At 42.3% G+C, this 72,089-nt stretch overlaps 1 protein-coding gene across 1 annotated transcript; it reads left to right on the top strand.

Annotated features, from left to right (window-relative positions):
- Window positions 1-35,885: 35,885 nt before the first annotated feature.
- TRIM35 (tripartite motif containing 35) lies at window positions 35,886-56,441 on the top strand. Its single transcript, XM_019715447.3, has 6 exons — window positions 35,886-36,424; window positions 46,055-46,150; window positions 48,621-48,851; window positions 51,012-51,034; window positions 51,847-51,965; window positions 53,351-56,441. Exons 1-6 carry the CDS (start codon window positions 35,972-35,974, stop codon window positions 53,926-53,928), a joined length of 1,500 nt encoding a protein of 499 aa, XP_019571006.1. The 5' UTR covers window positions 35,886-35,971; the 3' UTR covers window positions 53,929-56,441.
- The last annotated feature ends 15,648 nt before the right edge of the window (window positions 56,442-72,089 follow it).

Raw genomic sequence — 72,089 nt, 5'->3', positions numbered from 1 at the left:
AGATGAAGTGTTGGACAAATGCCCTGGCACAAGTCAGCAGCATGGATGTCCCATGCTCTGCGTGATTTACACTTGCCTTTACTCCAAAAGGCACCCTCTACTCTCAGGAAATATGGTCTATTTTAAGCCAAAGGAAAGGGGATTTTCCGCAATGTAATTGAGAGGGAGTAGGCCCGCCCGAGGCCAGACCATGGCAGGAAAAGGCTCCATGTTTTGTTGTGATTTCTTTCCTTTGCCCATCCACCTTTGCCCACTGCACTTTTGTTCATATAACCCCAAGCCCTCTTCAGCCAAAAATCAATCATGCATGCACAGTTGTGTGAGCGTACACACACACACACACACACACACACACACACAGATGGAAATATCTTGGCATCAATTTTGGATCAGCTTCACTAGGTTAACCATCTGGGTCATTTCAATTCTGTTTCCAGTCCTGAAATAACTGCCACATCTGAACCAGCCATCTCCCCAATCCCACCTCTTCCCACCCCGCCACCCCCAGCCAGCTTCATAAATGTAAAACTTTGTAAAGAGAATATAATTAATGTTTTTGGAAGATTGGAGAATTTTATACTCCACATAGGATCAGACAGTCAGAGGTCCAGAGTTAATCTCTATGTTGGTCAGAGCAAACAAAAACCCGTCCTGTCTTGGAATAATTACTTAGAATTGTGTATCCTCTCACCACCCCCATTTCTGAACTCTCAGTTGTGACTAAGCACGTCATTGGGACAGCATCCAACAAATAAAATGTGACTCGCTCTGTCGTGCAGGGTGTCATGTGGGGTCTCTTGTCCCGCTCCCCACATAAGAACACAGGACACGGTGAGGCCAAAAAGGAACACCCATGGAGCCATAGATAGGGGAGTCACACTCTGTAGTCTCTCTGGGGAACCACACAATCCACAACCCCCACTCCACCACTTGCTGGCTCAGCCACCATCTTCTTGCTAGCCCCCATTTGCTGCTAGCATAACCACGGCAGTTATATTAGTGGCCAATGGCTCACTGGTTACAGCTGACGGCCAACTAGCTACAGCTGATGGCCATCCAATCACAGTTGATGGCCATTTACTACCTGAGCCAGCACCTGGAAACTGCACTCCTGGCTCTGTCCCCACATGCTCATTTCATCTGAGCCACCCAAATTGTACTGAAACACTTGCTAGGGCCTTTTGTCTCTCACTAACTTTTTGACTTTATTTATGCCCAAGGAAATGATTATACTTTGGGTTAATATGATTACTGGAAGGCCCTAAGAATCCCCAAGCTTGCAAAGGGTAAGTACTTAATGCACATAGAAACGTTGGAAGGCACTGCCTATTAAATCCTTCTGTTACTGAGTTTTTAAACCATGGGATTTAAAGGTTGCAGAAATAAAGTCAGGAAATTCAAATAAATTAGACTGGTCATGACAAATTCACCAGCCAATTACTTCACAAGACCGTGGCCATGTAAAAGTTGTCGTTAAAATGTAAGAATGCAGCTACCTCTACAATAGAGAACATCATAAGTAAAAAAGGTTTTGCTGTTGTTATTTTTAGACACTTAACTGATTTCTTAAATGTCTGCTCTTTCTGACTGCTTTATTCATTCATCCAACCGATATTTATTAACTTATTCATATTCACTACCATCTGCTAAAACTAAGGATAAACTGTCCACAAGACACATAATCGCTACCCTCGCAGAGTTTAGGGTCAAGTAGAAGATATAGACCAGCAAATAAGATTTTACAATACAGCAGAGTAACCACATGAAAGTGAAGAACAAGGTGTTATGGGGACACTTAGGAAGCGCAGCCAACCCAACAGGCAGTCATAAAAGCATCTCAGGGAGACAAGCTATCAGACAAAACCCGAACGACAAGAATTGGGCAGATGGGCATGGTTGGTGTCTTAGTCTGTTCGGGCTGCTATCATGGAATAGCAGAGACTGGGTGCCTTAAGCAACAAACATTGCTCACAGTTCTGGAGGCTGGAAGCCCTAGATCAGCGTGGCAGCACTGGTGGGGGTTGGTGAAGTTCCTCTTCCTGGTTATGTCCTCACATGGCCTTCCTCGGGGGCTGCACAGAGAAAGAAAGATCTCATGTCTCTGCCTCTTTTTATAAGTGTATTAAACCCTTCATGAGGAACCCACCCTCGTGACTTACTCTGACCCTAATTACCTCCCAAATGCCCCACCTCCAAATACCATCACGTGGAGGGGTAGGGTTTCCTCATACTGATTTAGGGGTGGAGGGATGCAAACATTCTGTCCGTAACAGTTGGGAACTATGTATTCCAGGCAGGGAAAACACAGCATGTGCAAAATTCAAGAGGCTATGCAGATCAAGGCTCACTGTAGGAATTAAAAGCTGAATTTTAAAGTGTGAGGGAAAAGAAAGTGGAAAAGAAGCTTGTGCAGGAAGGAGAGGGGATTGATGGGATTTATCCTAAGATCAAAGATCTGCATTTTTAAAGTAGCGAAATGTCATAATTAGATTTTGGTGGTTAAAAGATTATTCTGATAGCCACGTAGAGAAGGAATTGGATGGGAGCAAGTGGAAAGCAATGAATTAGTATACATCAGGACTAAGTTTGAGATCTGCTGCAATGGAGGACTCTGACACATACAGATTACTTTTTGCTTTAATGAACTCAAAGGATACATTTTTTTCAATAAACCACCTTTGGGGACATTAGGCTGTGGAATGTTCAGTACTCTTCTAAATTTCTTCATTGGAGATGTCCCTGGTTGGTGTCAAGGATTGTCACTATCTGTCTGTAATAAGGGACTACCAGACCTTGTGACATACCAAGTAGGGGTTTACCAAGTTCAGATTCCCCAACCACAACAATCTTATATCCAGCAGAAGTAACTCTTATGGTTGCAAAAACCACCATTCACAAACTCTGGATATAGCATCTGCCTTCCAAGTATAATTCCTGAAAAAGCCACCAGCATATCCTGATAAATGGCCCACCAATCATATAATAATGATCAGGCATCACACAAGTGTGATCAGACCACAACCCCAAAGTAATGACCTATCTGTGCGTCTGTGCAATAACTCATCTCCTGCTTTACCAGGCATGGGATGGTCTGAGCAGGACAGATTTGATGAAAGCCCACCACAAACCAGTCTGGGAGCTGGTGAAATGAGGGGGATCTCAACTCAGGAGGTCATAGTAAGAATAAAATTGGAGAAAGCTGACAGATTCAAGAGACACATACGAAATAGAACTTAGCTAACGACTGGATATAGGTGGAGACAAATTTCTAGCAAGTATTTTGTTATTAACATATAACATTCTATAATCTTTACCTAAAGCTTACAACATAACGATTCAATATACTCGTATGTATGTATTGCAAAATGATCACAAGTCTGGTTAACATCCATCACCACACATAGTTTTAAATTTCTTTTTTCTTGTGATGAGAACTTTAAAGATCTTTTTAAAGAAATTTTATGAAGCACATTTTTAATCTAGCATCAATATAGCAGGAACCTCAGTGTCTTTTTGCATTTGTGAGAGACTTTTGTGCATTTCAATCTATCAACATCACCACCAGCACAATGTTTTCCCAGCAAAAATAATAAGCCCAACATGGCAGATAAGGAACAAAATAACGAAGGAAGAAATGTTTGTTTTCCTTCTCTTCTACGAGGTCTGCCAATTAAGTTTGTGAACTCATCCTAGAAAAAGTGCTACATACCTCACTGCTGAGTATCACTACAGTCACCTGGGAAGCACTCCCCTTGGGAAGTTATGCACCGACGCCAGCACCTAGTCCACCCTTCGAAGCAATTTTGGAACTCTTTTTCTGGAATGGCCATCAGAGCTGTCATTGTATTACCCTTGATGTCCTGAATGTCATCAAAATGTCTTCCTTTCAGTATTTCCTTTATCTTTGGGTAAAGAAAGAAGTCATTGGGGGCCAGATCAGGTGAGTAGGGAGGGTGTTCCAATACAGTTATTTGCTTACTGGCTAAAAACTCCCTCACAGACAGTGCTGTGTGAGCTGGTGCATTGTCGTGATGCAAGAGCCATGAATTGTTGGCAAAAAGTTCAGGTCGTTTTCGTCTAACTTTTTCATGCAGCCTTTTCAGCACTTCCAAGTAGTAAACTTGGTTAACCGTTTGTCCTGTTCGTACAAATGCATAATGAATAATCCCTCTGATATCGCAAAAGGTTAGGAACATCATTGCAACAAGATCGCGAACTTAGTTGTCTGACCTCATATGTCTTTCAGCTCTTCCTTTGCCTTCTGGGACCTTCTACTCTCTAAGCTCTTAGGACCTGACACTGATCCTGGTGTCCACAAGCTGCTGTCCAGCCTACTGGACTTGGAAAATCCCAGACTCTTCTGTTCTGCTCACACTTATTCAAAGTTAACTCTCCCCTCAGCCAGCTGCCAGGTGGGAAGGAAAACTGGTATCAGTTCCATAGGTGATAATGCTTAATATAGTTACACCACATTTTAAGTCCATCACTCGCTAAGGGCAGTCCCTTTTATCTAAACCTCCATTTGCTTATCTGTAAAATTAAGTAATTGGAGGAGATTAGAGATCATAAATGCAAGTACTGACAGAGGCTGAGGGTGTAACATGATGCGTGAAGCAAACTAAAGTGAAAGGCATCAGGAGCAAGGATTTCCTTGGGGACTTAGGGAGCTCCTGCCCCATGTAAAAGGAGCAACCTCCATTCAGCTTCCATAAACTGTTGTCCTACAAGCTCAAGGTTGCCAGATCTTCCAACTTTTTTCAAGAGAATTTGGAAATGCAGCGTTTTACTATAATTATCCAATTTCAAAAATTCAATCATGTAACTAATTTGAATATTTAAAATGTATGAGCCAGTATTGTGTGGACCAAACAAAACTCATCTGCTGGCCTGCATACTCCCAGTTGGCACTCTCTGGATTAGACGATCTCTGAGGCTTTTTCTGGCTCTTTAACTGTGGAGAAAATCGAAGATGCCTTCACCTTTAGGACTTAATCTCTAAAGTTGTGAAATTCTAGACTCCAGGCCAGGCCAGAGGTAAATGTACTCGTAAGCTGGTACCAAGAGGTACTTAGAGTGTCCTTCAAATTTCAGCAAGTAAATACTTCTCTATAGTTGTTCCTTAGTATCTGTGGGAGAATCAGTTCCAGGATCCCTGAAGGTACCAAAATCCATGGATACGCAAGTCCCTTGTATAAAATGGCATAGTATGTGCCTATAACCTAAGCACATCCTCCCATATACTTTAAATCATTTCTAGATTACTTATAGTACCTAATGTAATGTAAATGCTATGTAAATAGTTATATTGTTTAGGGAATAATGAGGAAAAAAGTCTGACCGTGTTCAGTATAGACATAGGCATCGTAGGCCTAACTACATTGTACACATCAGCCACAACATGACTCTTTTTTTTCAAATATTTTCTGTCTGTGGTTAGTTAGATATGGAGGCTGACTGTACATATGACTAACCTCATATGTGTTGATCTTATAACACAGTAAGCATCGAAGCTGTCCAATGTGGTGAAAGATGAAAGTAGTGATTTCTCAGAATAATGAACCATTGACCCAAATTTAAATGGAGCTGAGCCATATTAAAATTAATGTCATTAGGGTAATATTATATTAAAATGATATGCAAATATATTTTTTTCCAGTTATGAAACTTGAGAATAATAGTGAAGGGTTTTTTTTGTTTTGTTTTTAATTCCAATAATTTATTATTTCTGACCATTCTCTGGGTTAGCTGGGCAGCTTTTCTAGTCTAAGTTAGCGTGGCTAATCTCTGTGGTCAGCTGATAGCTTGGCTGAGGCTGGATGGTCCAAGATGGCCTCCCTCTCATGCCTTGTGTGGGCAGGCTGTTTGGTCAACAGAGCCTTAGTGGGAGGACTTGCCCCTGCTCCATATGCTCTCTCATCCTCCAGTAGTCTCAGCCAAGCTTTATCACATAGTAGTCTCAGGGTTCTAGAGGGAGAAAGAGAGGGAAATCCAATTGGCTCATCCATGTTATATATTCAGCCCTTGTAAGTATTTGAATTGATAACTTCTGATATCTTCCAACTTCTTTCTAAGTCTCTGATGATGTCATGTTAGATAATGTCCCATGGCCTATACCTTAGCCCTAGTCCTTCTCTACGCCACACATCTGCCCCCCCACCCCCTTTCCCAATAGCAAGAATGGCCTCCCTGCACTGTCATATGGAGTGTGCAAGTCTGTGAGAGCGTCATTGCTTAAGAACAGCACTTTATACTTTTTTCTTCTCATGCTGCCAATGTGGTATGAGGCACTTGGGAAGGGTGTCTTTTCTCTGGACTTCAGGTGGGTGCAGAGCTCTACTTTGCCTGGATACCCCCACAGCTTATCTGAGGTTTCAACCATCTCAGGGATGGTCTGGTTTGAGACCCAAAGATCTATGGCCCTGGATCCCTTTTGAGATCATCAGGCCCCACCTAGTTCCACCTCTGCTGATCTTCCTCCTTTGACCTTCTCATGGTCCTTCCATTCATCAGTAGGAAATTTTTCTTAAACCATATTCTCTCTCTTCTTTTGCTCTAGGATTTAAGCTCTGTAATCAGTCCTCCAAGCATTGGCTCAATATTTTTCAATTCAAGTCCTGAAGGTCTAATTTGCCTTAGATCAGTATGAGGTCTAAAGGTCAAGCTCAGAGTTTCCATCTTTATGGCGATTCCTGAGGTCAGACAGGAAATCTTCACGAAGGCTCTTTCCTCAATAGAGATTATCCAATAATGGGAGAAAATAAAGAGGTAATTTTCAAAATAAGCCAATTGTTGCTTCCATCTTGGCATGCATTCAAATGGACTTTAAACACATTAAAAATTAAAGTCATCTGAGCACAACCATGTATAAATAGATTTTGTCCACTTACGAAATTTGGGAATGATAAGGTAATGCAAGGTGTTTTAATGCTTATAAAGTGACCTAATAACTTTTAATTGACATTTTATGCAACCGTAGTTCAGACTGTTTGCATATAATACTCTGAGTCCCTTAGAAAGAAAAAAGAAACATTAACTCAATTACCATTTTGCCTGCCATGCTGTTTAATTCTGTTTCCCGTCCTGTTCAAAACACTCTCTTGGGATAGCTGAGTAGTTTTTTAAATTGTACTCGTTAATTATTCCTAAGAAGACAATGGCTTTAGCATGTTATTTTTATAATCTATACATCTAAACTTATTTAAATATGAGTTTTTATAAAAGCATAGAGATAACTGGCCAGGAATTTAGTGCTGAATTCCTAAACTGTGAATGAACATAGCAACAACTTTATCACTTTAATCCATCCTAATGTGTTCACCATAATTTGCAAAGCACCGTTAGCACATGATGCAATAAGAAAAGTCAATTAACGTTGTTTTGGAAGTTGAATCCTGCCATTGTCTACCACTGAGCCTAATGTTTACTAAAACATGTTTGCTTTTGTTACATGCCATCACTAAGTTATTTTTCATCATGTCCTTGGGTGTTTTTTATCTGGTTATAAGGACCCAGCAAAAAAACATCATTTCTGGGAAGTGAAGAGAAAACACAAGAAGCAGGAGAAACAACAGCAATGAGTTTCTTAGGAAACAGGCATCATTAGAAACATAGTCTCTTCAAAACAGAGATGCCAGACCTGCTGCTGGCTGGCGTCCTTCCACTCTGGGCACCACCTGTGAAGAAGACCATGGACAAATGCCATTCATTCAGATGGAGGAAGAATTGAAAATGATACCACGTTTTAAAAATAAAATAAAGACCTCTGAGAGATGTTAATGCATTGAACATAGGGAAGATTGGAGTGTGATGGATAATTTTATGTGTCAGTTTGACTGGGGTAAGGGATGCCCACGTTATTTCTGGGTGTGTCTGTGAAAGTGTTTCCAGGAGAGACGAACATTTGAATCAGTACATTGAGAAAAGATCACCCTCACCAATGCAAGTGCACATCATCTAATCTACTGAGGACCTGAATAGACCAAACAGGTAGAGGAAGGGCAAATCCCTCTCTCTGAGACATCCATCTTCTCCTGCCCTCAGACATCAGCCTTCAGACTCCAGGACTTACACCGTCAGCCCCTGATTCGTTAGCCTTTGGACTCAGGCTGAATTACACCACCAGTTTTCCTGGTTCTACACTTTGCAGATGGCAGCTCATAGAACTTCTCAGCCTCCTTAATCACACGAGCCAGTTCTTATAATAAATCTCCATGTATATGTATATATCTCATTGGTTCTGCTTCTGTGGAGAACCCCGAGTAATACATGGGAAATTCAGAATAACTCCCTTGAAATGCATGAAGTACTGTCATGGGAAGAGAAATCAATCTTCTTTTATTGACCCTCTGGGAGATGAGGGTTGTTTGTGCGTTCCCAACTGACTGTAAAGCAGAACCTTCTCACAGTCAGAGATGTCCAAAGACAAATGGACTTGAGTCACGGGTTCCCCCATCACAGTCATGTATAACCACAGCAAGGAAACCAGCTGGCAGTGCCACAGAAAACGTTTTAATGTTCTATTGCCTCCTCTGGCCTGAGATTTACAGTCAAACGGCCTGAGTGTTAAGAATATGGATCAGGCAAGCCTGGCCTCTGTTTTAACTCTCTGTGAAGATCTCTGTTCAGCCACGCGTAACACGGTGTCTACATGACAGGGCCCCTTGGAGGGTGATCAGACATACATATGTTCAGTGAGAGCTCAGGGCAGAGCATGACCCAGTACTTTCTCAATAATGTTGGCTGCTACCTTTATTACTAATCCATCCTGTTGAGGATCCTTTCAGAGAATGATTCAGGAATGCAAAGACAAAACATCAATGGGGACACACCTTTTCTTATAGCAGACATTGAAGAGAAAGGGAAGTATTGAGGAGCTGTAAGAAGAACGGAAGACTCATTATTAAAAGAGAGAAATAAAAAAGAAAGAAACCCAGGGATCTGAACTCTGTTTTAATGTTTTTAAAACGCATTGTACAAAAACCTCTGAAAGATAACGAACGGGTCAGGAACAGTTTTTAATGTTCCGTACTTGAACACCTCAGAGGAAGCCTGCCTGGAGGATGGGCTTTCTGCTCTGGGTCTCTGAAGTTAGATCAATAGCAGTTGAACCCAGCAGCGCGTTTCCTTCCCTTAGGTATCTGCTACTCTCACCTCTTCCAGCCCCACCTATCTCCATTCTTCTTCTTCGCGCCCCTCTAGGGAGAAGAGCTCCAGAATTGGCGCTGTGGTTCCCTCCCCCCCGCCTTTACCCAGCGAAAAACATCCTTTCTGAGAAGTAAATTGCTGCTTTTCGGTTTTGAGTTAGGATTATGAGAGTTCTGCGTGTGTCTCCGTAGGGCATCCTGATATCTCGTGTGGGAGCGTTTTGAGTTCTGCTCTTCAGCACCGAGGACGCGCAAGCCTCCTATTTGTTCTCTGGTTATTGGGTGACCCCTGCTGGTCACGAGGAGATGTTACAGCCTTTTCTAATTTTGTCCTGGCCTTCCGCATTTAATTGCAGTCATCAGACTGTAACTGCCTCTTTCCAAGATTCAATTTACCTTCACTTAGTTGTGATAGTGTCTATTAATACCTGTTGTGCATTAAATGTCATTTTTATTGCATTTAAACTCAGAAGTTTTGAAAATTGCTCCCCATAAAATGATTAAATCCATAGCAAAGGAAAACATCTTTGGCTGGCAGTCTGTGCTAGTGAGTCTTAATGATTCAGTGATCTCATGCTGACAGAGAAGATGACAATTTTTATATTTTCTTGAAAAATACTAGTCGGCAACAAACAGAGGGACTGCCATATTTCAAAGCCCAGCTGGCGCACAAAACAACATTTGCTTAACTCCTTGGCCCAGTGCTCTCATTGATTGAACAGACATAGCTGCCCAACCATAGCACAAGGTAATCTATGGCTCACACAGCCAGAAAAGACTTTAAATAAGGTTAAAAACTTCCCATCATTGTAGACATCGACCACCTATCCTCCCTGGACCACCCTATCAGCATTTATCTATTGAATAAATTTTTGTTTAGTGTACCTACTACGTCAAAGCCTTGACATTGGGTAGGGAAGAGAATGACTGGGTAATACACAGAAAATAGGAGAATACAGTCAATTAAGTTCACGAACTCATCCTAGAAAAAGTGCTACACATCATTGCTGAATATCACTACGGTCACCTTCGAAGTACTCCCCTTGGGAAGCTGTGCACTGATACCAGAGTCTAGTCCATCTTTCAAAGCAATTTTGGAACTCTTTTTCTGGAATGGCCATCAGAGCTGCCATTGTATTACCCTTGATGTCCTGAATGTCATCAAAATGTGTTCCTTTCAATATTCCCTTTATCTTCAGGTAAAGAAAGAAGTCATTGGGGGCCAGATCAGGTGAGTAGGGAGGGTGTTCCTATACAGTTATTTGTTTACTGGCTGAAAACTCCCTCACAGACAGTGCTGTGTGAGCTGGTGCATTGTCATGATGCAACAGCCATGAATTGTTGGCGAAAAGTTCAGTTCATCTAACTTTTTCACACAGCCTTTTCAGCACTTGCAAATAGTAAACTTGGTTAACTGTTCAGTTGGTACAAATTCATAATGAATAATCCCTCTGATATCAAAAAAGGTTAGCAACATCATAGTAACAAGTTTGTGAACTTAATTACAGATGCAACAATGTGTTATCTATATACTTGAGCCTCTTACCCATTCATATTAAATAATTGACTTAAGTGGATCCCAGCGTCTCCTACTGAGGATTGCGTCTCTTACAGTGAGAGTAAAATGATAGCATGTCCCTAATGCCTTTAGTGTTGTAAAGACCAGCAATCCCCACTCCCATCACTAATTCACTGTAAACAAAACTGAGCCTTTAAAAAGACAGTGGTGTGTACTCCAATGATAATAACAGTAGCTCCCTTTAGTCCGAACCAAGATGGGAAGTCTTCACTTCAGCCAGTCATGTGTGGCTTCTCAAATATCTTTAGAGACAATACAGGAATCGTCATTTCCAGGAGACTCAGAGGTTATTGACTCAAGAAGAAAGCACAGGAAAAAGGAAAAGAAGTTTGGGCACGTACTGGCTACATGAATTGTGTGTGTGCGTGTGTGTGTGTGTATGTGTGTACATACGTCTACAAAGGTTTCATACACACAACAAACGCTGATAAATAAATGACTATATTCTAACATGAATGTTAGACTCACATTAATAACTAAGTTCATAGGATTTAAATGAGCATTCCCTGTTACTTGTGATTTTGCTTTGTGGAATTGTAGGCACATACCGCAAATCACCTCCGTCTCTTTGAACTTTGCAAACTAAGCTATTATGTATTCTATTTATTCGTACTTTCTCTTGAAAAGTTAATCCTCCATAGACCCTGAAATACTTTTGTTATTTTTTTTTTCCTCTGAATTCCCATCTCTGTTTGCCTTTATCTTCCTGGCAGTGAAATGCCTCAAACTGAATACAATATCCCAGGCTTTTTAAAAGGTCTTCATGACTTCCTAACAGTAAAGACCTTGTCTAGGTTTTAAAAATCAGCCTGTTTAGAAAACAGTAAACTCACAGCATTATCTCTTGAAAGTCTTATCACAACTCTCCTTTTTATTTATGAGCATGCCTCTTCCTCTCTCAAAGGTCTTTCTACTTTATGTGGTTCTTATAACATCTTGACTCTTTCAGTAGACATTAATTTAAGTAAATATTTCTGCTTCTCCGTGTATTTTCTCCTTGAAGTTTTCATTTTTTGTTGATGCTCTTTTAACTGTTCCTTTTTCCCGTTTTCCAATACTTCAGTGACCCGCAGACTTTGAGAAAATATTTGAAAAGCTACACTGACTCCTTATTTATTCGTGGCTTTCTCAGCAATGTTCTTTTCTTTGCAAAGTGCTCAATGCCACTAACAAGCACTAAGGTCATAGTCAAAACACATCTCTGATTACAACTGAAAAATAAAGGTAGAGTGAAAAAACTTTTAAACTGTTTCAAGAATCCTAAACATACTCAGAGTTGATTTAAGTTAAACATTGTAAAGTAACTCATTCTTTTTTCAATGACTTGGTATGGTCTTTTCTCTATATCTCTTTCCACCCAAATTGAGAATTTAAACTTTCTCTAATTTCACAAGAAGTAAATTTTCCAAATATTGTGAAATACATCTTAACTAAAACTTTTTTTTAAAATCCTGCTCAGTGGATTTCACAGTTTCTATCCTGAAGGCGACAATGAAAGTTTACTTGACAACCCGCATCTCACCTACACACCAGACTCAGCCTGGATGGTGACTAAAGCATCCCTGCTCTTTTTAAATCCTTGGCTTTTTCTTCCTTCTGATAAAGGTAGAGATATTTCTTAATCTTGGCTCTAGCCAGGCTTTACACAGTCGGGATCATAAAGTTTTCATTTTTAATGGAAAAGTATCTTATGGCTCTTGAGAACTTGTCTGTTCCTTTTTATCTGGCAGGTGCCTGAATAGATAAGCTCGTGAATCCAAGACTATCCGCATGTCATCCACCCCATGCTTTCAAATACAGGGAAAATGGAAAGACATTTGGATCATCCGGATAATTCATCATAGACTCCGATTATGATTTCCATAGGATTCTTCTTATCTTTACTACCAATTCCAAACACAGTGACATAGAATCCTAGACTTGTACAAGTAGCTGAAGTTGAGTCCACTCTGTTTGCAGTATACATGAAGTACAGCTACAGAAGTTAAGGTACATGGCCAAGGTCACAAAAGTCGGTTAATGGCACAGTTAGAATAACGTCAAGTCTTTGTATATTTACACGTATGTGTGTGACAAATACTTATGCACAACTTACTACAGACCACAGACCCTCTGAGCCCATGACAGTGTTGACTCCTTCAAACCTTATAACAACCTTATGAAGTATATATGATTTCAAAGATGAGGAGATTGAAGCACAAAGAGCTGAAATAACTTGCCCAAGGTCACCTGCCTGGTTGGCAGCAGAGCAGGGATGGAAACCCAGGCGGTCTGGCTTCCAAGTCTGTGCTCTTAATGACTATGCACTCTCTTTCTCAAATGTCAAACAATCCGTTCCGTGTCATCAAACAGTAATCCTGTTCTAGCATGTGCATAAATTGCCTTAGTACTTGCTGAGCATAGCTCTCCATCATCAATCAACACATCTTGGTTTCCAAAATTATCCTCCCACTGGAAACAGAAACAATCTTTTCAAATTTTCACACATAGAGCCAAGGTATGCTTTATCCAGATGTGACCCTCTACATAAAGAAAAATATATACTCCGTTGCCCTCAGGGAAATAAAAGCTGAGCCAAAAGGTTACTGCAGATTTTTGAAAATTGCTATGGCCTGGCTGCTCCGCTCACATTCTGTGTCTATAAGCTCCCTTCCGTCCCTCTAGTGGGATTTGAGCCTCTCTAAGACTGGGATGCAGAGCTAATATCTTTGCATTTAACAGATTTGTTCTGCTGCTCCTGTTTGCCTATGCCTGCCTTTTGCTTTTCAAGAGCCTTAGGATTGAGATATCACGCCAGGCACCTGAGGCACGACATGCAGCAAATGTCAGTCGTGGCCTCCATCATTCAGGGCCTGCCCTCATCTGGATCTTCTTGGGCCTCACACAGTGGCTTCCCACACACAGCGCTCAGTGGCCCCTGGGACCACGAGCAAGATCGACCCCATCACCAGCCAGTAAGAACACAAGAAAGCTCAATGAGTCCACGGTACCAGGAGCGGTGCCACTAAGAAGCCCTTAGCACCCAGGATATAAACACCATCATCTACTTAGATTTTTATTACACCAGCAACTACACTGCCCGAGGTAGTTACTTCCGGGAACACAACAACAAAAGCACACTGGAGAAATATGTTTCTATGACTCACCTGTTGCCTTCATAAATTTTTGTTTGTAAGTTATGAGAAAAAAGACATTAGTATTGTCTTCCCCTAAGACACAGTCCAACAATTTGAAAGAAACCATTATTTCTGCTGGGGGAACATCTATTGACCCTCAAACGTCTGAAGGGATTTGGTATGATTTTGAAGGAGTTTTGAGAGATAGTAGGCAAAGACCCTGTAGGGTGTTAAAGGAAGCAGCTGTCAGGTGTGGAATTGTACCTCCCTGCACACCCATCCATGAAGTGAGAAAAGGTTGCGGATGTTTTATCTCTAAGAGCTACCGAATACCCCATTTGTTTTTCAGAAAAAAGGGCATGTTTGAAAGCTGAAAAATCATCCAGCACATATGGTGTAGTGTTGAGAGTACTGTGGGAAATCTGAAGTTAAAGATGGATTTTATAACATAGTGCAGGGGTCGCAAAGAGAAGTAATAGGAGTAAAATTTCTTTTTCAGAAACATATCAAATGCCTCCCTTGTTATTATCAAATTATAGATTTGGATCTTTGTGTCAAATGTGGTGTGTTGTCTGTAAATGTGATTCAGGAATTTATTTTCTTTCCCTTTCAATTTATCATTTATATTTAAATTGGACATTCTAACCATGATGCCATTTCCATCCACCACGGTTCCTTGCTCACTCAAGGAAGCTGGCCCAGGCTTTTCTTTGCACAGGGAGAGGCACAGAGAGAATTACTGGCATACGCAAGGGCCAACTGTCCCCGCCCATAGGACTCTTTGTCCAATCAGAGGGCGGTGGTTTGCAAAGCCAGTCACATAGACCAGCTGTGTGACAGCACCTTCCGGTTATGGACGAGGGAACCTTATTGGCCTGGCCTATGGGTCATAGAGAAGTGGAGAAAGGCCTTGCGAGCCAAGGGAGGGGGCTGCTGACCTATGGGGTAACCTTGGTTCTTGGTTCTTTGTTCCAATGCGTGTGTATCCTTAAAGTGAGCTTTATTATTTTTTTAAAATCTAGTCCACATCTCAGTTCCCTGCAACTGAAACACTGAACTAAGCATAACATGAAATAAAATCAATGACAGATCTATTAATTGGAACAGTTCTGGATTTAACGCCCTAACTATTCTGATAAGATTTCTACTGTCCCTCATTTACACATTTCATCTTTCACCACATTTCACTCATTGTCTTCATTGTTTTCCTCTATTTGCCTCCTCCCTTTACATTATATTGATTTCAGGTATACAGATAACGATCCAATATACCTATGTTGCAAATGACCACTACAACAAGTCTAATTAACATACATCACCACACACAGTTACAAATATGTTTCTTGTGATAAGAACTTTTAAGATCTACTGTCTTGTCAACTTTCAAATATACAATACAGTATTGTCAACTCTAGTCTGTCTCTTACATATCTTCTCTCTTCTCTTCTTTTCTTGTTTATATCTCCTATAATTCTTGTCTCCAGGAATAATGTCATGGTTAGATCTATTCCTCCCCTTCTATGTCTCCTTCTTCTCACAATTCCATCCAATTTTCCTAACTAGGCTTCCCATAGTCAATATTCCTCCCTTACCTCATGTACACTTGAGATCACGCCCATTAAGGCTTAAGACACAATCAATGTATAGTTTAAGCAAGTATTAATTATTTCTAAAATCTTGTTCTTTGAATAAAGCCATATTGGTTCAATGCTATTCAACAAAATACTAAATTTGATTTTCCATGTTCAACATAATTCCACACATATTTATACCAATACAATACGTTCAGCAGGAAGGACCAAAATGGATAAGACAAGACCTCAACCACTAGTTGTCTTACAGTCTGGGACAAAGGAAGCACAGAAGGAGAAATAATTATCACACCAGGCAGAAGAGGACTGCACTGCTGTGAAGAGGGAGACACGGTGGGAACAAGGGTCAGCCAGGATGTGTGCCGCATCAGCTCGGCACCACTCCACCAATGCGTGTGCACATACTTCATAAAATGTGACTCATCTATCATAGCTGAGGTGAACGCTTCTTTATACGTATACGGTAAGACAGGCATTGGACTTGACACTTTTCAGAATATGACAAAGAGGGCTCAAGAAGATTTTCAGTATTGTAAAAATAACCATGACAGACCCCAAGGACAAATTTCGGAATAGGAGATAATGATCTTGGCCCCAGCCATTTTCCTATCTGTTCTCTTATCTGTTCTACATTCTTGTTGCATGTCTTTTGAAGTAAAAGTGTCTCAGCTCCTTTCACTTTCAAATTGCTTATCGGCTTCCCAAATCCACTCAGGGTCCTTCCCAGCCTATCTTCCCGAGTCTATCTTCCCCGAGAATCTTACTCCACCATCTTTTAACCATGTGCTGGGCAATGCAATTATCTATTCAAATAGTCTGCAGTGAAATGCAAATAACTGATGGACTTTACCCTCCCAAGGATAATTTTTTTATATTGAAAAATAATTGACAAATATAATTGTATATATTTAAATTGTACAACGTAATGATTTGATATACATATATATTGTGAAATGATTACCAAGGGTGTTGGGCTTTTTAACTGCAACTCACTTAAGTCAAAAACTTTCAAATTGATAGAATGGATATTTTAGATATAGACCTTCAAAATGATTTCCTATTTCTGCCTTACTTCAGTTCTCCCAGTTTACCATCACCACCACCACCCCACTACCACACACACACACAATACCTGTATCAGAGAGCTACAGGGAGAATCTCTGCTATCATTTGAGGAAACTGGCCTCCAAATTAAAGAAAAAAAAAAAAGATAGTAAAAATCTAATTAAACATAACTAATGTAAGGTAAGCTCCCATGCTATTTCTAAGTAAAAGTTAAAATTACACATATCTAGACTCTTGTGACTTCCTCTTGCTGCATAACAAATTACCTTAAAACTTGATTTTTTAAAACAACAATATTTTATTATCTCACAGTTTCTGTGGGTCAGGAATTCAAGAGTGCCTTAGCAGGGCGGTTCTGGCTCAGGGTTTCTCATGAGGTTTTAGTCACGTTGTCAACTGGAGCTGCAGTCATCTGAAGTTATTTGAAAGCTTGACTGAGGTTCACTTATGTGGTTAGTAAATTTGTGCTAACTGTTGGCAGAAGGCTTTAGTCCCTCACCCAGGGGTTTCTTGGTAGGGTCTCTCGAGTGCCTTAATGTCATAGTGGCTGACTTCTCCTCGGGTGAGTGATCCAAGTCAATGTGAGGCAGCAGTAATGTCTTTTATGACTTGGCCTCAGAAGTCACTCATCATAGTTTCTGGTACATTTTCTTATTAAGAAGTAAGTCACTCAATCCATTTATATTCAAGGTTAGGGGGAGATTTCAACTTTGCCTTTTGATAGGAAGGACTATGAAAGAATATGTGGACATATTTTAAAAACCACCACACTTCTTCAGTATCTCCCTATCTCTGTTTATTTAGTAATATGCTCTGTGGAATAAATATTCTATTAAGCAAGTATTTTGAGACATTAAGTTCCTAGATTTTAAACATTCCCATAAGCAATATAGGGTTTTCAAATCTTTGTTGCTAATCCATTTCTCCGTATTTCCATAAATTTCCTCAATCCCTGGTTACATACTGCTATTCAAAATAAATCTGAGTAATTTGGAATTCAATTACATAGCTTTGCTTCTCCTGAATTGACACTCATAAAATCAATTTTAATTCTGTTATATATAGTTAAGTAAAATATGTTATGAGGTATTGGATCAAATGTATAGTCTTATTTCTTTTGACTACTACTTCAGTAATTGAATTATTTTTGGAAAAGGCAATCAAATTAGTTTCTCGTAATTATAGACTGTTGATTGTTCGTTTTTCATGTCCTGTATGACACTTAAGTGAGAGTGGTTGTTTTTCTACAAAGCATTTTCTGTTATTTTACTAGAAGCTAAAGCAATCTTATTTACCCAAGTGACCTGTTTCACAATCTGTTTTTAAGAACAATGACAAATAAAGACTGTTTATCTTATGGTTCCAAAACAGAAGCTATATTCTTTTCCTAGTTGATAGATTTATACTGCGGAGAAACAATGGCAGATATTCTTAAGAAATGTTAGTTTAAGTAAAGCAAGAGTCCACCAAGCAAAACCATGTGGATAAACAGAAATCTCTGCTTCTTCTCTCCTAGTCTACAAATTGAGTTAACAGAATAAAAGTCATAGAGCCCATGTATCTAATTAGGTCAAACAGCATTCCATTTCAATGAAAAAGTAATCAGACCAGCTATTTAATTCACTTACTCATTAAACGAACATTTATTGTATATCTGCTGTGTACCCATAGCTGACTAAGACTTAAATGCCCTAAGCTGTAAAAAGATTATGAGTTACCATACTTTTCTTTTTTTATTTTCCCCAAATAAAACTGGTACCCACTTCCAAAACATCGAAATAAACTCCTACTGGATCTGATCTACTAGATAACAGCTATTAACTATGGGCAAAATAAAGTAAAATAATGCCCTGATGGTACTGAAGGGTGAAGAAAAAGCAGGTAGAAGAATCCATCATAGAACATGTATAGATTTTTTTAATGGCTTTTAACTGGCAAGTAGGATGAAGGCGGCACCAAGTGAAGCACCTAAAACTTTGACATAAAACCCACATATTTCTGGCCAGAAGAAAAAGAAGACAGAGTTCATAACTACCATAGATGGTAGAAAGCAAGGGAATGCATCTCAGGGAAAGAGAAGCACAGAGCATAGCTACCATGCTGTATGCATAATCTCTGCCAAAGTCTCTAGCTGCCCCATGAATGTATGTATAAAGCAGAATTAAAGCAATGCAGCTAAATTGAAAATTGAAAAATGATTTGAACTGCCACTAAAAAGAGAGTTTTAAGTTTGAATATCAGCAAGTAAATTATCTGATAAAACTCTCATACTAGGAATATAACAGAATCAAGAGTTTCCACAAAATAATATTCACAATGCCTAGGATAAAATCCAAAATTACTCAACATACAGACAGGAATAGAATATACAAATCATTCTTAAGAGAAAAGATAAGCAACCAAGACTATTGATGAAATAACCTAGATATTGCAATTAGCAGACAAGAATTTTAAAACAACTGTTATAACTATGCTCAGAGAAGTAGAGGGAAATATGCTTGCATATTTGAAAAGATAGGACACCTCAACAATGATATATAAACAATAAAAAAAGGACTAAATGGAAATTCCAAAACCAGATATGTAGAACACAGAAAAGAAAGAAAAACAAGATTGGGAACAAAATGAACAGACTTTCAAAAATCTGAGGACAATATTCAATGTCTAACAGACATGAATAAAATTCAATAATGAGAGGTCAGAGAGTATGAAACATACAACTTATTGGAAGAAACAGTGCCCTAAAACTTCTCAAATTTGATGAAAGACATATGAAATTGAACATTTAGGAAGCTTAGTAAAATCCAAGCAGGACATATACTAAGAAAACCATGGCATAGTCAAACTGCTGATAACTAGAATTAAAGGAAACCTTGAAAGCAGCCAAACAAAAATGACATATTACATACATTCAGAAGAACTGTGATTAAAAATGTATCAGTAGCTATGACAAACAGGAGTTCTGGCACACTTGTCTTTTCATTGTTCAAAAAAAATACTCTCAACTAAGGATTCCATATCTAGTGAAAATATTTTTCTTCAAACCTGAAGATGAAATAAGGACATTTTCATATTTTTAAATAATACTAAGAGAAGTCTTTGCCAGTATAACTCCTCTACAAGAATTGTTTTAAAATTTTATTCAGTTGGAGTGAAAGGACTCCAGGCTGAAACTTGAATCTTCAGAAAGAACTAAAGAGCATCAGAGATGGCAACTATCCAGGGGGTAAATATAAAAGACTATCCTTATAAATATATCTGTGCAACCCAAACCCCTATCAGGATATAGAATATAATCATTACCTCAGAAAGTTCCATCAGGCCCCTTCTGTATCAACTCTCTCTCCCAGGAGGAAATCCATGTTCCAGGGTTTTCGCCCCATAGATTTATTTTGCTGATTAGTTCTCCCCATCCTAGAATTCCAATAAATTCAGGATAAGATCCTGAAACACATTTAAGAGAAAATAGTTGTGAAAACCTTTTATTTTGCAAGGCTGGGGCATATCCAGTCTGTACTGTATAGTTAGTCCATTCTTCAATGGCCCAAGATTCTCTTTAAATATTAACCCCTAAACAGGGTTTCCCTGGGTACTCAGAACAGGCATTGGTTGTGTGGAAGAGAAAGCTACCGTGCTCCTGAACTTGAGTGAAAGTGAAAAGAACAAAGTCTAGTCTTCCCATGGATAAAGTTTCACTATTTTATACTTCCAATACCAAGTTTATAGCCTAGAAAGGAAAGCACCATTAGAGGGGGTAAAGTTGAAGATATAGACAAAAAAAAAGAATGTTCTGAGCAAGTTCCTGGAGAAGATGGTGTCAAAGGACAGACTGGCCTTAAAAGTTAGAAAGGACATCTTATCTCCTGAGACTGGAAAAAAGAGGATAAGATTTATGATGAAATAAAACCCTTTAAAGTATAGTAGATTCAAGGAACTAAAACATAGCTACCTTGATGAATTGACAATCACTGCAGTAAAAAACGGCTGAACCAGGAGAATCAGGGGAGGCAGGCATTAATTACAGAAGGAGTAGCGATTTGAAGGTCAAAACAATTAAACCCTGTGCACCAAATAAACCACAGTGGCTCAAGCACAACAGAGCAACTACTAGAAAATAACGCTGGATCCCAACTTCACTCCTTAAAGCACAATTTCAGTCTAGATTTCAATATAGAGAATAACACCATAGACGTACTAGAATAAAATAACCGTTATGATATAGTACAACCCATTGCACACTTTTAAGATTAAACAATGTGTCATGATGCCACACATCATTTTTTTAAGAAAACGTCCAGCATTTTATATCCTCTTTCTGCCTGGATACTCGCTCTGCTGTCTCAGCTCTGTTTTTACAGGTTGACTATGGTGGTGAACTTCGCTGAGACAGTCTGTAAACTGCAGAGATTAAAACCTGACCTGACCTATGAATTGAGATTGCAAGAATTGGCCAGAGTAGCCAGTTAGGGAGTGCTTCACTCTCACAGTCCTCACGGGGGGTGAGGGGGCTGGCTACACATTTTATCTGTTGAAGCATTTGGAGCCATAGTATATTGCAATTCAATTCAATTGCTCCAAAGTGTATTTTGTTTAATTCAAGCAATAACAAGAATCCACTGAGAAAAGAAACCATATTAGAGATAAAAACAAAAGGAATGGAGGCATTTTAGGCTCTGAAGACGCTTAGTTTCTGAGAGCTGATTTTGACTGCTGAGAACTTTCCATTCTGAACCTCTCCACCTTTCTCCTCCATGGATGTTTGGCTCTTTCTTTCCACATTTCTCATTCTGGAATATTCAAATCACTCATTGAAATCAGAAGAATATTCCAGATGGGCACCTGGCCTTTCTTCTTCTGACCAAATTAAGTATCATGTTATCCCTTTTATTCCTCCCAATTTGAGCATTTATAAAAACAATAAAATCAAACTTCTGCTTCAGTAAGTAGCTCACAAAACAATTGAATCAGCTTTATACATCTTGTCTTCATTCTATAAAACTGTTTTTGAAATTATTTTAAAATTAGGGGGATAAGGAACATCCACACCGTAGGTGGACTGCTTTTTACTTCAGAAAAAACTAAATTACAGCAAACATGACTCGTGGGTGGGATAGCAGATACAAGATATACTATCCTAGAAGGCCTTGGAATTAATTTTACCACTGTGTAACACACAATAAGATATTGCTGCCCGCCTGGCATCCTGAAAGTTCTAGAGCAGGGCGCCAGCAGCACAGAACCATTGGGTCAACCCTTCTAGCTGCAGTTTTGTATGTGTTGGTTCTCTGCTCATCTTCAGGAACCTGTCTAAGAAACACCGGGGTGTGTGAGGAGTGAGGGGTGGGGTCCAACCTCTCTTGTGGACATGAGAGCAGGAGATTTCTCACCATCCACCCTTCATATCACCTTGATGGTTCCTCCCTCTTCCCTGGACTTTGGGCATCTCGAAGGTGCTTTGTTAGAGAAAGGCTATAAAGCCTGTGCTTTAACTGCTTTAAAAGGCTGAGATAAGAATCCTGTTCAATCTGTGTTGACTCACACTGAACACACTGTCTGCTGCCCCGGGACGGCCGCTGAGAGGCATCGCTAGGTCACAGGCTGCATTTATAACAACCAGTTCTTCAGCCCTGTCCTGACGTCCTCCCCCAGGGAACTCAGCTCAAACGTGAACTTCAACATCCCCTTCCATGCTTTAGGTGGATAAGAGTCTGAGCAGACCTTCACCTGAAGTCTGTGCTGTCATTTTCGCTGTTACTTCCTGAGGCTCTTTTTCCAGCTGACGGTGTTAAGTTTGGAGAGGAGCTATGATGCTACAGATGAACATTCTGCCCTAAAGGCCCTAGAGGCTGCGATTCAAGCACAGTGACCAAAGCAGCCCGGAGTCCCCCTAGTTTACCAAGGTCAAGGTAAATGAGGTGGGGAGCAGAACAGTCTGGCTGGATGTCACTCACAAATTAGAAATGGGAAGTTTACCTTAAATCTTTGGCCCAGACGCTACTGGCACACATGGTCACAGGTTATGACTGTCACCCAGGGCAGGCTGGCTTCAGGGCCATGTGTCCTGTGCAGTTGCATAAGGTCCCATGTTCAGAAGTGCCCTGTGCTTGGTTTAATGCTCTTCTGTCACTGTCTTAAATGACTGATGATTTTTAAATAAAGGCTTTGGATTTCCATTGTGCACAGGGTCCTGCAAATTACTCTGCCAGTCCTGTTGTCACTTCTGCATCTATGTCACGAGGCAAGCAAGGGCGGGGAGAGGAAGGGTCCATTGAAGCCAAAGTGGCTGATAATCAATTATGGCTGTGAGGGTGCAATGATTCTTTTCTCCAGCACATTTTAAAATTATGCCCTGTGACGCCTCAATTACTACCTGCTCTAGTTCAAAGAATAAGCTGAACAACAGTAAAACACATGCTCGTGCCTTTTTTTCATGCTCACTGGAAAGATCCATTTTATGTGATGAAGCTCCAGGGGAGGAATATGGTTTTACATCAGGTCCTTGGAGAGAGGCTGGGAAAGAGTGACTCTAAAGGAAGTGAAGGTGACTCTAGGAAAGAATGAAATGAGATCTTTCACATTCAGGAAGATGTAAAAGCAAAAATAGGATGACATCCCCAGGAAATGACCCAGTTCCCCTCCTACTGGCAGAATCAGCCTAGTTCCATGATGCAGAATCGTGACAGGAAAGGGGTACAGGATTGCAAAGCCCTCAGAAAAGAGTCAAGATTCCAGCCTGAACAAATAAGAGGTTTGTTGTCAACAGAGACAGAAGACAGCAATTCAGCAAATGCAGCTGCTCCACCCCGCCCGCCACTACCCCTCCACCCCCCAAAAAAAAATCAGCACTTGTTGCATGCAAGGGTGAGCCGAGGAGAAAGAAAGCAAGCTACTGACTCCTGGGAAGCATGTTCAGCGTGTATGTTGCGTATGTGTGGGGGGCGGCGAGAAGAAATGGAAGTCACGTCTGCGGGGGAATATTGAGAAAGTTGGGAGGATAAATACAGAAGCAAGCAGGCCCCGATGTGCCCGTGCTGGGAAAGGAACAGACTTTAATATCTGCAGGTGATGGGAATGAGCAGCACAGTCTCCGGTGATCCAGGAATTCTCATGACTTCCATTGGTGAACTCCTTCAAGTTTGATGTATGCTATGTAGTATTTTCTCTTAATTAAACTTCTTAATTAAACTTTATAGCAGAAACACTTGTCTTTTATTTCAGAGAGCCCCAGGAGTGCTGGAAAAGGGAAATGTACCACCAGGAATTGTTCCATAAAAGCAATTACCTGAAGGAATTTATAAAACAAATGTACTGATTCAGGTGTTACACATGCCATTAGTCACATTCGAAAAATCTTAATAGAAACAAAACATTTTTATCCTCTGTGGATGATATCAGCTCGAAAGAGAAAGTTGTTTCAATGCTGAAATGATGACTGTAGATGCTATAACAGTGGAAAGAGCGTCCGACTGTTGATTCTGGATATAATTTCCCTTCTGCTACAACCTAACTACAGGACATTAGCCTGTGTGGCCCTCAACTGAAAAGGGACATGTTTAGTCCAGTGGTTCTCAAACCAGCAACATCAGCATCACTTAGGAACTTACCAGAAATACCAATTCTGAAGCTCCATCCAAGACCTACCGAGTCAGAAATTCTGGGGGCACAGCCTTGCAGCCTGTTTTAACAAGTTCTCCAAGATATTCCAATACACCCTGAAATTCAAACACTATTTAATTTGATGGACTCCAGCTCTCTTGACAGCTCGGAAATCTTATAGCACTGCCACTGTCTTCATCATCGTCATCAGTAATACATATCAAGAGCAAACTCCGTGTGCCCCCACCTTCTTTTCTAAGCAATTTATGTATAATGACCCATTTAATCATTCTGGGAAGTAAACTCTAGTCACCACTTGGCAAATGAGGTATGAAGGGGTTTGGTAGCCATGGCCAAAATGCACCACCAAGATCCTTCTTCAAGGAAGGGTTTGTTCCTCCAGCTGTCGGCAACTTTAGGGTTTTCTTCAGCTTCAGAGAGCGCCTTACCCAAGGATACATCCTTCTAGGGAAGTACTAAATCAAATACTAAATCACAAAAGGGCATAGAATCTTGACCCCACTGTGGGACAACTCTGACAAGCATATATGCTAAGAGATCCCCATGGGGTTGGCCAAGCCTTTGTCAGGCATGTATTACAGTTTGATTTCTCCCTGTCTTCTTGTCTTGCTTGCTTCCCCTTCCTTTCATGTGTGGATCCCTGAATACCTTGCACACCAAACTTCTCAGTGTCTGCTTCTGGAAAACCCATTTTACAATAAGAGCTGATAGAAAGTGTGAAGCCAGGAATTGGTAAAGCCAGGTTTCAAATCCAGGCAGGTGGACTCTAAGCCTTAGACTCTTAACTATTTATTATCTTGCCCAATAATTTGTCCCCCACTTGGGTTTATAAGTTAACTATCCAAATATTTGAACATGAGATTTTAGATACAATTTTACAAATGAGGAAACTCAGGCTAGAAGGGATTGCCCCAGGTGACCCCTGGTTGGTAGTGAACAAGCACTGATTGGTCGGAGATGTCCTGACTCCCACTGATCCACTGTCATGTCACCTCCCACCTTAAGGAAATGTTCACATATCATACCAGTGAGATAAGGTCTTCTTTTATCATTGTCTTGGGGAACACTTGACACAACACCGAGGAGACATTACAAATGATAACAAGAAATACAAAGGATGATAAAAGACTACTATCAACTATGATATACCAACAAAGTACATAACGTAGCAGAAATGCACAAATTACTAGAAACATACAACCTACCAAAACTAAACCATAAAGGCACAGAAAACCTGAACAGATTGATAATAAGCAATGAGATTGAATCAAAACGAAAAATCTTCCAACAAAGAAAGCCAAGGACCAGATGGCTTCACTGGTAAATTCTACCAAACGTTTAAAGAAGAACGAACACCAATCCTTCTCAAACTCTTTCAAAAAATAGATGAGGAGGGAACACATCCAAACTCATTATGTGAGGCCAGAATAAACCTAATATGAAAGCCAAACAAAGATACTGTAAGAAAACTACAGGCCAACATTCATTCAGATGAATATACAAGGTCTGACAATTTGATAAGCGAACTCCTAGAAAAAGCGCCACACACCTCACTGCTGAATATCACTATGGTCACCTTCGAAGTACTCCCCTTGGGAAGCTATACACCGATCGATGCCAGTGCTAGTCCACCCTTCAAAGCAATTTTGGAACTCTTTTTCTGGAATGGCCATCAGAGCTGTCCTCGTGTTACCCTTGATGTCCTAAATGTCATCAAAATATCTTCCTTTCAATATTTCCTTTACTTTCAGGTAAAGAAAGAGTCATTGGGGGCCAGATCAGGGGAGTAGGGAGGGTGTTCCAATACGGTTATTTGTTTCCTGGCTAAAAACTCCCTCACAGACAGTGCCGTGTGAGCTGGTGCATTGTCGTGATGCAAAAGCCACAATTTGTTGGTGAAAAGTTCAGGTCGTCTAACTTTTTCACGCAGCCTTTTCAGCACCTGCAAATAGTAAACTTGGTTAACTGTCCAGTTGGTACAAATTCATAATGAATAATCCCTCTGATATCAAAAAAGGTTAACAACATCATTGCAACAAGTTTGTGAACTTAATTGTCACACCTCATATAGTGTCAGATGGGTACTAGATTTATCAGGTTGGTAGATGGGAGGCAGGTAGGGGACAGGGTGAAAAATGTGAAGGCATTAAGGAATATAAAAATGATAGTTACAAAGTACTCACAGGGATGTAAAGTACAGCATAGGGAACGTAGTCAATAATATGGTAATAACTATGTATAGTGCCAGTTGGGCACTATACTAGTCGGGGTATCACTTCTTAAATTATATAAATGTTTAAACACTATGCTGCACACCTGAAATCAATATAAAGTAGTATTGAATATCAACTGTAATTGAAAAACTCAAACAGAGGGGAAAAATGTGAAGTGAAATAATTTCCAGGTATAAAACAAATAAGTCATGGGGATGTAACGTACAGCATAGGAAATATAGTCAGTAATATTGTGATAGCATTGTACAGTGTTAGATGGTTGCTGGACTTATCATGGTGATCACTTCTTTAGATATGTAAATGCTGAATAACTGTTGTATAAATCTGAGACTAATACTGTATGTTAGCTATATTAGCTATATTTCAATAAAAATCTTTTTGAGAAATGAAATCCTGCTATATGCAACAACATGGATGAAGCTTGAGGGCATTTTGCTAAGTGAAACAAGCCAGTCACAAACGGACAAACACTGCGTGATTCCACTTAGATGAGGTGTTTATAATAGTCAAAGTCATTAATGAGAGAGGGGAACAGTGATTACCAAGAACTGGGGAAAGAGGGAAATAGGGAGTTGTTTTCAATGGGTATAATGCTTCAGTTACACAAAATGAATAAGTTTTAGTGATCAACAGGGTGCCTCTAGTTAACAATACTGTGTTGTGCACTAAAAATATTTGCTACAAGGGTAGCTCTCACGCTAGGTGTTCTTACTTTCAAAAACCAAAAACAAAAGAGGGTGAAGGAAACTTTTGGAGATAATGGTTATGCTTATTATCTTGATTGTGGTGATGGTTTCACAGGTGAGTGTATATGTCAGAACACATCAAATCACACATATTACATAAGTGCAATATTTTGTGTACCCATTATACTTTAATAAAGCTGTTTTTAAAACCTGAAGTATAATTTCTGATTATACATGAAACAAAGAAATCAAAGTTTTTAAAGCAAGTAGTCATCACCAAAAAAGAATCCTCACTGCAAAGAAATGCCCAAAAACGTCACGAGCAGCATAAGTGTTTTCATGCAATGATGCTCAATATTGGCTGCTCATCAGAATTATTGTAGATTCTAGTAACTGGTGCAGTTTAACAGACTCAGGGTGTAGTCTGGGTATCAGGAATGATTTTTTAAAGCTCGCCAGGTGATGCTAATATTCAGTGAAGATCGGGAACTACTGCCTCGGGGTAAACTCAATTTTCATTACACAGCAAGCAGTTCCTTACAGGAGAAAGCACTTTTGTATCATAAATGTGGAAACCATTTAAATATATCATTTCCTACAGTGAGTTACTTCATAGATGTAATAAATGAATACAAGAGATTCATCCCAATAGTGATGAGACACAAAACTAAACACGTATTTCTGTTGTAAAACGGTTGCGCACACATTTTACCCACTACTTTCTCTCTTCCTTCCATGACAAATTCAGCCTCATTGGGATCTCAACAACCAAAGCTACTGTTGGTCATCCTGAGAATCATACGAATATTCTAGGCTAGTGGCTCTATCCTAATAGTAAAACAGAGAACTGTATAGAACTTAACACCTCACACAGGATTTCAAGGACATTATCACACTTCATATCTGTGGATGAAACTCCATGAGGTTGCTGTGAGCAGTTGTGACTTTATTATATAGAACTAGAGAGGTTTAGCAATCTGCCCAATGTCACTGTTCTTTTCCCTTTCTCTGAAATTCCTCAGAAAATGCTCTGGTAGCATCAAGGACTATGAAAAAGAAAACTGCTGAGTCAGCATAGAAATGACCACCCCCCCCCCTTTTTTTTTTTGGTCGTGAATACAGGCAGGACACAACTGGGTAGGGGAGAAATGGGATTCCACCACAGAAGAGAAGCAGTGTTGGCGAGTCTGTATCTCAGTCCTGGAAGCAGAACTCCTAAGATGCAACCCCAGTGAGACACACAATGTCGTGACAAACAAGACACAAGTCAAACAGTTCTTGACTCGCTGGATTCTTTTCCTTGTCCCTGAACGAGGACATGAGCTCAGAACTATCTCATGATGTACTCTTCAGGCACGTGGCCTAGGTAAGTGACAAAATATTTGAGAACCCATTACTCATTCAAAACCTTTATGCAACAAGTATTTACTGAATATCAGCTATGTACAAAGCACTAGACACTCAATGGGAAGAGACAGAAATATGAAGTAAATACTGATCCTTAAATAAATCTACATTCACATAGAGACCATAAGACAAACGTGCAGCTATGACATAGGAGAAGCACAGAGAAAATGCAATGAGATTTTCAGATTAGATAAATTACATCTGGATGTATAGATGATAGATTCAGGCTTGGTGGGAAAATATAAGGAAACAGACCAGTTCACCAAAAAGCCAACCTGCTAAAGGATCAACTTTCCAAAAGCCCTAAATGAGCTGATCATTGTAGAGGACGAGGTCCTAGATGTGAAAAAGACACTGAAGAGTAGATAGAGAGGGGTAGACTAGGACTTCCCGACCTTGGGAATCAATGAGAAAGGGAATCCATATTTTAGAATGTCACATAGGGCATGCATGACAAACAGAGAATCATTTTTGCTTGGCTAGGCTAGAGCAAAGAGTGTTTAAAAGGGAATAAGAGAAAAATAAAAAGAGAATAGTTGCAAGATGAGATCATGAAGAACCAATGTATCTGGCTAAGGAGGTCTGAGATTTAGACAGTGCCCACTTTTTCCAGCAAGGAAGTGACATGGCCAGAGCTCCGTTTCCAGAAGTTTATAATGGTCTCAAGGAAAGATTGGAAAGGGAGTCCAAACAGGAAGTTACAGCAGATATAACAAAGGCCTCACCCATCAGCAGTCACATGTATGCTGGAATAAATATTTCACTCAAGAAACCAGACTGGGGCCGGCTCAGTGGCTCAGGCGGTTAGAGCTCCGTGCTCCTAACTCCGAAGGCTGCTGATTCGATTCCCACATGGGCCAGTGGGCTCTCAACCACAAGGTTGCCAGTTCAATTCCTCGACTCCCGCAAGGGATGGTGGGCAGCGCCCCCTGCAACTAAAAAATTGAACACGGCACCTTGAGCTGAGCTGCCACTGAGCTCCCGGATGGCTCAGTTGGTTGGAGCATGTCCTCTCAACCACAAGGTTGCCGGTTCGACTCCTGCAGCAGATGGTGGGCTGTGCCCCCTGCAACTAGAAAACGGCAACTGGACCTGGAGTTGAGCTGCGCCCTCCACAACTAAGACTGAAAGGACAACAACTTGAAGCTGAACAGAACCCTCCACAACTAAGATTGAAAGGACAACAACTTGACTTGGAAAAAAAGTCCTGAAGTACACACTGTTCCCCAATAAAGTCCTGTTCCCCTTCCCCAATTAAAAAAAAAATTAATAAATAATAAATTTAAAAAAAGAAAAAGAAACCAGAATGGCCAGTGCATAGGGGGCGGGTTGAAAAATAAGATTAGGCTGAAGAGCGGGATGAGAGTGTGGAGTACCTGAGAAGGTAAGCAGAGACGAGGTTGCCAGGCTTCTCCGCTCTGCAGCTGTGGCTTTAGATAAACCAGTGGACCTCTCTGCATCTCAGACCCCTCACTTACTACAAGAAGGAAGTGAAGCCACCGGGAGGTTTACCCAGTCTCCCATTTTGCAATCTCATGATTTAATACAATTTCCCCAGAGAAAGCCACTGTATGTTCCTGAGCAGGAAAACAAGATGAAAGGGACTGTTTAAAAGCAGGAGGCTATCAGCAAATACCTATTGTAGGTATTACTGTGTTGATAACACTCTCAGCATAATGCCTTCCATCCCGATGTCATATTTCAGTTTCTTAGGAAAGCTTTTGATATACACCGACCATGCAGCATGTATCACTGCTGAAGACAGGCAGTATGTTTCTCTGGTAGAAAGTATAATGGTATCATTGCAAAATGGATTCAGATGAGCATTTCAAAAGGAGCGCCTAAGGTGGTAAAATATGTAACCTCACTCATGAACTGTTCAGCAGCCAGAGATACAGCTACCCTTCATTTAGTCACCATATTATCGAGCATTGCTATTGTGCCAGGCATAGAGCGCTAGGTGAGGAAATGAGCGGTAAATCAAAAGAATGTGGGCTCTTCCTTCACGAAGCTTACGATCTAGGAGACAGATAAACATACATATTCAAACTGCCAGCAATACTATGAAAAAAATAATAATATTGGGACGATGAGCAGTCTAAGCACCTGATTTAGACTGGAAAGTAGGAAAGACTGACAAATCTCCCATGAGAGAGAAATGTTTAAGCTGAGACCTGAGGGTGAGAAGTCAGCTAGGCCAAAATAGGGAGAACATCGGGGACGGCGGGATCACATTTCCTTTTTCTTGCTGTTAGACGATAGTGAAGACTGAGGCCAGCCCACTGTGACAGCTGGCCCACCAGAGGTCTCTCCATGAGCTTCTCTAACACCACCCCCAGCTCTTTCTGGATCTGATGGTCCCCACATAACTCTTCCCTGACCTCTTCCCTCCGATATTAACGAGGAAGGTACCTGGACCTTGGAATATTGCTTTTATTCCTTTCTTTTCTTCAACATCATTTTGAAAATCATTAAAAAGTGTTTGTTTGTTTTTAAGCCAAAAGTAAAAACTACCCAAAATATTTGTAGATCAACTGTTTCGATATTATATCATACAGATATTGGAAGTCTCCCTTTTTCACAATCCTCTTCCCCTGACATGCAATCTTATTTGCACAACCTTCTTACTCTTGTTAATATTATACATTAGGCATTTCCTTCTCAACCTTTTCCTGTTTACTCAGACCTGATTTTTTTTTTTTACATTACATTTCAAATGTCAAAATTCCCAGTATGTATATTCCCGAGACGTATATATAATACCACCTAGTTTCGGAAAGAGAGAAGTTACCACTATTTAAAAAAAATTCTATTATCAACCCAATGTTTTCCTCACAAGGGCTTTAAGTCTGAAAAACTTCTGAAGATTCTGAACTGATAAAAGACTTACTTGGACTGACAGCAAGATTACTGTCAATCGGCAGGGAGACCAGGAACCAGACCTCTGGAACAGATCAACTTCTTCTGGGATTAACTGTCCTTAGGATATGTATGTATAATATTTACACACCAAATTGTATCCAGGATAGTAAAGTTTAAATTTTAAAATGCAACAGTGCTATATTATGATAATTTGTTTGGAAAAGAAAGAAAAATGAGGACTATCTTAGTGTAATAAATAGCTGAGTAGGTAGCCTTTACTTCATAAAAATCAACATACTTTTAAGAGTTAAGAGCAATGAATGAATGAGATAAAAGCACCGGAAGTACATCCTATGATCAATATACTTAATAAGAATTCTCAAAGATGTAAGAAATAGAAACATTTAATAAGCAGTATCAGCATGTGAAAGAACAATATACAAATAGTAACAGGCGTTTGTTGTCTAGTATCACAAGGAAAAATGAGACATAAGAACAGGCCTGAATGTCATTAGAAAAAGTTAGGTTAAGAAACGCAAGCAAAGTAAATTGATTAATGTCAGAAAAATAATGTTAATGCAAATAAGCACGTAAGTGCACAATGTTTCACATGCTCTTTCAAATATGTCTCCAAATTAGTCTCCTCTTAAATTCTCGTTGTCCAAAAAAAACAAACTGTGTTGCAACTTCCCTCATCCCACATGCTCACTTGTTTCAGTAACCAAGCAAAGCCACTTTCATTGTTCAGTTCCCCAGGAAGATGGAAGGTCTTAAATGTTTTTCTGTGATATACGTACCATTGTACTTTGAAAGTACAGGTCTTGGAGTGGAAAGTTTACATTACAAAGAGCACAAGGGTGGAGATGCAAGTCTGCAGCAGGTTGGTTCATTACTGCAATAAAGACCTCACAAGGGAATAATCTGCGGTTGCAGGAAGCTACCACCAGAGGGGGAGTGTGAGCCATAAAGAAGGAGCAGAGCCATAGACAACCCTTTGTTAAAAGAGCAGTTTGAAAGAGAAACGTTTAGCTTATTTATGTATGAGTTTTGTGACATGTAGATGTTTATTTATAATTCAATAGTTAATATGTACAAATAAAGGTATAAAGAATAAAAGGTAACACCTATGTACCCTACTTAGTTTAAGAAATAGGACATAGGGTCAAGATGGAGGAGCAGGTAAACGCTGTGCTTACCTCCTCTCAGGACCACATCAATTACAACTAAACTGTAGAACAACCACCATTGAGAATTGCTTAAAATCTTGTTGAATCGAAGCACTACAACTACAGACATACAAAAGAAGCCACCTCAAGACTGATAAGAGGGGCAGAGACGCAGAATGAGCTGGTCCCACACCTGCGTGTGACCATTAAAAACTGGGATATCTCAGCTGTGGACGTCCCCTCCTAAGAGCGAGGTGTCCCAGGCCTTCCCCAGACCAGGATTTCAGTGCTGGGAAGAGACATCCCCATAATTTCTGGCTGTGAAAACCTGTGGAGATTGTGGCTGAGTGAGAAGGGCAGCTGCAATTCCAAAAGCTCCTTTTAAAGGGCCCCACGCATGGACTTACTCATTGATAGACTCACTCACTCTGAGCTCCAGCGCTGGGGCAGCAGCTTGGAAGGCACCAGGGACATGCTGGGAAGAACCGAATTGACTAGCTTCAGGGTGAGGGGTAGAGGGGCAGCTTTCTCCCAGACAGAGGAGCTGGCAGAAGCTGTTGTCTTTGTTAAGCCATCCCCATCCCTGCATGCAGACGCAGGCAGGCGCCATATCAGAGTCTCCGTCTAACTGGCTAACACCTTTCATCTGCCCCGCACTACTGATTCCGTGAGACCACCTCCCACCCAACTTTCAGGCACCACCAAGCCGCTTCCAGTGGCTTTTGTGTATAAACGGCCTACCTTAGCTCATGCTTCAGACATTCCTAAAATCTCTCAAAGGTTCACAAAACCCAAACAAGCAGCACCTGGCTTCAGCAGGTCCCATACCTCTGGCTGGGCAGCCTTAAGCCTGGCAATAGGGACAGCTGGCCTTGGTTCATAGCTTGGCCTAAAAAGGCACCTCCAAGCACAGCGTGGGCAGTGGCCATCTCTGGATTGCTTTGTGGCTCATGCCAGGTGGTGCCAGGCAGGGCACAGACTGTAGCTGAACTTGGCCGGCGGCAGGGCCCCTCCCAGAAGGCCCCTGGACTGGCAAACCCAGTGGCCAGCTTCGGAATGGGCTGGAACATTACAAAGCCACCTCCAACAATGGCACATCCACAGGGCAGAATGGGCAGGCACCAGAGCCCCCTAAAGTGACCTCTGCTCTGTAGGGTCAGCCCTTGTACAACAGCTCCTCCACCGTGGTCACAGCCAGTCCTCACAACCCATCAGCCTGAGGGTCAATCCCTCCCACTGACATGCAAACAGCAATCAAGTCTCAAATACAACAGAAGGGCACACACACCCACCCAAGGGATACACCTGGAGCACCCGGCTCTGGTGACCAAGGAGACTGCACCATTGCGTCCCACAGGGCCCCTACTACATAAGGCCACTCTGCTAAGACCGGGAGGCATAGCATCCCCACGTGGAAACAAACACAGGGAGGCAGCCAAAATGGGGAGACAAAGAAACAAGTCCCAAATAAAAGAACAGAGCATAGCTCCAGAAAAAAACTAAACAAGATGGAGAAAAGCAATCTACAAAATGCAGAGTTCCAAACACCGGTTATAAGGGTGCTCAATGATCTCAGTGAGAACTTCAACTTCACCCTTGGTTTGATTCGTGGCCCCACTCAGAGAGTCTGAGAAAAAACAACAACAACAAAACAAACAAGGAAAATCCTATAAGAACAGAATGAAACACATAGCAAAACAGATTCACAGAGCAACTGGGACACATAAATAAGAGAATACAATGGAAAGAAAATGAGACAAGAAACAAGATTTTCCAGGAAGGTTCCATGAGTGTAGGGTTATTAGCCCCATCTTGTGGCCTTTTCAGAGATTGCCTCTAAGATAATTTTTGAACCAGTAACCGTAATTTGAGACCTAGTTGTTGAGTAGATATAGAAAAACGGGTCTCAAACTTTGGTGTTCCTGAGAATCATCTGGGGAGCGTGTGACAATGCAGATTCCTGGGCCTGTCTCCCAGATAGATGAGTAGATTGACGTGGGCCCAGGAATCTGTGCTTTCAAAAAGTTCCCCAGCTGACTGTAGGAGGATCATGCACCATATATAAGAAACACTTCAGAAGCCAATGAGAATTAGTGGTATTCATCCCCTTGGCACTGTGGGGAAAGGACTATTCTGAGGAAACGGTTGGAAGGAAATTGTCAAGAACTAGAAAGGGTCAGAGATTTTAGCCTCCTTGCAAACTGACAAGTTAGCCTGCCACAGTTTCATGAATACGGGTAGATGAGACTCCTAGGCCAGAGACAAAGGGCAGTTTACTGACAGCAATAGCACTAGTCAGAGTATCATTATTTGGGTCAGTTTTCTGAGACTTACGTCCCTCAAGCCCACGGGAAGGCCACGGGAGGTTCCATTATAGTAGAGCTTAAAGACCTGAAGCTGAAACACGAATCTTTTATAATGGAGAGTAAGATTGTCAGAACTTTTTCTGGAGGGAGACATTATTTCTGCCTTCCAAGACTATTTACCATAGAAACATCCTTGGAAAGATATTCCAAAAAAGGCAGTCAATGCCTCAGTTCCATACAGAAACATGACACGTGGGAATTGTCTTCCAATAGAAACCAGGAATGGAAGTGTGTCAGAGGAAAGGAATCCGATAAGTGAATGCTGTAAAGTGATCAAACTGAGGCAGGAATCGGGAGTTGGAGAGATTCAGGCCTGTTATTCTAGGCAGGAATTCACCCAGGATTCCAGTACCATTAGCTCAATTTTGCAGAACTCCCTAATCTCTGTTTTAGTGAGGACCTGCCTAATGCCAAGAGCACTTCCCATATTTATTTCACTTTAATCCTCACACCTCATGGAGTCAAGACATATTATCGTCATTTTATTGACAAGGAAATAAGAGTTTGAAAAAATGTGACTTGCCCACTTATTTAACCAGGGGACCAGAATTGGGGCTTCCCTCACCTGTTTCCTTCCTACTCCACGGGGCAGGAATAAGACTGGCCAAAATTAAGTAAACAACTAATGCAAGAGTGGGCACAGATCTGTGAGAAAACACTATAAACTCTAAGTGGTGAAAACACTACCGGCACTGTGAGGCCCAGATTGTACTTCGGAACCAGGAAGTGGGGAGCTCTCCCTTCTCCTACTTCGCGGGTCTGACATTTCTGGGGCTTGGTTAAGGAAAAGGTTCCTAGTCTCCATTTCCCATTTCAAATCGGAAGTAGGATTCCTGTGACACGGACGCCCTACAGCATGGCTGGGGAGCTTCTTCCTCGCTAAGCCTCGCTGCCCAGCCTGGGACTGGAGGGGACCACTGAGCAGAGGGACCCGCCCGGCTCTTTCGGGTTTTCCAGCGCAGACCGGAAATGGGGCGGAGCCTCCCGAGCGCGGCCCTGCGATTGGTCCGCGCCGCTGTCCTTCCGCGCGCGGAGAGGAAGGGGCTGGGCGCTGCTCAGCCCCGGGTCCCGTGAGTCGCCAGGCGGGTAGGAGGGGCCGCAGCGAAAGTTGTGGGCGCTAGAGCTGGCGGCCGGTATTATGGAGCCAGGCCCCGCTCTGTCCCCCGGCCCCGCTCTGTCCCCCGGCCCGTCCGGCTCCTTCAAGGAGGAGCTGCTCTGCGCCGTCTGCTACGACCCCTTCCGCGACGCCGTGACTCTGCGCTGCGGCCACAACTTCTGCCGCGGGTGTGTGACTCGCTGCTGGGAGATGCAGGTGGCGCCCACCTGCCCGGTGTGCAAGGACCGCGCGACCCCCGCCGACCTGCGCACCAACCACACCCTGAACAACCTGGTGGAGAAGCTGCTGCGCGAGGAGGCCGAAGGCGCGCGCTGGACGGGCCACCGCTCCCCGCGCCTCTGCCGCCTGCACCGCGGCCAGTTCAACCTTTTCTGCCTCGACGACAAGGAGCTGCTGTGCTGCTCGTGCCAGGCCGACCCCCGGCACCAGGGGCACCGCGTGCAGCCAGTGAAGGACACTGCCCACGACTTTCGGGTAAGTCCGGCAGTGTGAGGGAGGTGGCCCAGCGCGCACGTGGTGGCCGAGTCAGGATTGGACCCCAGCACCCCTGACCCCGCTGTTCCCGCCACTCCAGCCTGCTAGAGCTGAGTGTGCTCAGACCCACCCCTCTTCCTGCCGCCAGCTTGCTGGTGTCACTTCAGGACCCCAGCTCTATGACTCTGGTAACCTATAGAGGCTGCCGTCTTCATCGAGGCCGGCCCAGGAGGCCTGAGATGGGAAAAGAGCGAATGTAAACAGTAAACAGGAAGTGTGTGAACTGGGGTTACAGGATGTTGTCAAGATAGCCCCACCCCATTCGGAAGAGCTGAGGCCATGCACCCTTTCTGCCAGCAGTGTGTGGCCCATAGGTCTTTGAGCGCAGGTATGGGTAACGCCCAGGAACCCTGGAGCTGGGCACATTCAGGTTAGAGGAGCGGGAGCCCAAGGCCTGGCCATGGATGTGGAGCCTTGCCGTCCCCCCAAACTGGTCACCTGCTTCCCCAGCTGGCCCATGTATTGTGTAGCTGTGGGAACACCTCTGGCCCTGGCCAACTGGCTTATTCTGGATCACTCTCTCAGCATCCCAATACCTAGAGTTCCAGTGGCAGTAAATAAAGTAAGGAGCAACTTACAGGGCAAAACTAACATGGGGAATTTTTGGTATAAGAAGGAAAAATGATCAGAAAATAAGAATTAACCAACTCAGGAGTTTTAAAATTTTTTGACCTTAGCCATTGTGATCCAGCACACTGATGTATGTATCAGTTAAAACAAAAGTTCTGTGTCTGTTATACTCTGGAATTTTCTTTGTTGTATTTTTGTTTGTTTTGTTTTTTAAATTGTGCAGGGTGTGAAACATTAATTTATTTCATCACCTACTACTAATACATGAGTTAGATCCACAGTTTGGAGAACACCTGTTAGGCAGTAGAAAGCTGCATATATTGAAAGGAGATGCTATAAGAACTCCCCCAATGTCTGGTCTTCAGACACTGCTTTAGTTTGTTTTAATGCCTTTCTTAAGAAGTATCAGAAGTTGATTACAGTTCCATAAACATTTTGAAAAATTCAAGTGCGTAATGTCATCATGCACATTTGAACACCAGTGTAGCTTGCCAAAGGGATAACCCTTAACTCCTGTCACCTTATTTAACAGTGGTCCTCAACAATGCTTTTTCCCATTTCCACTGGCAGAAGTGCCAGGTCCTGATTTGGGGCAACTAAAGTAAGCGCTGGGCATTCTGGGGACTGGGGTCGAGGCAGAGGGGCACCATAGATCAAGCCATGACTAGTCACCATGGGACTGGCAGAGGTACAGATCAGGAAGAGGGTCAGGGGTGAAGGCAACGACACAAAGGCAGATCCCCAAGGTCTGGGCGAAGCCAGGGTTCAAGATCAGTGAGCCAGGTGCCAGGAAGTACATATGACAACTTTCTGTTTATTCAGCAGATGCTTTATACTAAGCCCTGGGCAAACTGCAGGACATGAGATAAACAATAATTTATACCTTCAAGTTGCTTCAAGCAGAGCCCACAGGGATGAGGAGATGTTAGCCAGGTGAAGGGGGGGTGAGGGAGGGTATTTCAGGCTGGGGCAGTGTCATCTATGAGTGTTGGGAAGCGGGGAGGCCTGACTTTCTGGGCCCAAAGAGAATTTCAGGGTAGTCAGAATGAGGCTTGAGACACACAAGGAGCCAGGAGGATTCGAGGCTTGGCTTTTATCCTAAATAGTATAGGAAGCAGTGAGAGGGTTTTCATCACAGGCATGATTCCGTCAAATGGGCGCTCAGGGCAACGTCTGAGCACTTAGGGAGTCTAGGCCTGAGATCTCAGGTGAATGCAAGCCGAGGGTGCTCAGTCTGATACGGGGTGGAGATCATGTGTGTGTTGGAGGGTCCATTGTGTTCCAGGGCCTCTTCCGGGGGCTGAGGCCAGTGAGACAGAGCCCTCGCCCCATGGAGTCACACTGCAGTGGGGCAAGTCAGACAGTAAGTAGAAAAGTTGTAGTTCTAGATGACTGGAGTAGGTGGTGGTTGTGGGGGACGATATCGGGAGGCAGGAGAGGTGAGAAGGCGCCGAAGGGCCTTTGTGTGACATGGGGAGCCCTGAAAGCGTTTAAATAGGGATTTTGTGATAAAATGTGCGCTTTAGAAAGATCACTTTGGCAGCCATATGGAGAATTCAGCAAAACGAATAATCATAGCAACCAACACTTTTTGAGCACTTAACTATGTGTCAGGTACTCTTAAGTATTTATGTCAACAAACTTAACCCTCACAGAAACTCTATGAGGTTACGTATCAGTTTCCTGTTGCTGTAATACATTCCACAAACATTGTGTTTAACACAGCCCAGATTTATTGTAAGTCTGGAGGTCAGAAGTCCTAACACCAAGGTGTTGGCAGAGCTACATGCCTTTTGGAGGCTTATTTCCTTGCTTTGTCCAGCTTTTCGAGGCCTCTTCCTCCATATTTAAAGCACATCATTCCAACTTCTGATTCTGTCATCCCACTGCCTTCTCTGACTAACTCTACTACCTCCCTCTTAAAAGGACCCTTGTGTTTACATGGGGCCCACCCAGACAATCCAGGGTAATCGCCCCATCTTAAAACCTGTAATTGACTCACAGCTACAGAGTCCCTTTTGCCGTAAGGTAACATACTCATAGGTTTAGGAATTAGGGCATGGACATCTTTGGGGGACCATTCTTCAGCTTGCTATAGGTAGGTGTCTTCTCCCCATATTATAGACAGTGACACTGAGTCTCAGAGAAGTTAGGTGATCCATTCAGAGTCACAGAGCAGGTACTATAGAGTTCACCTGAGGCCTTGTTCAGCTCCTGCTCTGGTCATGGACTTTGAGGTTCTTCTCTGGCCCCAGGGTAAAACGTTCCCTGCTGGTCCCATGTTCCAGGAGCTGTGCTGGCAACTGATTGTGTGTGTGGAGGGGGCGGGGGGTTACTTAGAGGCTTCAGTGTCTGCTGGGCACAGGGAGTCGTTTCTGGGAAAGGGATTTTGCAGCAACCCAGAGACGCGCTGGATGAGGGATGAGGTCATCCAGGACAGATCCTGAAGGGCCCTAAAGGGCATGTTAAAGATTTGGAATTTTGTCCTATGTGCCGTGGGGCACGGAGGCAAGGACTGATGAGATTTCAGAACCTGGTCTAAGTGTTTAAACCAGAGCTTTCAAGTGCATCTTGGCTCTTGAAGGGATATTAGGAAATCCTCTAGTGTAGTGTTTCTCAAACTTGAACACTGTACACATTCTTCTTAAAGGGAAAAATATTCCAACAGTATGTCTTAAACTGTCTTACCACGTTCCTTACATACAAGCTCAAAAATTAATGTAAATTCCTCTTGCTTACGCCACAGATAGGCAATAAAACGAAAAGAAGTTTCCAGATTAAGTACAAATTAAATTCAAATCAGTATAGTTCTAGTGAAAATAGTATGTCATTACGGGATCTCATTTTGCTGGAACAGAAGCATTGTTCCTGGGTGGCTGTGAGCTTCTCACAGTGCTTGTGAGACCCTTTCACCCTGTTCCAAGTGATGGCTTGATTCGCCAGCCAAAATTTCCCTGTTTGATGAACTGTGACACTTTTCCTGGGCTGTGACTCGCCTTCGTTTGGGTCTAGCACATCCCTCACCTGTGAAGTGTATTTCTGTTCTTTCCTTATTAAGCCAGGACAATGAACGTAGTGTAGCCTGATGTCAGACACGCTGTTAGGAAAATACAAATAGTGGTACTGACGTTGTGGGGACCGCAAGCATGTGTCAGCACTGTTTATAAGGTGACTCACAATAGCCTTATTTTGGGGGGGGTTGGGGGGGTTCTGTTTGCTTGGTTTTTTTGGTTATCACTGAATGAAAACACTAGTTAAAAACACTCCTGGGGAACTTGGCAAATCCCCCAAATACACAGACCCAGAGCTGTAGGGGACTGCAAGGAGATGATTACATTTGACTAATGAGAAAATCGGAAACTTGGAGAAATACAGCCACTCGCGCCAGTCACAGGGAATGAAAGGAGAACACCTGGGATTAGAACTCGGGTCTCCTGACTCCCAGTCTAGCGGCTGCTCTGGCTTCTATCTCCAAAGGAACCCTGCCCTGAACCCGCACCAAGCACCAGGCCTCTGAATTGCCTTGTGGAGACCCCTTTCTTACATGGGACTGACGTGAGGGCCGTCTTCTGCCCTCCAGCCTCTTCTGCCCCTTCCAGGCACCTCTTACATCCTTCCCCCTTCCAGTTCTTCCCCCCTGTGTGCTAACTACTCACCCCCATCCCAGGTGCCCCCTTATGGGTCAGGCCCTACCAGATCCAGGTGGCTGGAGGATGTTCATTGTCTGCTTGGCAAAGCATGTGCCCAGGACGGGATAGGGTTTACTGAACGCTCCTCCTGAAGGCTCCTAAGTTATGGGGCGCAGCAGTAGGCAGTAGACACCTGCTTCTTAAGGAGGGCTGAGCACCAAGGGGAAAGGAAGCACGGGGACACTGGATTGGAGTTAGATAAGAAAGGGATCTGGACGAGATCAAGTTGTCTCAGATGCGTTTATGCTGCCCGTTTAGGATAAGCCTTTGGGGAAGGGAGGTGGTCAGTGAAATGGGTGAAGGTGGCCAAAAGGTACAAACTCCCAGTTATAAAATAAATAAGTCATGGAGATGGAATGTACAGCATGGCGACTGTGGTTAATAATCCTGCGTTGCATATTTGAAAGTTGCTAAGAAAATAAACTTTAAAAATTCTTATCACAAGAAAAAAAGTTTGTAACTTTATGGTGATGAACATGAACTAGAGTTATTGTGGTGATCATTTCATAATATAAGCAAATATTGAATCATTATGTTCTACACCTGAAATTAATATAGTGTTATGTGTCAGTTACATCTCAGTTAAAAAAAGGAACCTGGAAAGTAACCAGTAGGAGAGGTAAGCTACCTGGCACTAACAAGAGTCAACACAGGCCTGGTACCCTGTCACGAACACTTGACATGGGTTGACTTGTATCCTCACTGCTGTGCTCGGTGGTGTTCTCATCCCCGAGGAGCAAAGAAGTCGAGGAACTTGGTCAAGATCACCAGCTACTAAGTGGGAGTGCGGGGATTTGAACCTGGGCGGCCAGGCACCAAACTTCTTAGCTGCGCAAAATCTGCCTGAAATTAAATGTTTGACGTCTATAGGGAGAAAAGATACGCACTAGAGACAGATGTGAGGAAACCCTGGTGATGGTCCAGGTTAGCACGGACACAGAAAACCACACTCTTCATTTCCATGGTGAGATCTGAGACACCGTAGGAACTTTCATGCCTTCATCTGAAGGTGAGGAGCCTGGCAGCCACAGAGAGAGAAGGGGCTTTTTACAAAGGTCTCACCAGTGGTTAGTGACAAAAACAAGGGTCCAAATCAGTCTCCTAACGATGTGGCGTAGTGGAGACAACATGGACTTTCAGTGCATTCATTGACTGGGAAAGTAGTGAGCTGAGCATCTACTTTGTGCTAAGACCTGGGGATATGCAGTGGGCAAAACAGTCTCTACCCCTGCACAGCAAGCCTTCACTCCTGCAAAGGTTTATTGAGCTTGACTGTGGTAGGTGAGAGGACCCGGGTGTTCGGACCTGCCCCCAGGAAGCCTTCAGCCTTTCCAGGAAAGTGAGGCAATTATCCAGGGTCGTAAGTGGGGGGGCAGAGGTGTACTGGGGGGCTGTGAGAGAGTGCTGGGAGGTGCACCTGACCTCTCCTGGGAGATAAGCTGGCTTCCTGGAAGAAATGAAGGGGCTGGAGCTGAGTTTTCAAGGCCATGTTGGGATAGTTTGGTAACACAGGCAGGGATCAGTCAGAGGCAGCATATGTAAGGCCGGAGAAGAGGGAAAACCCAAGAAGCCGGCATCCCTGGCTTCAGACACGGCTAGTACTTGCAAGGGTGCTATGACTATTTTGGAAAAGGACATGTATTCTTTCTCTTACCCACACCCTTCCCGCTTTGTGTTATGCCACATAGCACCTGTGTGAACGGATATTTTGGGTAAAATAATTTTGTAAAATCCTTAGGGTATTAAATATGCTATAGAAATTTGCTGTGTCAGGAATCAAATTGTAATTTTAAAGAAACTGTAGATTATATAATCACATTCTGACTCCTTCAGTGTAAATAAAAGCTTCATATTTTATGTGTGTGCCTAATAAATAATCTCAGATGTTACAATTTGATGCCAAAATCAGAGCTCATTTGCTCCTTTGGGCTTGGGGCCTGGGTGATATTCCAGATGTGTCATGGGCCACGTAGCTCCACCCAGGGCAGTGATGTCCCGTATTAGTTAGTCCTGACTGAGCTTCATACTATGGTCCAGACCTCACTAGTGACCCTGCAGCCTCTGCTCATTCAGGCACTCCTTGGGCTACCTGCTGGCATTATGTCCCTGAATGGTGGGTCCGATTGGGATACAAATACGCTTAGTGTTAAAATTAGAATATCAGAAGCCAACATAAAAAGTATGTTGTTTAGATTCATTTGAATTCACACTTTTTAATGTAGTATTTTCTAGGTTAACCACTAAATGCAGAAAGAAAACAAGTGAAATAAAAAATGCATAGTAAATTTAAAAAAGACACAAAAGGACAGAAAAAGATATTGACCAAGCCGGACAAATAGCACAGAACAAGAATGTAAGTTTAAATGCAAATATACTGGTAATTATGTTAAATACTCCAGTCCAGTGACAAAAGTTGTCAGATGGGATAAGAAAGAAAAACCAATGCTGTGCCACTTAAATATGATCATGTCCATAGGTAAAAAAAAAAAAAAAAAAAAAATACGTTTGATAAAATTCAAGATCCTTTTGGGATGAAGTGAAAAAAAACCCAGCAAACTAGGAATGGAAGGAACTTCCTTAATCTGATTAAGGGCATCGAAAAAACTTCACAAGCAAATAACCATATTTAATGGTGACACATTGAAAGCTTTCTTATCGAGATGAGGAAAAAGACAGGAATGCACATTATGACCTATTCAGTCTTGTACTGGAAAGCCTAGCTAATAAAGCAAGTCAGGAATCATAAATAAAAGGTATAAGATTTGGAAAGAGGGAAACAACGCTGTGGTTAAGAGTATGACCTTTAGAATTGGACAGTTCTGAGTACAAATCCTGGTTCAGTGACTGTCTGTAATTCTGACGAGTTACTTAACTCCTCGGAGCCTTATTTTCTCCTCTGTATGATAGAAACACGTTCCTTGCAGGAATGTAAGACTTACATAGAACAATGTTTGTAAAGTGCTTAATTAGTGCCTTGTTCAGAGTACATGCTCAGTAATAACTGCTTGCTAGTAGTAATATAGTCATTGGTTGATCACACCAGCTGACATCTCAGAGAATGGCCATTTTAGGATGGTCTTTGCTGAATTAAACCAGAACTCTCTAAGTGATTGAAAAGTTTGGGAAGGACAAGGGACCGTCACCCCCCACCTATTTATCTTCATAACTCCCTAACTGTCAAGGTGGAAGGGCAGAGGGTCTGGTCTGGCTGTGTTGTGTTGGGGCCAGCACACCCCTGGGTAATGCATGTAGGCAGTTGCTTCACTATCATTCACACTTACTTGGCAAATCAAAGGATTGTCCTTTTGGACTTTATTAAATAACTTTGTAACAAAATACCTCATCCCACAAAATAAAACGCTAGGATGATATTTCAGGAGTCTTGTGGGACGCTCATACTGATGTTGTTTTGCTATTTAGGAGACACACCTTAAAGATGACACACTACAGAAAACAATGTTTTTTTAAAAATCTGTTAAATATTCTCAAGAAGAACATAAAAATGACCAGAATGAGTAGAAAACAAAACCTGCAGAAAATGAAATCAGTCGTGATGTTCTTTTCTGTGATATATCGGTTAAAAGAAAGGGCTATGGGAGCAGGACACGTGGGCTAGTAGTTAATCTGTCGCAACAAATTACCCTGACACGTAGTAGCTTAAAACCAAAAACGTCTATTATCTCATGGTTTCTGTGCATCAGGAATCTGGGCATGACTTAGCTGAGTGCCTCTGCCCCAGGGTCTCTCCCTGCTGCCATCACGGTGTCACTGGGCTGCAGTCTCAGCTGAAGGCTCAGGTAGGCCACATCCTCATTTGGGCTTGCTCAGGTGGCTGCTGGCAGGGTTCAGGTCCTCGCGGACTGGTGGTGGGATGCCACCCTCAGTTCTGAGCCCCACAGGCTACATCAAATAAGAGGCCAAGAAATGGTATGTGCACAGGCTTTCTGTCACCTCATCTCAGAAGTGACATCCCATCACTTTTGCCAAATTCAACTGGTTAGAAGCAAGTCACGAGGTGCAGTTCCCAAGGCAGGGCATTTCACCGAGGCGTGACTACTAGGAGGTGGGGGTCACGGGGACCTTTGGAGAGGCTGCCTTTTTCATTCTGCCCTCTGGCCCCCCCGTGATCCGTGTCCCTCCCACATGCAGAATACACTCATCCTCTGTTATGATGCACATGCATCTCACAACAGCATCAGCTCAAAATCCAGAATCTCATCATCTAAATCAGGTCCAGGTGGGGATAAGGCTTTTGAGGACAAGTCTCTATTGTCTATTGGTGCATAACAGATCATCCCCCCAAATTTGGCAGCTTAAAACAACAAACTTACCTCACAGGGGAGAGGGATCACTGGGGGCCATCCTAGAGGCTGCCTGCCACCACTGTCTAGGTTCACATTGTTCCTCCACCAGGTACTAGCTGTGTGCCCTAGTCAGTCCCCTTTCTGTGCTTCAGTGTTTTTCATGTGTAATATGGGGCTAATGATATTACTTACCTAATAGGGCTCATGTGATGATTAAGGGACATAATTTGTAAAGTAAGGCAGTCCCTGGCCAATAGTGAATGCTCAGAATGTAGAGAGGACAGGATAACGATGGAGAGAAAATGCTAGGCCTTGGATACAAAAGGCGGGAATTCAACCTAAAACTACTCCCGGTTCTTCAAGGAGACCAAGGAGATCAGAGCCGTGGTTAAAGTTTAGAAAATAACAACCACTAAAGAAAAGGTATTTGGATCTGCTGATTAATGTGTTTCACATAATCCAAGCGCTGTTAGAATACTGGGATACCATCAGGCTGTGGGGAGACACGTAGTTTAGATAAGGCCCCATGGGAATAACGGGATGAACCCCGTAATCATGCCCGTTGGTTAGTGACTTCAGGCGAGTCCAGTATAGAAAGTTGCAAAAAGGAGGCTGGGAGCACATCGGCTTTGCAGGTATATGCAGCTCAGGATTCATGGACCGCCTTAGGCCTGAGCAGGATGTCCCTCTATGCTGTACTGTGACAAACTTGAAAGGGAACAGGTCCCTCAAACTCCTGAGCCCTGTCTCCCCATCTGTAGCAGGTATAAAACGGAGTTGCTGGGTTGTGATATCTGAGGGCCCTTTATGCTGTAAATGTCAGGTTCAAAGTCAGGGCTGTACTTACCTTCTAGCTGTGCCCTGCAGTGTATGGCAGATCTGGTTCAATAATTGTGATTGAGTTACACCCTTGTAGAAGTGGCATTCCAGTTGTAAATGTGTCATCCTCCCTGCCTGACCTCTAGCCCTAACCTGCCTCCTTGCCTCCCTTTCCTTCCTCCTATCAGGCCAAGTGCAGGAACATGGAGCACGCACTGCGGGAGAAAGCCAAGGCCTTCTGGGCCATGAGGCGCTCCTACGAGGCCATCGCCAAGCACAATCAGGTGAGTGAGTGCTCAGACTGAGTGGGAGACCGGGGGCACCCAGCGCCCTGGGGTAGGAGAGGGCCAGCCGGCTTTGGCTGTGGCTGTTGACACAGCATCGGCCTTCCTTAGCCCTGATAGCACAGCCATGCCCTTGGACATTGATTGTGGCTGCGCTGCCATGGCCTATTTAAGTACCTGGGCATGGCCACGCCAGCAGCCATGGGCCACCTGCGCCACCGGCACCAAGATTTCAGACTAACTTCAGTATGTGTGGCACTTCTCCATCTTCCTGGGTGCTCACGCCAGTGATGACCTGGGGCTCATTAAATTGTTCCTCTTTCCACTTCATCGCCACATCCACTCTGTCAGAATCCCGTCCCCTCTATCTCCAAAATACATCATGTCCACCCAACACTCCATTTCCACTGCCACCGTCCTGGTCCAGGACCCCACTGCTTCTCACCTGGCCTCCTACCAGGGCCCCACTCTTGTTCTGGACTCCACTCTTTATGGAGTGGACTGATCTTTTAGAAAAATACATCGATCGTGTCACTCCTCTGTTTAAAACTGTCCAGTGGCTTCCATGACACACACAATGCAACCCAGACTCCTTACCGTGGCCTCTGAGGCCCTCATCTCACACCTACTGGTACCTGCCCCTCACTTCACCTCCTCCCAGGCTGTGCCCCTCTGCTCCAGCCACACTGGCCTTCTTTCTGCCCCTTAAATGAGCTAAGTCTTCCCTCCAGATCCTCCCATGCTCAGTGTCTTGTTATTAAAATCTCAGCTCAAATTAAGAGAAAGGTCCCTGATCACCATACCCAAAGTAGGCCTCCCCTTTTACTTATAGCTCCATTTTATTTTCTCCATAATACTCCATTACCTATAATTAACTTTTTTGTTTTCTTTTTTTTTCATCTTCTTCCATTGGAATATAATGGAAGCAGGGCACACTAGTAATTAAAAGAATTCTTGACACAATAGGTGACCGATAAATGTTTGCTAGTTGAATGAATGAATTGGCTCCCCTCTTTCCCCAATGTCTGTTATCTTATGACTTGGCACCCTCTTTTCATCTGAGTCCTGTGTGGAGTGGCAGCCTGGTTTCTGACTGGTGTTCCTGGCCTTGCTCCATCACTTCCTGCCTCAGCTAAGACACACCTGACTCTGCTGCCTGGCCCTCCAGTGCCGTGTCCAAGGGAGAGGGTGAGGCTTGGGAAAGAGTCTCATTAACATCTGAGCAAGCACAGAGCTGGTCGAACAGGGAAGAGGGAAGGATTGTAGAGTGTTGGTGGCCAGTGCAGTGACCGTAAAGGAGCCCTGTTTATTTTTTTTAAGGAGGGCACAGCTCACAGTGGCCCATGCGGTGATTGAACCGGCAACCTTGGTGCTACAAGCACCGCGCTCTAACCAACTGAGCTATCTGGCCACCCCGAAGCAGCCCTATTTTCAGATCAAAGCTTGTTCTCCAGGCAGATCCCTCACCACTCCAAGCTAATCCCTCATCTGTGAAAAGAGGTCACTTGCCTCTTACTGGGATTTTTTTTTTTTTTACATGTTCAGATGAGATAATGCATGGGAAGTGTCCAAGAGAGAACTCTTTCAGCATTTCTCATGTCTTACAGATCAGCAAAAAGAGATATTTTTCATTTTTTCAGTGAATCATTTTATATTGTCAGAGCCATACACATTTATTGAATTTTCAATCTGAAGAGATGGGTTCCTAACCTGCCGTTGCTCGAGCACGCATTTCGAGGTGTTTTTCCAGTAGTCATTGTGGACTTGTATTTATGTATGTAATTATTAGTGGTCTCTTTCTTGCCATACAAAAGTTCTTATTTTTATATTAATATGTATTTGGTTATCACTTTCTTTGAGGCCTCTCAGTTTCGTATCTTGGTAAGAAAGGTCTTTCTCACGCCCAAGGTGTGGAATATTTTTCTGTTCTTTGAGTACACTTATAGTTTTGTTTTAACTTTTATAAGGTTTTTGTAGTTATGATTAGGAGTATGCATATTATGAATGGTTCCATTTTAAAATAAATTCTTCCTACTACTCTTTTGGTAAGCCTCTCAATCAGACAAATATGAAATCCTAAGATTGGATGGCATCATTTTTAAGAGTTGTTGCTGTTGGCCCCAATTCATTTCTGTGATTCAGGATGTGTGCTCTTATGCAGCCTACACAAGATACAGAATATAGTATGTTGAGGAGGTTACAGGACTACAGATGCCATGTGTAAGCAGCAATTTCAGTTTTTTAAAAATTAATCAAAACAACATCATTTTGCTGTTTGACTAATGTTCAGCTTGTAAATGTGTGGTAAGGAAGCAGCATCTATATTTTATCCACTTGGGTTCTACACAGTTTCTTTGTAAAGCAGAGTTCCTTTGCTAAAAATCTGAGAATCACTGGGCTAGGTGATGGCTTGAGGTTTCCTCCACGTCTGGTCTGATCCTCTGGGGCTCCCTCCTGCTCTCTCCTGCAGGTGGAGGCTGCCTGGCTGGAAGGGCGAATCCGCCAGGAGTTTGATAAGCTTCGCGAGTTCTTGAGAGTGGAAGAGCAGGCCCTCCTGGATGTCATGGCCGAGGACAGGAGGCAGAAGCAGCTGCAGGCCGAGGAGAAGATGAAACAGCTTGCGGAAGACACGGAGGCTCTAGCCCATGAGATCGAGCGGCTGCAGAAGGAGATGAAGGAAGATGATGTTTCTTTTCTCATGGTGAGGAGCTCACCGTCATTCAGTGCCAGGGACCAGGTAGTCAGGAAACGGTGGGGAGGCGGAGACCAGCGGGACTGGCCAACCCAGTCTTCCCATAGCTTCCAGGCGCTGCGCTAGACTCGCTTACAGACCACAACCTCTGCTTGGGTCAAGAGGCCAAAAAGATTTTAACCAGAGCAGAGTTCCCTGAGGGCCTCTTCATTTCTCTCTGCCTCTCCTTTTCTTCTCCTTCTCCCTCTCCCTTTCTCTTGTACTCAGTCTTGCTCTCTTTTTTTGTTTCTTCTCTCTGTTCCTTCCAAATATAAGGGAGTACATTTTTCATAAACTTTTTATTTTGGATTAATTTTAGATTTGTTTAAAGTTGCAGATCCGTGCAGTGTGCTCCTGTATACCTCTCCATGTAGTTCCTCCCATTGTTAATACCTTACACTGTATTTCCCCCAAAATAAGACCAGGCCTTATATTAATTTTTGCTCCAAAAGACACATTAGAGCTGATTATCTGGCTAGGTCTTATTTTTGGGGAAACACGGTATATATGAAATTCATTAAGATATAATTCACCCATTTAAAATGTACAATTCAGTGTTTTTAGTATATCACAGTCATCACAGTCAATTTTAGAACATTTTCATCTTTACAAACAGAAACCTTTTAGCTCTTATACACTCAACCGCACCAGCCCTCAGGAATCACTAATCTGCTTTCTGTCTCTATAGATTTGCCTATTCAGGACATTTCATATAATGGAATTATACAATATGTAGCCTCTTGTGACTTACCATAATGTTTTGAAACTTCATGTCGTAGTGTATATCAGTACATGGCTTAATAATATTCCGTTGTATTCCGTTGAATGTATGCAGACTACATTTTCCTTATCCACTCATCAATTAATGAACATTTGGGTTGTTTACACATTTTAGCTATTACGAATAATATTGCCATAAACATTTGTGTACATATTTTTGTGTGGACACATGTTCTCAGTTCTCCTGGGTATGTACCGAGGAGTAGATATGATGGATCACATGGTAATTCTAGGTTTAACCATTTGAGGAACTGCCAGGCTGTTTTCCAAGAGACTGCACCATTTTACATTTCCACTAGTAGTGTATGAGGATTGTAGTTTCTCTATAGCCTCGCCTTGTCTTTTTTTTTATTATTATTATTATAGCCATATTAATGGGTGTGAAGTGGTATCTCATTGTGGTTTTGATTTGCATTTCCCTCATAGCTAATGATGTTGAGCATCTTTTCATGTGCTTGTTGGCCATTTGTATATCTTTGAGGGAATGTACATTCAAGTCCTTTGGCCATTTTAAAAATTGGGTTGCTTGTCTTGTTGAATTGTAAGATTTTTTATGTATTTTGGATACTAGACCTTTATCAGCAACATGATTTATAAATTTTTTTCCTATATTCTGTGAGTTATCTTTTCACTTTCTTGATGACATCCTTTGATGGACAAAAGTTTTTCATTTTAATGAAATCCTGTTTATCTGTGTTTTCTTTTGCTGCTTGTGCTTTTGGTGTCATACCTAAGAAACCATAGACTAATCCAAGGTCATGAGTTTTATAGTTTTATCTCTACATTTAAGTCTTTGATCCTTTTTGAGTTCCTTTTTGTATATGGTGCAAGGTAGGAATCCAGTGTCATTCTTTTCATGTGGATATCCAGTTGTCCCAGCACCATTTGTTGAAGACCAGTCTTTTCCCATTGAATGTCCTTGGCACCCTTGTTGATAACCAGTTGACAGTAAATATGAGGGTTTATTTCTAGACCTTCAATGTTCATTGATCCATATGTTTGTCCCTATATTAGTACCACACTGTCGTATTTACTGTTGCTTGTAATAAGTTTGGAAATGGGGAAACGTGAGCCACCAACTTTGTTCTTTTCCAAGGTTGTTTTGGCTATTCTGGATCCCTTGAATTTCCATATGAATTATAGGATCAGCTCATCAGTTTTTGCAAAGAAAGCAGCTGGAATTTTGATAGGAATTGCATTGAGTCTGTAGATCACTTAAGGGGGTATGGCCATCTCAACACTATTAGGTCTTCTGATCCATGAACATGGGATACATGGCTCCTTTTAAGGTCAGAAATGTGTTTTGTCTGTGTCTATGTTTGTGTCTCTGATTTTTTTTTTCTCTTTCAGAAACATAAGAGCCGAAAGCGCCGGTAAGTTGCCAAGGCTGATGGAGGGGAGGGAAAGAGCAGGCAGAAATACCAGGGGTGCAAACTCCAGTGGCTCCAGGGCCAGGCAGGTAATGAAGCCAGCTGGGTATAATACAGAGGGAGCGATGGGGACTGGCCAGGTGGAGAGAGCCCTCTTTCAAGGCATCCCATTGATGCAATGTTGTTTTCCTGAGTCTGGAGAGAGAGTGTGCCATCCTGCATATGGCTGATAGTTCTCGGTGGGTTACCCCAACATTTTGGCTTGTTTTTGACTCATCCCGCTCCTTCTGAGAGCCTCGGGATATATACTGGTTTGTGTTGATGGTTGTTGGGTTTTTCAGGGATGGATAAGAAGAACTGTGTCCCAGTCAGAGCTGCACAAAGACGGAAGAGAGTGCTTTGGGCAGTAGCGAGTTCCCTGTCACTGGAGGTGTTCAAACAAAGGCCAGTGACACCTTCAGGCTGTTGGACTGGAGGACCCTTAAGGTTCCTTCCGACTCAGATATCCCGTGTGCAGATGTGTAAGTGTGGTTTCTGCCCACAAGGATGGGAAGCATGTCTGAGAACCTCCTGTTTATATTATCCCCACTAGGGGAGGGTGAGCCCGAGTACTGAATCCCGAAGGGGTAGGAGGGGTATTGATTCCTGCCTCTTCTCCCATGAGAGCCCAGTCTGGGTTTGTCTTGGGTAAGGGGCCAGGGAATTTAGGTCTGAGGCAAGGGAACAAGTCCCGTTGTCCGTTAAACCCAGCTGACCCAGTAAGGCCCAGGACGCGTGGCCCTGGTCCTGCCCCCAGGCCAATTCTTCTTCCCTAGCCTCTTCTGCACCATGGAGCCAGAGCCCGTGCAGCCCGGCATGCTCATCGACGTCTGCAAGTACCTGGACTCCCTGCAGTACCGCGTCTGGCGGAAGATGGTCATGTCTGTTGAATCGGGTTAGTGGGGGCACAGGCAGGTGACACAGGCAGGGGGGAGTACTGTATGCGAGGCAGAGCGCCAGCTGAACTCACTTCTCCCAGCCTCCCACCCCACGGGACCTTGTCATCCTTCAACTCATCCCTTTTCCAGCTTCATTCAGACCAGGTCCCCAGAGCCCAGTTCATCCTCCATTCCTTGCTCCACTGATCGAACCCCTCCTGGCAGAACGCCTTCCTCTTTGGGTCCTGACACTTGGTCTCCTTTTCAGAAAGAGAAACTGACTTCCCTCCCTATTCAGAACCATGTTGTGTATATAATGAAAGACCTCTTTAGTCCAGGATCACCTCTCCCAGGGGGATTCCAGCCCATGGGAGTCACTCTGTCATTGTGCTATGGACTGAATGTCTGTGTCCCTCCAAATTCTTATGTGGAAGCCCTAACCCCTAACGACGGTATTTGGAAGCAGGGCCTTTGGGAGGTGATTAGGGTCAGATAAAGTCAAGAGGGTGGGGCCCTATGGTGGGATGAGTGCCCTTAGAAGAGACACAAGGGATCTGGGTTCCTCTCTAGCTCCCTCTTGTGAGGACACAGCAAGAAGGTGGCCATCTGTAAACCAAAAAGGGGGCCATCACCAGAACTGAACCATATTGGTACCCTGACTTCAGACTTCCAGACCCCTGAACTGTGAGAAATAAATTTCTGTGGTTTAAGCCACTCAGTCTATGGTACTTTTCTTATAACTGCCCAAACTGACGGAGACATTGTGATTTTACAGGGAGAAATATCAGTGACCCAGGGAATGTTCCGAGCTTTTCTAAGACAGCCTGGGAATTGTGTGGGCATCAGGCTCGATGTGTATTGGCTTCCTGTGGCTGTCATAACAAAGGACCACAATCTGGATGCCTTAAAATGACAGACATTTATTCTCACAGCTCTGGAGGCTAGAAGTCCAAAATCAAGGTGTCAGCAGGCCACAGACCCTCTGAACCCTATCGGGGAAAACCTGTTTTGCCTCTTCCTAATTTCTGGTGTTTGCCCACAGGCCTTGGCTGGGCTGTGGCACTTTGATTTCCGCCTTTGTGGTCACATGGCCTCCTCTCCCCCCCACCCCCTGTGTCTGTGTGCTCCTTTTGTAGGGACAACAGTCAGTGGATAGAGGGCCCACTCTACTCTTGAGTAGTTACATCTGAAACAAATAAGGTCACCTTCTGAGGTACTGGGGGTTAGGCCTTCCACATAGCTTTTCTCGCTGGCCACATTTCAACCTGTAACACTGCCCCTCAGCCCTTCCCGCACCGGGGTCAGCTGAGATACCTTTGGTCATTGGGGGACTGGGCCATCAGCTGGTGGGGCAGAGGGCAGTATGTGAGAGGGTCGCTGATTTTCCCCCCTCTGCTCTTAGTGCCCTTCAGCTTTGATCCCAATACTGCAGCCGGCTGGCTTTCCGTGTCAGATGACCTCACCAGTGTCACCAACCACGGCTACCGCGTGCTGGTGGAGAACCCAGAGCGCTTCTCCTCGGCGCCCTGCCTGCTAGGCTCGCGCGCCTTCTCCCACGGCTCCCACGCCTGGGAGGTAGACGTGGGGTCCCTGCCCAGCTGGCGCGTGGGCGTGGTGCGCACGCACCAGGACACCAGCGCCGAGGGCCACTCGCACAGCTGCTACCACGACACTCGCTCGGGCTTTTGGTACGTGTGCCGCACACAGGGGGTGGAGGGAGACCACTGCGTGACCTCAGACCCCGCCACGTCGCCCCTGGTCCCCGCCATCCCGCGCCGTCTGCGCGTGGAGCTGGAGTGCGAGGAGGGTGAGCTGTCTTTCTATGACGCCGAGCGCCACTGCCACCTCTACACCTTCCACGCCCGCTTTGGGGAGGTGCGGCCCTACTTCTACCTGGGGGGCACACGAGGGGACGGCCCCCCCGAACCTCTGCGCATCTGCCCCCTGCGCATCACCGTCAAGGAGGAGTTAGATGGCTGAGGCTGGCCCAGGAGCATGCCGGACGCTGTCTGGGTCTTGTGCCGTGTGTTTGCTTTCTTTCTGCCCCGCTTCCTGAAGCCCACGCTGGCTTGGGCACCTCTACCGCCTGCTTTCTTGCCAGGATCTTGCTACTGAACTGTCTGGTCCTTCTCCATGGCTCCAGGCCCCAAGCCTCCCTCTTGATTTTTGGTTCCTTCTCTACCCACAGTTGAAAGTCCTTCAGGAGGCATGTTGTGGCCCCGGCTCTCCCCAGAGATGTGAATTTTCTGAATCCTAATTCCAGTATTTTGGGGGATAATGTTTGCCTCTAGAATACGCCTGTTTTAAAATGTAGGTTTTATTTCTATCCAGATATGGTGAGGCCAACAGACCAGGAGACAACTGCCATTGAAAAGAGTTTGTTACTTACAGGTCCCAAGAGGAGGGGCCCTGCTATGGGGGTGGGCACACAGGGAAGCACCAGGTCCCATAGGAGGCAGAGGGAGTGAGGGGAGAGCATGGGTGAGAAACTGTTGTGGTTTTCACAGGAAGGGACAGATGAGACGTGTATGGGGTGGAAAGGTTTACGAATGGCTAGTTTCGCCCTGGGAGGCACAGTTCCCCATGGTCAGTGAGCTCCAGATGCCAGAGTATCAAGAAGACAGAAAACAGTAAGATATTCAGGGCCATGGCCGTGGCTTTGGGACACAACCAAGGCTCAGTGTATCTGTCACTTTAAACCAATATTTTCAAACTGCCTCACAGAGCCTCCCTGGGGCCCCCCAGGGCTAGAGACAAGGCTGCCAGCAGATCAACTCTGATTTATCTATTTACACGTCTGGGATGATTTCCTCTGAAGAGAGGGTTCCAAAGCACTTAAAAAACACAATTTTAAAACCATGGTTTTAGACCCATTCCCTCTCTGGTCCTTAGTTTCCTCATCTGTAAATGAGACAGCAGGACTGGAAGATGTGCTTCTGCTGTGGAGGGAATTCCTCTGGTCACTGTTACAAAGATGCAAGAAGGGAAGGAAGAGGATGCAGTCTGGGGGGGCGGAGAGGGGACACCCAGAGTGAGAAGGGAGGGAGATCCCTGTCTCCTCACCTCATTCTTCCTCTGCTGCCTTTTGTGTTCTCATCCAGATTTCTTCTCCCTCTGCCATGCCTACAGACTAGTACCTCCCCATCTTTTCTTTCTCACGCATGCCTACAGGTAGTTTTTAATGGTCAACTCACCATGTCCCGGGGACAGCGTCGTAAAAGGAAATATTTTCCTGTCGGAGCCATTTCTCATTGGAGGGGGGCACGTTCCTGACCAAGGGCTCACATCCTTTCTCCTGCCTGTGCCCCCTCAGTTCACAGAAACGGACATTTCCAACAGAAATGATCGTCCAAAACTATATATTGATTATAAAGGTGATGTGTATATTGGTAGGGGCCACAGAAGGGTTGTGGTAGGAAGTGCCACTGAGTCAAGGCAACCAGGGTGGGTATGTGAGGATGTCGGCAAACTCACGAGCGGTCGTCTAAAGACAGATTCAGAAAAGCCCAAGGCACTTTGAAACCAAACGTATCTGAGGCCAGTGTGTATGCTCTACAATAAAGTATTTAGCCATCTAATATAATTTCTATAGAATTATCTTGACCTGAAGTTATTTTGTTAGTTACAATAAACTTTTAAAAAGGTTTTTTATTTCCAATTTAGATGTTGGAAGAGTTTCTTTTTTTTTTTTTTTTCTTTAATAGGATAATTTGGATAGCCTGGGCCCCTTTTCACAAAAATGAAAATAGTATTTGAGCTAAAGCCCTCTTTGGCTTGTGACATTTTCCTTTTAGTGTTCTTGAAAGCAAAAGTTCATCCATGTTGTAGCATATATTCGACTTTATTCCTTTTTATTAACAGATAGTATTCTGCTGTATGCATAGACTATGTTTTATTTATCCATTCTTTAGTTGGTGGATATTTAGATCGTTTCCACTTTTTTGGCCATTATGAATAATGCTGCTGTGAACATTGGTGTATAAGTTTTTGTGTGGACATACATTTTCCATTCTGTTGGGTAAATACCTAGGAGTAGATTGGCTGGATTTAACCTTTTGAGGGATTGCCAGGCTGTTTTCCAATATGGGTGTACCATTTTATATTCTTACCAGCAGTGTATGAGGGTTCCAATTGCTCCATATCCTTGTCAGCACTTGTTATTGTCTGTCTTTTAACTTAGCCATGCTCGTTGAGGTAAAGTGGTATCTCTTTATGGTTTCAATTTTTATTTCCCTGATACCTAATGACATTGAGCACCTTTTCATGTGCTTATTTGCCATTTCTATGTCTTTTTAGGAAAACCGACTTCAGATCCTTTACTCATTTTTAATTAGGTTATTTGTATTTTTCATTACTGAGTTTTAAGAGTTCTTTATACTTTGGAGATACAAGTCCCATATCACATTGTATGATTTATAAAAATTTGCTCCTTGTTTGTGAGTTGTCTTTTCACTTTCTTGAGGATGTCCTTTGAAACACAAAAGTTTAATTTTGATGATGTCCAGTTTGTTTATTTTGTCTTTTGTTGCTTGTGTATCCCAGACCTGTCACCTTTGCCACTGCTTTTAAGCCCATATATTCCAAGTTCTGGATTTTGGCTTGGTCAGCCGGTGGTTGTCCCGGGGACAGGGAGCCCTAGTCCAAGTGTTCTTTCTTCCATCGAGCCCTGTCCTGCCCTTGTCATCCACTCGCTCATCCCTATTTCACGCTCTGGCTCGTTACTATATCGAGGCTGAAGACAGCAGCCCACCGGGCAGCCTCCCCTTCTCCAGCTTCTCCCATGTTCAGTCCATCCCATGTGCAGCTGCCAGACGCACCAGCCTTCAGTCTCACCTGTCAACCTGAGTGACTCCCACCCCTACCTGCCCAGGTACAGTTAGTTCTCCAGGGCAGTTCAGAGCTCATCTTTCTCCAGCTCTGCCGCTGGACCCAGAGTTCTCTGACTTCTGTCACACACATGCCCCCACCAGCCTTGGCTTCTCATTACCCTTCAGACAGCTGGCTGTTTGAATTGGAATGTTCTGATATCTGTTACTTGGTCGATTCTGGTTATATTGGCCCCACCACTTACGTGCTGTCTCCTTGGGCATACTCTTTACTTTCCTGAGCTCATGGCCCCATCTGTAAAAATTGGGATAAGTCCCACCTCATAAAGGTCTGATGCAGCGTGCCTGCACAGTGCTTGCTGTCCCACGTGAGGACTTCACAATGGCAGCCATTGGAGGCGGGTTGCAGGCACCGAAGCAGATCACGTAAGGTTCCCTCGTTGACCTCCCTGGCTCCCCGTCACTTCCACGTCTGCCACCAGTTATTTTTTGGTCAAAAGTAAGTGTGCATTGGCTCCTGCTGCTTTGCTTCCTCCTGCTTGTGGAGGATGAAGTTGCTCTCAACCGACTTTGAGGATCTGTTCGTTGATCAGAAGAGTGAAAGTCTGATAACCCCATGGGTAGTGGCAGTGTCAGGATCCTCGGCAGAGAGTGACTGTGCCATCCTGGAATTTCCCCAGCTTCTTAGAGTGACATGCAAGAGCCCTGTCCTGCACCCCTACCCACCTGTGCCACCATTCTGTGCAGAGCGCCCAGCCTTCCTGAGCCCCAGGCACACGCACTTCTCAGGAGCTGCCTCTGGTGGCCTCTCTGGCCTGCAGGGTCTGTTGCCTTCCCTTGGTTGCCTTCGGTTGTCCTTGGCTTGGTGGTGCCTTCTGAGACCTGTCCAGGCTGCCTTGGCTGCCACTGCACTTGGGTGGCAGAGCTACCTTTGCTGTCCTCTCTGCACAGAGACTTTCGAGAGCAGGAACCACATCGTCTTCATCTCTGTGCTCCGAGACCCAGCTGTGCTGCTGGGGAGTAACATGATTAGTGATGTGTGCACTGGAGTTCAGAGAAGCTATTCCAGACAGTTCCACAAGAGTGGCAGCATCTTTAGCTGGGAGAAGGAACTCGAAATCCAGTTTCCTGGGTCCAGACACCAACCTTCTCATTTATGAGCTGCCTGGACCTTTCGAACCTCTGCTCGCTCATCTAAAATGAGAATTACAATATCTACCTCAGGCTGTTGTGGGGATTTAAATGAGGTAATTTTGGGGGACAAATGCCATCTATTATACCCTACACGTAGTATAGACTTAATCCATGTTGGCTAATTCTTCAGAAAGTGGGAGGTTGTGAATGCTGACGTTGATTCACATTAATGAAGAATCCCAAAGGCAAGTGAGAAATGTAAGTTATCCATATTGGGAGTGCCCAGATTTCTTGAGATTTTTTAACAAGGATGTATATATAAAACTTTATGAAGAATTTCAATAACATGGGAAAATGGTTATGTAACAATAACAGAAAAACAGGATTCAGAGTTATACATACAGACAACACACACAAAAAGACAAGTGGGATCTTGTCTCTAATGTGTGTGTATTGTTTGATTAGGTCATCCATTTCCAAAGATACAAAGTACTAGGAGAGTCTCCCACTTTTGCCCAAACACTCAGCTCACCTCCTTGTGAACAATTACATTACCGTTTATAAAAAACAAAATCCTTCCAGAGATGTTGTGTACACAGCAATATTCTGTTTATGAGTGTATCTGGTTCTGCCAACACACTATCATTTAAGAGGACATACTCTCAATCTGTGTCCCTGAGCAACCCAAGAAGAGGAGAAAAAAATAAAGGACGTTATTGACATAATTTCCTCTTCTCGAGGGGGAGGTTTGTCATGGATGTTTTCATGCAATCCTACTGATGGATTTAGCTTTTTGTTGTTGAAATATTTCACCCTAGGGTTTTAGAATGGGGAAGAAAACTAAGTGGAAATTTTGTTGCTCCTGACATTAGAAGATAAACCTGAGACCTCAACATAGATTCTTAAAACCTCAGTCCTCACAAAGATACCTAGTGACTAAATAGCCTAGTTGTTAAGAGGTTGGGATATGGGATTGGACAAGCTGGGTTCAAACTCTGACTCAAGCACTGTGTGACCTTCGGAGAGTTACTGAACCTCTCGGTGCCTTGGTTTCATCATGTGAAAAATAGAGATACTAAGATACCTTACGATTAATGGAAATAACCCACCTCCTAAGGTGGTTATGAGGCTAAATGAACACATATGTGAAACACTTAGGATCGGATCTGGCACATACTTAGCAGTTGAGAGTCTACTATTGTTTTACCTGGCTCTACTACTAAATAGCTGGGTGGCTTTAAATAAAGCCATTCAACTTCTCTGCTGTACACAAGCTAGGACACTTGCGTGTTTTTTTCGAGGTCTTTTCCAATTCTAACAACCTGTGATCCTAGCAAAAGCCTAGTGTCTTGCACACAGCAGTGACTTCTGCTGGGGCATTTGCCAACCAACATTCAAGAACCTGGGTGTGGTACCAGGAGCTTTGCCTTATGTTTTGAGTCTAGAGAAAAAAGACTAAAGAGTCATACTGTCTGAAGTATAGAAAAGATGATTCTAGAGAAGAGCGTGTCCTGAAAAATTCCTAAAATTAGTAACCAGTCATGCCTAAGAAAATTGTACTGCACGTTCCAGTGATGGCTCATGCTTGTATGTGCCAGGTTACAGATGCTGTCGAATAGTGACTCACGCCCACCACGAATGTGATCTCAACGGCAGCAGAGCTATTTGGATTGGGCAAAAGAGGACCCTTCTAGTGGGGGTTGTAGCATCTCCCTTCAAGCTTTCAAAAAGAAAATGCAGCTTTATGCACTGGCCTGTGCCACTCACTCCTTTCCCCAGCCGCAGCTGGAGGACAGCGCAGGATGGACTGAATGACTGTTAAAACCTGATGTCCCAGGACAGAAGGAAGCACCCCCTGCTCTGGATGTTCTTTGTCCTTGTTTGTGGGTGTCACTTGGGTGGGATTCTTTTGCTAGGGAACAGGCTGAGGAAGGTGGGAGATTTTGGTTTCTATGGATACAGGGCTAGCTGGGATTTGCATAATGTATTTCTGAGAACAGACAGTCTGGGAACAATGTGGACCCAGGAGGAACATAAAGGCACATGGAGAGGAGTTGGAGAGTCTGGGTAGTCAGGCTCCATTTCAGCCCTCCTCCAGGGACAGGAGTCTGGGCTCCTCCCCCACTCTTTGGAGAGGTGGTAAGATGGAGCCCTGAGGATTGAGGGGGGCTGTGCATGAACAGTGCGCCCCACAGGGCATGGCCTCCCCCTTTATGTCAGCTGTGGGCTATACAGGTCCTTCAAAATCTATATTAGCCTGTGAAACTCCTTTGTTTACTTACAAAACATTCCACAACATGCCCTCATTTTAATCCCCTCTACCACCTGACCACCATGTGAGATAGGCTCAAGAGAGACTTGTCCAAGGTCACGTGAAAAATCTAGCAGAGCCAGACCTCCATCCCAGGTCTGAAGTTACCATCCCCCATTTGGGAATTGCCAAATGTCTTCTGGGGGTTGCAGCAGTAAATGAGGCCTAATTGAGGCAGTTCAGCTTATGAGGGCCTGAACTAAGGCAGTAAGGATAATGAGGAAAAATGGGCGTTAGAAATACTAGAGATAGTAAGATGGCCAGGAAGCCTCGTGAAGGAATGTTCTAGGTGAGGGAAGTCAGGAGTCCAATGGCAGCCAGGTGACTGGCTTGAGTGGTGTGTTAGTCACTGAGGTGTGGACTGGACCCCAGGTGGGTTTAATGTCGTGGGGTGGGGGGAGGGCATTGCAGTGAAAGTGTGGAGAGGACCATTAGGTACAGCTCTGCGGCTCACCATATGAATGAGAGATACAGAGACAGGAGGCATTGACAGGGTTGTCTTATCGAGGGCTCTGGAGTCTGCACTCCCACATGGAGATTGTATAGAATAAAGGAAGGAGGCAGGGACGGGGTCCTGTTGAGCACCGACACGGTTTAGAGGGGGGCCAAGGATTCCGGATTAAAGACGTGAGGTGTGAATAGAGAAGCAGAACCAAGGGAAGGTGCTGTGACAAAATAAAAATAAAAAACATGCTGAAGGTAGAAGGGAATGAGCAACCGTGTCAAAAGACCCAGAACATCAGGTAAAATGAGGATGAAAAATAATTCACTGACTCCAATTGCAACCCTTGGCACAGCTTCTCCCACTATCATTGAAGACAGAAGTAAAGGTGAAAACTCACATCAAGAAGTGATGGCTGACCAACCTGGGAGCAGAAGTTAGGAGGAATACCCCCTAATTCTAGAGCCTGGAGAGCTGGATTTTTAGCACCCTCTCAGACTCTGCCTCTTGAAACACCTACCCAAGAGACATCACAAGCCATTGTATCCCTCCTTCTGTCTCTCTAACTGTACTCGGTGGACCAGATGCTGCAGACGTTCTGATGTTGGACTTCTGGGTCCCAATGCGGCAGTCTTGGTGCCGCAAAGTTGTGCTCCTTGGTTACTCCTTGCTTTATTTCTGTTTGCTCTCTTGAACCTGGTCTTGGCTGTGGGAATTAAAGGAGGAATCCACCCTGTGAGCCCATGGATGACAGCACAGTGGTGACAGAGTTGCTGACTGAGATGAATACTGGTTGAGTGAATGCATAAAGGAATGAATCAGTCCCCAAGGAGAAAGTGAATTTGTGAGACAAAAATTGAGGATGTGAGACCCAACCATTCTCCTTACCTAGAAATGATCTCTTCAAGGTAGAGACTGCAAGTCAGAGTATTATTATAACTAAGGGACTTTCCTTCCCTGTCCTAACCCTCACCTGGACTTAAGTGGCCAGGCATACTGTTTTCTTCTCTCCATCCTGCCATACCCATTCAGTTACTGCATGTCCCAAAAGACAGCCAGGCAGAAGAGGAGGGGGAGTGGTGCCGACCCCGGGTGTGAGTCCCAGGGGATGTAGTCCCTACAAAATGAGGCTGATATAGGAATGCCCCTCACTGTGGTGCATGCGAGTTTGTTCTTGTTTTTGTTTCTGTTTTTATTAGTCCACATTTCCATAGTTTTGGGAGAGCTGTAGGCATAGATCCCACTCCCACCCCATTTTGTATATAAAATTTATTAACACTGGTTAATAACAAATTTCCAGTGTACAATATTATAATTCAATATCTCTATACTCTATTGCATGCTCACTACCCAAAGTCAAGTTTCCTTCCATTACTGTGCATTTGACTCCATTTACCCAATTTGACCTCCTCTCCCCCAAATAAACGAATGGAACTACATCAAACTGAAAAGTTTCTGCACACAAAAAAACACACCAAAACCCTCAACAAAGCAAAAAGGCAACCAAATGGGAGAAGACATTTGCAAATGATATCTCCAATAAGGGGCTAATATACAAAATATGTAAAGAATTAATACAATTCAACAACAAACAAAAAAAAACTCCAAACAATCCAATTTAAAAATAGGCAGAGGATCTGAATAGACATTTTTCCAAGGAAGAGATACAGATGGCCAGTAGATATATAAAAAGATGTTCAACATCACTAGTTATTAGGGAAATGCAAGTCAACACCCCACTTTTGTCTGAGAGAAGCTAGGAGGTACTGAGAGCTTGGGCACCCCAAGAACTGCCCTCAGTTGTACACATCGTCACCTGAGTGGATCTTGTATGGGGCTGATGGAATCCACGTGTCTAGTTGGAAATCACCTGCTTTGAGGATGTGTCCATTGGTTAAAAAACAGCATGGGGGCATGACAAAATACCACAGAACAAAGAAGAATCATTTGAAGACTCAGTGGGAACATAAATTTCTTTCAAAGGCCATCTGCAACATCCAGAAGAAAACTTTTGTACCCTCAATAAGGAGTCATCTCAGTTTCAGCAGGAGCAGAGAACAAGAGGAGAGGAAGCTACAATGGGATGAGCGGGATAAAGCAGAACTGCAGAAAAACTGAAAATGTGAAACCCATAGAAGCAGTAAAGAGCAGAGTTGTATTAGCCTGAGAACAAATGAACAAGAAATGTGGAAGATGAGAAACTTGGCAAGAAGACAGAAGTGAGGGACTTTTTTTTTAAGAAAGAAAAAAAGATAATGGAGGACAGAAAGTGAAAATCCAACTTAAGGAATGTGGGGGGGGAGGGGAATGAGAACAAATTAGAACCAAAATGACCGACGCCCCTGGAGATTGAAAGTTGCATTCTGGACAAACTCATAGCAAATACTTCAAATGACAGGATATTAAAGTCTACTGACATTCAGGACTCCAAAGGAAAACAACACAACAAACCCCTAGTTACATACAAAGGAATAAGCATCAGTCTGGGTTACCAGAAAACAAATAATGGGGAAATATATAGAATCTTAAGCAATTTTTCCTGAATTGTCCGAGAATTTTATACCCAGACAAGTATAGGAAACTAAGAAATGACACTTCCAAAACTGTAAAGATTCAGAAAATATACCATCCATAAGCCCTACTCAAAATAATTTTGTTGACAATGTGTTGCAAATGTCAAAAATTCTTGGAAGGGATAATGTATATTGTTAAATGTAATATAATAACAATAACCTGATTATAAAACTCCAGGTTATATTAACCAAGCCCAGAAAAGTTAAAGGCAAGGGGAGTAAAATTTCTTAAATCCCTCACATGAGGAAAAAGGGTGGAAAGGAAGAGAATTTTTAAAACATTGTTTCATTCTGTACTTTTGATACTGAGATAAGAATATATTCAGTTTGCTAAAACACTAGGAGACTTTTAAAACAGCATATATGTCTTCCAAAACATGAAAAAGTAGAAAAGAAAAATGAAACAAGCAATAAAATTAAATGGAATAGTTGTTATGTTAACAAATATATCCCTATTAAAAATTAACATTTGCAAATAAGATTTGAAAAACAAACAAAAAAGATTTAAAAAACTGTAATCAACTGCTTATAAAAAACATCTCAGACAAAAATGAAAAAAGGAACCACAGTAGCAAGGAGTCTGGTTTCTAACAATACACATCCAAATAGGAAACAAGATTTGCAACAATAATTTTGCATAGGAATTCAAGGAAAAGGACAAAACAGGATTTAAAGGGATATTTCCTACTGACAAAAGCATCCAAGTATATAAGGCAAGTTGCTGGACATACATACACTGCAAATTTGTTGCTGTAATAATTGCCTACAAACCCAAGAGAATCAACTGAAAAGAGAACCAACAAGAGATTTGATAAAGTAAATCCAAGTGCCATTAGTTTATAAAAATTAACACTTTTTATTACAGTAATACCCAGTTAGAAAATGTAATAGAAATAAGATTCCATTCGCAAAAACAACCAAAACATAAAACTATTTTGGATTAAATTTTAAAACAGAACTACAAAACTACTGGGGAAAAAAAATCACTAGAGTAAGCAGTTAACATTCCTAGCTCTTTGTTTTTTAAATTAGTGATTTCAATTTCATTTGGAATAACAAGAAAGGAGGATTAACTCAAATATTTGGGGGGGGAATGATATCCCTAAGATATATTCAAGGGAATATTCAGATATTGGGACAATACACGTGCAAAGGATCCTTGTTCCTTACAGAATTATTTAAAATGGGAATAGTTGGGAATAATCTAGATATACAAGAGAAGGGGAATAAATTATTCCCTATACTGTAATATTATGAAGCCACTAACATTTTTTTTAAATAAATGAATATTCAAGACATGAGGAAATGCTCACTTGACAAAAACCAAATTAGAACAACAAACTGTAACCAGAGCAACTCCAAATCTATCATATTTTGGAATGCAAATACCCAACATTGTTAACCATCGATATCTTTGGATGAGGCGTTTACACATGACTTGTTTTCTCCCTCCTCCCCATTCCTTTTCGTTTTCTTAAGAGAAAGCATTACATTTAAAATCAGGAAAAGGTAACACTAAGAAAACGAGAGTGTTAGATGTGGCTATTAGGTGGTTACTGGTACCCTTGAGGCAGGGTTTTATCTTCAGAACTGAGGCTAGGAGGGGAAGCCTAAACAGACAAGGGAGACAGGATGTAACCGCTGGGCTGGGCATCTGAGAGAGGAGGGGTGACAACAAAGGGACAAACAGAAGCATTCGCATTGTCTTTGTGAATCCTTGAGAATTTTCAGCAGGATGCAGGGCCACCTGCTGAAAAACCAGCGGCAGGGATGTCTGAAAAGAAAGTGGTGACGTTCAGGAACAGAGGGGCTGGGAGAGTGAGTCAGAGCCCTTCAAAGGCCTGTCCCACAAGGGCCACAACCCACAGACTCAGAAAAGACCCCATGGTGGCGCGTGCCAGGAGGCAAGGGCTGCAGGGCGTGGCTGGCGGCTCAGCTAGCTACCTCTAGGTTGGAAGTGTCTACCAAACTGGTCCAAACACCTCATTAACACATCCGGGTCTTACAGGAACTTTTTAGCAGGGACGCTACTATTGGCTCCTGCTATGGCATGATGTCACCATCATCCAATCTGAAGTCAGAAGCTCCTCCCAGGTTAAATAGTTACTAATTAGGAGTTAATTAACTCTTCCTAAGCCACGGTGAAGGGCCTAGTAAAAACAGTGTCCCTCATCTTTTTTTATTTTACTTTACCAGGGTAGTCGAGTGAGGAGGTGGAGATGGAAATAACTGAGTAGGAGCAGATAGTGCCAGGTTTTGTAGATATAGGTATAGATATAATTTTTTTATGGTATAAAGTAATCAGTGTTCATTCAGAAAATTGTAAAAAGAATCACAGAATTCCACCAGCCAGAGAAAATACTATTAAACTTTTTTACAGAGTTTCTTCCTGTATTTTTAAACTCAAAAGTGAGATTTTTACAGAAATTAACTCACACTATATTTTTTGCAGCATTTCAAAATTCACTTACTGTGAGCATTTTCCTTTGTTATTAATCTTTAAATGAATAGTATTTAATTTTTCAAGTAAATAGATATTCCATAAGTGCACCATTTTCCAGTGTATAAACCTATGCTATCATTTTTAGCTATAAGGAATTGTATGGATATATCATGATTTATTTTTAAAGTGCCCAGGTCACTGCTACAATGAACATTATTGTATATACGTTGTATTGTAGGACCCTTGAGCAATTCATTCCTTAGGATAAATTTCTAGGAGCAAAATTCCTGTGTCAAAGATTAAAATACGTGTTGCCAGATTGCTCTCCAGAAATGTTGTAAACAGTCTATGAGTGTCCAATTCTTCATACCCTAAACAAACTTGGGTGTTTCCAGTCTTTTACACCTTTGATAATCTAGAACAAAACAATAGCTCTTAAGTCTTTTTGTCCCCCATTTCCTTAATTACTAGTAATGTTGACCATGCTTTTATGTATCAAATGCCTCATATTTCTTTTCTTAATTATGTCTTCTCTGCCCATTTTTATATCAGGATGTTTGTCATTTTCTAATCCATTTGCAAGATCTTTAATGTCAACTTGACAGTATTTTCTTGAATCTATTTCCATAGGTACATAAGTGGGTGTATAGTTATTTTTTAATGCTATTTTGTCAGGTTTTTGTTTCAGTGTTCTGTTACTTTTGTAGTGCATCTGGGCTGCTTTCCTATTTTTTCTGTGCTGTAGATTCATTTTTATGTAGTATGTTCCTGGAAAGTTTAAAGAACCAGAGCCATTACTGGAGGTAATTTTTTGACCATTTAAAAAATATCTTACATAATTATTAGTCAATTCAATTCAATTAGTCTATTCTTTGCTTTATTAAATTTTAAAATGTTAATTATTTTAGTTAAAATAATTAAAGTTTTAATTAAAACTTTATTAAAATTATTTTAATAAAAATTTTAAATTGGTAATATTCACTTGGATACAAATTCACTTGGATAAAAATTCCAAAGGAAGACAGACAGTACAAGGCAAGTTTCTCTCTCCTCTCTGCCTCCAACCGTCTTCCTCCTGTTCCTATAAGCAAGCAGTATTGCTTGTTTATTATGGATCTTTCCAGAATCATACTAAAAATACGCATGTTATTTTTCTTTTCCAAACCACCATATTATCACAGACTATAAATATCTTTATCTTGTTTTTTAAAAATATGATGCTCTTTGAAGATTATATCTTATTTAATATGTAGAGAGTTACCTCATTCTTTTTAAGAGCTGTATGTTGTCACAATGTATGGAACTTGCAATTTACTTAACCATCTCATTTGTGAGAGAAACTAAGGCTACCTTTAATATTTGCCATTACAAATAATGGTATAATCCTTACACATAACTTACACATAGCTGATTCCTTTTATCAAGCAAGTTTAGTCCTCTTGCAATAATTAGCATGACAGATAAGCTTAAACTTAATTCTGTCATCAAATTTATATTATGAATTCTGTTTTTATTGTTTCTTCTGGAGTTTTAGTGTTTTACTATGTGTCTGTGTTTGTGTGCCTGCATGTGTTTCTTCTGATAATTAGGAAGGTTTGTATTTTTGGTCTAGTGGTTATCTTTATAATATAAACTTTAGTTAAGCTGTTTTTATTTACTGAAGTCAAAGAACACAGCCTGTATAACTTCTGTTTGTAATTATTGATGCTTTCTTTGTGGTTTTCTATATAATCATCTTTTTTGAGTGTTCTGTGCTTCATGTGATGGTTTTAAAAATATGTTCATAAATTAATTGATGTTCCGCCTTTGACAAGAAGGATCTAATTCCTCTCTAAGTGTAGGCTAGATTCAGCAAGTCAATTCTAAGGACTAGAATGAAGCAGAAGTGATGGGGTGCAACTTTGGAAAGCAGGTCATATAAAGAGGCTTCCACATCCATTGTGGCTGCTCTTCCCCTCTTGTTTCACTTGCTCTGCTGTGTCTTGAGAACATTCTGGAAGCAGATCCTCCAGCCCATCAAACCTTCATATGACCACAGCCCTGGCCAACATCTTGGCTACAACCCCGTGAGAGACCCAGAGCCAGAACCACGCAGCCAAGCCACTGCTGGGTACTGACCTCCAGAAACTGTGTCTGATAATGTTTGTCATCTTCAGCTTTGAAGTAATATTTTTTACAGCAATAAATAACCAATGCACTGTTTCCCCTTAAATTATATTTTATCTGACATAATATTGCTACTCATTATTTTTGTATCTATTTGTCTACTATATATTGTTCTATCCTTTTAGTTTTAACTTTCTGAGTAATTTTTTAGATATGCTTATAGTAAAACAGTGACGTGAGATTTTTCAGATGTTGTTTTTAATAGAAAAATCTAAAACGTACTTCTACTCTCACCCTGTTTTATGTGATTTACACTTCTTTGTTTCACACATACCCCATATTTTGCTCTGTAAAATGTGTTTTCTTTGCATTTCTTCCCTCTAGAAACTTGGTAAGTACTTATGTTATTTTTAGTTTCAGTAGTTGTTATCTTTAGTTTTATTAGAAAACATAACTAACACTCCCCAACTCATTTTATGAAATTGGCATTACAGATCAAAACCTCAGAGGGACTGTAAGAAAGATAATTATAGACCAATGTTTTTGAAAACCAAAGATCCTACACAAAAATCCTAAAACAAATAGTGATTCAAATTTCAAAGCATTTAAAACATTATATAACCAAGTTAAGCTTATTTCAAGAATTTATTTCAGGCGTTGTTTTTAAAGTTCAAACATCAGTCAATTATTTCATCACATTATCAAGAGAAGAAAGTATGTCATCATCTCAGTAGATGCAGAAAAGTCATCTGACAAAATTCAAGAACAATTCATTAAAAAATTGAAAACTAGAAATAGAAGAAAACTTTCTGAATCGGAATGGGTGCATACAAAAAACTTAGAGAAAACAATATACATAATAGTGAAATGTTGAAGTATTTTCCTTGAAATCAGGAAGACAAAGATATCCACAATCACCTTTGTTCACCATCTTTTTGGAGACCCTAGCCAATGCATTAAGGCAAAATAAAGAAACAAAAGGCATAAGGATTGAAAAAAGAAAGTATCATAATTTGCAGATGATACGATTATTTGTGTAGGCAAATCAAAACAATCTACATGTAAATTGTTAAGAAATGAGTCTAGTATCATGCTACCTGATATCAAATTCTACTACAAGGCCATAGTGATCAAAACAGCATGATATTGGCATAAAAGCAGACACATAGATCAATGGAACAGAAGAGAGAGCCCAGAAATAAATCCATGCCTATACGGTCATTTCATCTATGACAAAGGAAGCAAGAACTTATACTGGGGTAATGACAGTCTATTTAATAAATAAACTGGACCACCTTCTTATGCCATATATAATAAACTCAAAATAGATTAAAGACTTAAATGTAAGACCCGAAACCATAAAATTCCTAGAAAAAAATATACAAAGTAAACTCTCAGACATTACCCATAGTAATATTTTTACTGATATATCGCCTCAGGCAAGGGAAACAAAAGAAAAAATAAACAAATGGGACTACATCAAACTAAAAAGTTTATTCACAGCAAATGAAACCATCAACAAAACAAAAACACATCCTACTGAATGGGAGAAAATATTTGCCAATGATACATCTGATAAGGGGTTAATATCCAAAATTTATAAAAAAACTCATACAATCAACACCAACCGCCTCCCCCCCAAAATCCAATTAAAAAATGGATGGAGGACCTGAACAGACATTTCTCCAAAGAGGACCTACAGATGGCCAATAGACATATGAAAAGTTGCTCAATGTCACGAATTCTCAGAGAATTGCAAATAAAAACCACAATGAGATACCACCTCCCTCCTGTCAGAAAGGCTAGCATCAAAAAATCAACAAATGACAAGTTTTGGCGAGGACATGGAGAAAAGGGAACCCTCATGCACTGTTGGTGGGATTGCAAATTGGTGCAGCCACTATGGAATTCCTCAAAAATTTTAAAATAAAACTACCTTATGACCCAGCAATTCCACTCCTGGGTATTTATCCAAAGAAATCCAAAACACTGATTCGAAAAAATATATGCACCCCTGTGTTTATTGCAACGTTATTCACAATAGTGAAGATATGGAAACAATCAAAATGCCCATCAATAGATGATTGGATACATCATCTAAATGTACCACCTTTGGATACCAAAAAGGTGGTACACTTATACAATGGAATATTACTCTGCCATAAAAAAGAATGAAATCTTACCATTTGCAACAACATGGATGGACCCAGAGAATATTATGCTAAGTAAAATAAGTCAGATTGAGAAAGACAAATACCATATGATCTCACTTATATGTGAAATTTAAAGAACACAATAAATGAACAGATAAAACAGAAATAGGCTCATAAATACAGACAACAAACTGATGGTTGCTAGATGGGAGGAACGTTGAGGGATGGGTGAAAAAGGTGAAGGGATTAGGAAGTACAAGCTGGTGGTCACAAAACAGTCACAGGGATGTGAAATACAGTGTGGGGAATATAGTCAGTAATGTTGTAAAGACTATGTATGGTGTCAGATGGGTACTAGACTTATTGGGGGATCACCTCATAGATTGTATAAATGCCTAACCACTGCAGTGTACGCCTGAAATGAATATAAAATAATATTGAATGTCAACTATATAATGTCAACATAATTATATATATATATACATATATATATATATATATATATATATATATATGTATATATATATGGTCATGGGATGTAAAGTACAGTATAGGGAATATAGTCAATGGTGTTGTAATAGCTATGTACAGTGTCAGATGGGTAGTAGACTTGGTGGGGTTATCACTTTGTGAGGGTGTAAATGTGTAATCATTATGTTGTTTTGTACACCTGAAACTAATAAAAATGAATACATAAGTAATAAAAAAGAAATAAAAAATGGATCAACAATACATTCATTAAAAATGGACAAACTGAAATCATCAGTGAGTAAAAATTAAATCAATAAATATTCAAAAAGTACTTATATGAACAAAACTTGAAAAAATAAATGAGTCTAGCCAGAAACTAGAATATAAAATTCAAAAAAAGGTATTTTCAATAAAATATTTTTCAATAACATTGAAAAATTAAATGGGAATAAATAGAACAATGTTTGCAAGACTATGCAGAAAATTATCAAAAAAGTAAAGAAGGCCTAAATAAATGAGAGATATACCATGTCTGTGGATTATAATATTCAATATTGCTAAAATGTCAGTTCTTTCCCAATTGGTTTATAGATGCAGCACAATCCCAGTCAAAATTCCATATGGTTCACAAAAATAATATTGGGTAGATTATAGATCCGAATATGAAAGAAATAACAATTCTAGAAAATAAAATATGTAAATATTTTCATGACATGGTTTAGGGAAATAAAGCATGTGAAGAAATTGATAAACCTGACTACATCCAGAATTAGAAGTTCTGCTCATCAAAAGAAGCCATTAAGAAAGCAATGAGGACCCGCAAGGGATGGTGGGCTGTGCCCCCTGCGACTAAGATTGAACACAGCACCTTGAGTTGAGCTGCCGCTGAGCTCCCAGATGGCCCAGTTGGTTGGAGCGCATCCTCTCAACCACAAGGTTGCTGGTTTGACTCCCACAAGGGATAGTGGGCTGCGCCCCCTGCAACTAGCAACGGCAACTGGACCTGGAGCTGAGCTAAGATTAAAAGGACAACAACTTGACTTGGAAAAGTCCCAGAAGTACACACTGTTCCCCAATAAAGTCTTGTTGCCCTTCCCCAATAAAAAAAAAATCAAAAAAAAAAAAAAAGTAAGGAGGAGAGAGATCCAAGATGACGGAGTAAATAAACACTGCCTACATCCTTCTATGAATACATTAAAATTAAATTACAGAGAAATCAACTTGGAGAACCATCTGAAATCTAGCTGGACAGAAGTCCTGTAACTAAATATATAAAGGAAAAGCCATGTCGAGACTAGTAGGTGGAGCAGAGACATGAAACGGGACGCAAACCTCCCTGTGGTGGTTGAGAATCAGGAGGGATACGTCGGCCGCGAAGTTTCCCCCAGAGGAACGAAAGACACCAGCCCCCCACACCGGGCTCCTCACCCCAGAGTACTGGTTCCAGGAAGAAGAGCCCCAGCATCTAGCTGTGAAAAACAGTGGGGATCCCATCTGTTTGGGGTCGGAAGGCTGTGGGAAAGCCAGACGTCCTCTTAAACAGCCCACGCACAGACTCACTCGCTTGCAGGCACTCACCTTGAGCTCCAGTGGAGGGATGGTTACTCAGGGGGGCCTCAAAGACATACGGGGCAGACTGAGGAATGTGGCTTCAGGAGGAGGAATGGAGGACAGTCGGCATT

The sequence above is a fragment of the Rhinolophus sinicus genome, chromosome 15, assembly GCF_057876585.1.
Source record: "Rhinolophus sinicus isolate RSI-liver-muscle chromosome 15, RSI-T2T, whole genome shotgun sequence".
Classification (NCBI taxonomy): Eukaryota; Metazoa; Chordata; class Mammalia; order Chiroptera; family Rhinolophidae; genus Rhinolophus; species Rhinolophus sinicus.
The sequence above is the reverse complement of the archived record's forward strand: the minus strand, read 5'-3'. Positions and strand labels throughout refer to the sequence as shown.

What these genes read in the sequence shown, in the direction of transcription:
- TRIM35 (XM_019715447.3), top strand. Translation starts at nt 35,972, where the DNA reads ATGGAGCCAGGCCCCGCTCTGTCCCCCGGCCCCGCTCTGTCCCCCGGC. An exon ending in ACACTGCCCACGACTTTCGG is followed by an intron (nt 36,425 to 46,054) that starts GTAAGTCCGGCA and finishes TCCTCCTATCAG; the next exon opens with GCCAAGTGCAGGAACATGGA. An exon ending in ATGATGTTTCTTTTCTCATG is followed by an intron (nt 48,852 to 51,011) that starts GTGAGGAGCTCA and finishes TTTCTCTTTCAG; the next exon opens with AAACATAAGAGCCGAAAGCG.